Source organism: Canis lupus, chromosome 14 (genome assembly GCF_011100685.1).
Source record: "Canis lupus familiaris isolate Mischka breed German Shepherd chromosome 14, alternate assembly UU_Cfam_GSD_1.0, whole genome shotgun sequence".
In the NCBI taxonomy this organism is placed as follows: Eukaryota; Metazoa; Chordata; class Mammalia; order Carnivora; family Canidae; genus Canis; species Canis lupus.
This window is the reverse complement of record NC_049235.1, coordinates 183015-253397: the sequence shown is the minus strand read 5'-3', so window position 1 is coordinate 253397 and position 70383 is coordinate 183015. Positions and strand designations below refer to the sequence as shown.

General features: G+C 48.3%; 2 protein-coding genes and 3 long non-coding RNA genes across 6 annotated transcripts in view; 2 read left to right on the top strand and 3 right to left on the bottom strand.

The window, feature by feature from the left end:
- Positions 1 to 3737: 3737 nt before the first annotated feature.
- Positions 3738 to 6122, bottom strand: LOC111098714. Its single transcript, XR_005369274.1, has 3 exons — positions 5852 to 6122; positions 5416 to 5539; positions 3738 to 3992 (listed from the first exon to the last, which is right to left on the bottom strand). It is a non-coding gene; the product is annotated as an uncharacterized LOC111098714 (long non-coding RNA).
- Positions 6123 to 10230: 4108 nt separating this feature from the next.
- On the top strand, positions 10231 to 13918 carry RNF187 (ring finger protein 187). The gene is made up of 5 exons (XM_038557522.1): positions 10231 to 10274; positions 10698 to 11427; positions 12771 to 12863; positions 13058 to 13279; positions 13619 to 13918. The coding sequence occupies exons 1-5, from the start codon at positions 10231 to 10233 to the stop codon at positions 13619 to 13621; spliced, it is 1092 nt and encodes a 363-aa protein (XP_038413450.1). The 3' UTR covers positions 13622 to 13918.
- Positions 13919 to 17495: 3577 nt separating this feature from the next.
- LOC119867365 lies at positions 17496 to 22265 on the top strand. Its single transcript, XR_005369271.1, has 3 exons — positions 17496 to 20124; positions 20240 to 20648; positions 22033 to 22265. It is a non-coding gene; the product is annotated as an uncharacterized LOC119867365 (long non-coding RNA).
- Positions 21407 to 30274, bottom strand: LOC102152126. The gene is made up of 4 exons (XR_005369272.1): positions 30127 to 30274; positions 29084 to 29289; positions 23173 to 23312; positions 21407 to 22724 (listed from the first exon to the last, which is right to left on the bottom strand). It is a non-coding gene; the product is annotated as an uncharacterized LOC102152126 (long non-coding RNA).
- Positions 30275 to 58065: 27791 nt separating this feature from the next.
- The window catches only part of LOC482200 (butyrophilin-like protein 10), a 14648-nt gene continuing 2330 nt past the window's right edge, over positions 58066 to 70383 (bottom strand). The window contains exons 2-7 of one of the 2 annotated variants that reach the window (XM_038556405.1): positions 66460 to 66555; positions 65904 to 66257; positions 65124 to 65405; positions 63901 to 64008; positions 63094 to 63120; positions 58066 to 59144 (exon numbers count right to left, since the gene is read on the bottom strand). In XM_038556405.1, the coding sequence (XP_038412333.1) occupies positions 58549 to 59144; positions 63094 to 63120; positions 63901 to 64008; positions 65124 to 65405; positions 65904 to 66257; positions 66460 to 66553 (1461 nt within the window). In that variant the 5' untranslated portion in view covers positions 66554 to 66555 and the 3' untranslated portion in view covers positions 58066 to 58548. The remainder of the gene's footprint in view (positions 59145 to 63093; positions 63121 to 63900; positions 64009 to 65123; positions 65406 to 65903; positions 66258 to 66459; positions 66556 to 70383) is intronic. The other variant, XM_038556406.1, reaches the window with a different exon arrangement.

Genomic DNA, 70383 nt, shown 5'->3' with positions numbered 1-70383 from the left:
GCTGAGCTGTCCACCTGCGTGTCCCTCAGGTGTGCTGTCTCTGGAGATATAACTGTTATCCACATGGGTCAGCATGTTATCCTTGGAGTAAGAATCCCCCTTTCCCAAATGGAGCTGGGAAGGAAGTATGTTGGTATTCTTGCCCGCCATCAGGGCTGGAGTGTGACAGCAGCTGATTCTGTTCCCCCCAAATCCCCCCGCCCACCCCCAGGACCTTGGAGTGACTATGCTTGGTAAGTGGATCCTGAAACATGTGATGAAGGTAAAACGAGCTCACTATGGTAGGTCCTAACCTACAGGACTGGTGTCCTTATGAGATCAGGATGCAGACGCGCATAGGGATGGCAGGTGAGGACACTGGGAGCAGAGGGCCATCTACATGTCGAGGGAGGGAGGCTTCGAGAGGAATGAGCCCTGCCCATGCCCAGAGCGCAGACTCCCAGCCGCCGGGAACCGGAGACAATAAATGTCTGTTTTGACCTACACAGGCCATTGTATTTGTGCGTGAGACAAAATTTTAGGAGTTTTAGAAGAAATTTGGCAGGTGGATCTGAGTCTGGAGGAGGAGCGAGGTCCAAGGCAGCACCTTTTGGGTTCAGTCCATATGCTTGTCAGCATGCAGGTTACAGCAGTGACGTGCCCCGAGAGGCACGGGAGCTCTGCGCCCCTACCCCCTAGCCTAGCCCTTGTGTCTCCTCCATCTGGCTGTCCCCGAGTCACACTTTTTAAAATAATAAACCAGGAAGCTAGCAAGTGAAATATTTCCCTGAGCTCTGTGAACCACTCCAGCAAATGACTGGAGCCCGAGGAGGGGGCCGTGGGAGCCTCTGCCCATTGGTCAGAAGCACTTGTGACACTTGGACTTGCCATTTGGAATGGGGATGGCCTTGGGGGACTAGCCCCGAACCTGTGGAGTCCATATAGACAGCGTCAGAATTGAGTGTGCGGTAGGAGCTCCAGCTGGTGTTGCAGCCTTGCTTGAAGCCAGGGAAGCCACACATTCTCAGAAGCGTGTGTCACTGTCATGTGAGACTCAGGGGGACCCGGGAGGAAGCACTGTCCCAGGCTATCCTCTCTCCTCCATCCACATAGCCTTGCCAATCCTGACATCATACAGTTTCTCTATTTTTGTTGGTCTTATCAAGGTACAAGCTGGTCTCTCATTGTCGCATAAATCTGCATTTCTCTGGTGACTTCAGTACCGGAGCAAGCATGACCATCTGCACCCACTTCCTTTAGAGTATCCTAGTCTGCAAACCAAAGTCCTGCCCTTGGCTTATTTTTTCGCTCTTGTTCCCATTTTGTTGATTTGCAAGAGTTTCTGGCATTCTCTCCATGTTAATCCCTTCTCGAGGATTTGGCCTGAGATTTGCCTTTCATCTGTCTCCAGTTTGTCAACTTTGTCAAAGTATCCTCAATGGGACAGACTTTTATTATTCTTTCTCACTGAGGTATATTCGACAGAAACACTGTCGGTCTCGGTGTACAACATCGTGCTTCAGTGTTTGGATAGACTGCGAAATGATGACCACGGGATGTCTGGCTAACATGCATCTGCCCATATGGTGACAGATTTTATCTTCTTGTGATGAGAACTTTGAAAATCTATTCTCTTAGCAACTTTCAGATACTCAATATAGAATCACTAAGAGGATGAATGTCCTTAATTCTCCTGTCATTTGTTCCAGTTTTTGCCTTCATTCTGTGCTTTCCGAGTTTGTTGAAGTTATTCTGTGCCTCTGGGTAACAAGCATACCGTCCTACATTTTTGTCTGTGAATTTCATGGTATTTGGTCCTGCGACCGGTGACTGCTTCATCTTGAGTTATATCCACTTAGGACAGGACCTTTACATCACTAAGTTTTCTCTGTATCTCAGTACTGACTTCTTCCTTGTTAAAAAAAAAAAAAATCACAATTAATGCAGAACTTCATTCCTCCTCCATTAGGTGAATATAATCATAGATTTAAAGAGTTTGCATTGTAATGCGTTGCTTTATTTTTTCTGCTTAATGATTTCTGCATTTATATCTATTTTTCTCTTCATGTTTACTTCAGTGTACTCTTCCTTCAAGACTGAGTTGGATGGTATGTTCAGTGTCCACAACAAATTACCACAAAGCAGGTGCCTTGAAGTAGCACATGTTGACTGTCATGGTTCTGGAGGCCTGCAGTCTGAGATCAGGGTGGTGCTGCAGGTTCCCTGTGCATATTCTGTGCCTCTTGTAGCGTCTCCTGGCTGCCATCACAGCAAGCTCTGTCTCCACCATCACGTGGCCTCCCCACCCCACCCCCTGGTGTTTGGTCCAAGTTCCCCTCTTAAAAGGACACCAGTTATTGGCTTAGGGCCACATGAGTCCAGTAGGACACCATCTTAACCTGGTTGTGTCTACCAAGAACTTCTTTCCAAGTGAGGTCACAATGACAGGTTCCAGGGGTAGGACTTCTACATTTCAGGTTATCTTTTTGTTGGATACAACAAACCCATAACAAATGGGTAGTTCCTCCCTCTGCCCCATGTATGAGTTTAAAGAAACATTTCCTTTTAAGTAAAGCTCATCTGGGTCCCACATGTTAACATGCAGTAACTTCAGTATAAATTACTTCTAGGTGCTTCCAGTATCTCTCACTCTCTACCATTTTTTTAAAAAAAAGATCTTATCTATTTATTTGATAGAGAGCGAGAGGGCACAAGCAGGGGGAGCAGCAGAGGGAGAGGGAGAAGCAGGGTCCTGCTAAGAGGGAGCCTGATGGAGGACTCAGACCTGAGCTGAAGGCAGATGCTCCACTCACAGAGCCACCAAGGCTCTCCTTCTCCCATGTTTTTATCTTAAGCTCTGGCAACAAAGAATTTAAGGTAAAACTTGGTTAAAAAAATATCAAAGAAGGACATCACATTCTAGCACAATGAACACTATAATCTTCAGCACAGAGGCACCTCATTCCATCATGAAATATACCAGCTGCTCAAAATTTGGTGGAATGGGTAAATCCAAATCCACATTGTTGCAGATTTGAACACCTGTTGCTCAGACACTAATATATCAGATACAAAGCAAGCTTAGAAATCCAAGGGCTGAATGATATAGCAAAGGGCCTCTAGCTTTTAGAACTGCAGCTAGCAAGCAGGGAACTCACTTCATTTGTGCACATGGGGAGTTTTACCATCTGTTTAGTCATGTGAAACAGCTTGTTAAATTCCCAGATACCATGTTCTGCGTCCCTACTGTGGTGAAGTTACAGTCACCAACCAAAGGTTAGTGGCAAATTCTATATACTTGGACACTAGATAATATATGGCTAGATAATATTTCAGTTAAAAACAAAATCATATTGGAGTTAAAAAATATTTAGATTCCAGGGCACTTGGGTGGCTGAGTCAGCTAAACACCTGCATTGGGCTTAGGTCGTGATCCCAGCGGGGAGCCTGCTTCTCCCTCCCCCTCTGCCTGCTGCTCCCCTGCTTGTGCTGTCAAATAAATAAATAATCTTTTAAAAATATTTAGATTCTAATAAAAAGAAATACTACTTATAGGACGTGATTGGGCTTACCTGAGCTTATCAGTGAATGCAACTTTATTTATTTATTTATTTATTATTTTTTTGAATGCAACTTTAAACACACACAGGAAATGAGTTTTCAAGTGGATGCTTCTGAAAACTTAAGAGAATTCTGCAGCAGGACTCCCACAGATAATACCATGATTGCAATTTACATTGGTTACCTACGCACCTTTTTCTTTTATCAGTACTTGCAATTTGTTTGATTGCTAATAAATTCCTATCCTCATTTTTTCCCTCTTTGATCCCAGTGTGGGGCAATAATTATTCTTGAAGTAGAAAGATCCAAAGGGAAATAAGGCGATATTTATTTAAGGTAGTCTTCCACTTTTGTGGAGGCCATCACCTGGATGGCCTTGATTTTCAGTGTCTCTTCTGAACCCAGAGAAACATTCTGCTTGGGATGAGCACTGGGTGTTATACGTTGCCAAACTGAAATTAAATAAAAAAAACATTAAATTTTATGTACACTTAAAAAAAGAAACATTTTGCTTACTTGATTATCAGTTTATTATAAAAGAATATAACTCAGGAGCAGCCAGAAGATTTTACCCACTTACTGAGGGCACTTGAGATGCCCTGTGGAAGTAGAGAGGACATGGAGGTAATATACCAAGCAGCAAAACCACAGGAATAAACAGCTGTCCACTCGCAGGATTGGTGGTTCATTGGCAGTTATAGAGCTCTTCTGAAGAGCACATAATCTGAGTACTGACAGCCCGGTGACACAGACTACAAGGACCAGAGGAAGGGGCTCCATATCCAACAGACAATTATGTCCTAGTGGCCACTTTGGGTTCCATCCCTGGGATGGTGAAGCCATGTGAGGGAGCTAGGAGGGGCTCAGGGTTCTCATCACTCCAGGGCCCGCGATGGAGAAGGGGCGGCGGGGTCCCTTCTGCCCCAAAGGAGGTTCCCTCCTCATGTCCCATCTCTTTGCACAGGGGGCAGAGAGTGGATGGCTTCTCCCCTTGGGGATGTGCGTTTCTCCAGCATCTGGGTCTCCCAAAGTGTAAGTGGCTTCCAGTGGGGGACTTTCCCCAAAGGACCTGGGCCAGGGAGGCCAGTGGCCAGGCTGTAGGGCTGCTGGCCTGTGTCTGTCCTCCCATTGCTCCTATCTCTCCAGCCCTTTCCTCCTCCAAATCCCTGCTAGAAGGCACGGAAGAGGCTACCTCTAGATGAGGCAGGGGAGCTTCTGAAGTTGCCTTCTGACGTGTGGGGTGGATTGTGTGAGGAATGGTTGGCCATTCCAAGCCGGCCAGCCTCACATTCTGGGTTCAAACTGGTATGGGCACTTAGCACTTCCTGGGAGCCTTCCTCGGGTTTTGTTTCATGCCGTCCAGTAGGGTGATGGAATTGTGACCTCTTGCCCATCTAGAGGCAAGAGACAGTAACAATCCTTTGGGGCGAGAGGTGTCCCTGCTGAACCCTGAAAGTTGCCCTGAAGAGCCTGGGACCCAGAGGTGTCTCTATGGAACCCTCCACTATAGTTTCTGATCAGACAAGCAACCCTAACCTGTAAACCTCTTTGGCCTGGCAAGCCTCCCCAAGATGGACCCCAGTCCACTGATGTGTATCCTTGGAAGAGGGGGAACCCTATTTCCTGTTCTAAGATAGCACCTAGTTTGGCAAACCACCGCTTCTTTCTCCTTCCCAAACTCCCCCCCAGGCCAATGATTAGGTCTCCCCACCAATGCCTGAAGGGGCAATGGAGGCAATCCCTTTGTCCTCAGGCAAAATACAGAATCAAATATAAGTGATCAGAGATTTCAGACTTGAAAATTATGGTGTCTCCATGCACAGGGTTTGGGAAGATGCATAGGAGGCGCCTCAAGGGACACGGCAGCTAGACTACCTGGACATGAGAAGTCGGCTTGCAGGGGATGTCACCCTCAGAACAGTGCAGACCCCTAGGGAAGGGCTGAAGGCTTCTTCTTGGGAAGCTGCACAGGACCTCCCCAGGCTCCCAAAGCCAAGGTCTATTACAAAGGGTAAGTGGGGGGAAGAGAGGGGTTGGGTGAGCGTGAGAGGGAGAGAGAGGGAGGGAGGGAGACAGAGAGCCCACCACAAGCTCCGGATCCACAGGGCCTCTTGCCAGAGAATGCAGGGATTCCGATGCCCACCCAAGGACCCGGACTGAGAGCCCAACAGGGGACTTCAAGGAGACCCGCTGAAGACCTGACTGGGCAGGAGCACACAGCCTGCCCAGCGGCCGCGGGGGAGCCCAGGGCTGCGGCAGAGGGGCGCTCGGTGCGGGAACCCCCAATCCCGAGGACCCGGGCCCCACCGACCACAGGCCAGCGGACGTCCCCTGTCGCCCTCGGGAGAACTCGGAGCCACCGTCTTAGGAAAGCAGGCGTTTCGTAGCAGTCGTAGGTCCACTCCCGCGCTGTTCCAGCCCCGCCGCTGTCGCCCCAGCGCCGCCCGCGCCGCTCCCTCCGCTGCGCCATTCTCGCCCTTTCCGGGCCGCGGGAAGCCGCTCGGTAAACGGATTCTAAGGAGGCCGCGGAGCTGCGGGGCAGTGGTCCGGGGAGAGCGCGGGCGCGGCCCCAGGGCTCTCCAGTCTCGGGCCGCTGGAAACTCCCCCTCGCCTCGGGCTCGCGTCTACCGCGCCCCGCCCCGCCCCGCCCTGCCCCGCCCCGCCCCGCCGCGGCCCGCAGCTCCCCTCCGTGCGCCCCGCGCCCCCGCAGCCTGCTGCACCAAGGAGGTATCCTGACAGTGAAAAATTAATTTCCGATTCCTTTTCCGCAGGCCTACTGTGGGGTTTGCCCCGAGTCAGATTTTTGTTTTAAAGTAAATTGTCCCCCAGACGTGAGGTGGACCTCAGGACCGCGGGGCGGCGCTCCTCCAGCAGCCTGCCGCCTCGGGGCAGCCCCGCCAGCCGAGCGGACAGGGCCTCTCCCGGGCTCCGGACGGTCTGGGCTCCGGACGGTCTGGGCTCTGGACAGGCCAGCTCACAAACAGATGCCTTTACTTCTGTTCTCATGGTCTATTTTTGTTGTTGCTTAAAAAACGAACTACTTTGGCACAGTCTTATGGACAATGCTGTTTTTTTTTCATCACTGCCAATTTAATCCCAACACATTTCATGTTAATCCATTGAGAACATGACCTCAAGAGAATGGAAGGTGGTTCAGAACCCAGCCAGCTGAATTGGGACCTCTGCCCTTTGGTGGGGAGGTGTGGGGGGGGGGGGAATCCAAGACCCCCCCAAGCCCAGCAACTGTCCTGCTGTCCTGGGGGTGTTTATGGAATGTCATTCTGAGCAATACTCCAGATCATCACTCTGCTTCTGCCTCTGACCTGGAAGTGGGAGTCTTCCATATTCTGGATGGTTCTTGAGGAAGATGAGGGAGAGCCCACAGAGCTGCTTTGCCCTGTCATACAGCAACCCTGAATCTCTCACCTGGAGGGTGCAGAGGGAGGGGGACAAATACCAGGTGATACCTTTGAGCCTGTCTTGGGGAGTCAGGATCCCATACAACACAATTTGAATTCTGCTACTACGATTGTTAAATTTTAGAGCATGCAGTTGATGTCACAGAATTGCTTGATGGCAAAAAGCCCACGTTGGAATTTGGAGCAGATCTAGGGGCTATGAAGCAACATTTGCTACTCCTTATTTCCAGAAGTCTCTCATGCACACATTCTCTTTCTCTTTTTCATGTATCAGTTTCAGAGGTAGAATTCTGAGATGCATCAGTTGCAAATAATACCCAGTGCTCATCACATCCTGTACTCTCCTTAATGCCTGTCACCCAGGTACCCCATCACTCACCCATCTCCCCTCCAGCGACCCTCAGTTTGTTTCCCAAAGTTAAGAGTCTCTTATGGTTTGTCTCTCAATTTTCATCTGATTTTATTTTTCCTTCCCTTCTCCTATGTTCATCTGTTTTCTTTCTTAAATTCCACATGAGTGAAATCATGGTATTTGTCTTTCTCTGACTTATTTCACTTAACATAATACACTATAGTTTCACCCAAGTCATTGCAAATGACAGGATTTCATTCTTTTTGATGGCTGAGTAATACCCCACTGTGTATATAGACCACATCTTCTTTATCCAGTCATCTGTTGATGGACATCTGGGCTCTTTCCATTGTTTGGCTGTTGTGGACATTGCTGCTATAAACATTGGGATGCAACTCATGCACACATTTTCGGATGGATGACTACTACAACTTGTTCATTCTCTATTACTGGAAATTTGAGGTTTTTGGTTTTTTTCCCCAAATAGTGATGTGACAAACATTTCTCAAAACCAAACCAAGCCAAATCAGGAAAGGTTTTATTTCCATTTGGGTTTATTTTAATAGATCATATTTTGGAAAAAGAAATTGCAAAGGTTATTAAAATTCTGAAGGTCCTGACTACATATTGCTACCTTGTCTCCCAGAAGCAATATTTGCAAAATCCAGGTTTTTTTTTTTTTTGGGGGGGGTGTCTGCTAACTTAATGGTGAAGAAAAATCTTATTTTATGTTCCTATTTCTTAACCTGGCCAGAGTGTATTTTTCCCCCACATCTATGATCTGAACAAAAGGTTTATAACAGCTGTGATTTGGTTTCAAAAAGGAAAGAAAACATATAGAAACCTAATAGAAGATTGCTCGCTTTGGCAGCACATATAGAAACCTAATAGAAGAGGAAAGGAAGCTACACATAGACGAAGGTGATAGTAGGCAACAAATGCGAATAAGACAGAACTACATCAAGTCAGGTACCAGAACATCCAACCTCACTAGCTGAGGAAGCCCGCTGGAGACAGCCAGGCTGGAGTCCACACTGAGAGCCCTGGGTGGCGTGTCCTCCCCTGAGGTAAGACTTCTAACTGACCGTCTCCAAAGGGCTGTGTTTATAGGGCAAATGTCGGGGTCTGAAGCTAGGCATCTGTTCCCCTAGGAAGAGCGAGCTGCATTTTCACTGCAATATGTACTATATTTTCAAGGATCCTGGGCTAGGTGTGTCTGCCTACCCTCCTGGAACCCATCCTGGAGGGCCAGCCCTGCCTGCAGCAGGACAGGATGCAAGACAAGATTTGAGGCTCTATGTGTCCAGACCAGAAGGGCCGGTGCCGACCTGGAGGCCAGATGACATATTTTAAATAACCAGTCTCTCAAGATCATGCACACAGCCTGAGTCTCACAAACCACATCTTAGCCTGCCTGTGCATGTGCAGGTGCAGGTGGTCAGTCCCGCTGAGCAGATCACAGAAACCTCTATCCATACACAACAATCTATTCAGTAATTGTTTTTTTCTGTGAACTGACACATCCTATGGGGGGGGGGGGCTATTTCTCAATTATATTTTTTCTGTACCAAATTTTATGAACTTTTGTATGTTTGTAGTTCAAACTTTGCAAGTTTGGCTTTTGACCATTCCTGTTCCTATTTACTGTTCTACTCACTGAATATCATGGAATTTGTTGAACTCCTTCCTTCCTCTCTCTGTTCTCTTCACTAGGTTCTTTTTGTTGTTGTTGTTGTTTAGGGTTTTATTTATTTATTCATGAGAGACAGAGAGAAAGAGAGGCAGAGACACAGGCAGAGGGAGAAGCTCCATGCAGGGAGCCCAATGCAGGACTCCATCCCAGGACATGGGGATAATGCTCTGAGCGGGAGGCAGAAGCTGAACAGCTGAGCCACCCAGGCATCTCATCTCCATTAGGTTCTTAGTTTACCCAACTAATTGGGTGCGCTGGGTTTGAAGCCTTCTTCTGACCATTATGGAACAGAACTAACCTTACTTCGCTAGTTACACTTTCCATGCATTCTCAGGTCTATGCCAAATTTTAATAACACAAAACTGGAAGCAATGTAACACAATCTGCATCTGTATGGAATAACAAACTAATTTTTTAACACTTAAAAATTATGTAGTGCTAAGTTACAGTAATTTTTTATTTCAACTGCATGCTTGCTTGTTTTGAAAATAACTGTGGAGGCTGAGAAAATTAGGGCCATTCAAGTTTAACATTGGCACAAGCACACTGTAGCTTTGGTAGCAGTCTCAGACCACTGCGACCAGGCTACTGTGACCAGGTACTGAACTCTACCTTACCCTGGCTACAGAAAAAAACAAAAACAACAACAACAACAACAACAAATCGCGCCCTTATTAGAATAAGGAAGCAAGAGCTTGTGAGACCTCTTTACTGGAGACTCTCACACCCCCACCATTACTGAAAAATCCCACCTTCCTCCTAGACCAGCCCATAAAAACCCAGTTGGAGCCCACCTCGGGGTCCAAGTCCCTGCTCCGCTGTGTCGGGTGTACTTGGACCCAAGCTCGAGCTTGTTAATAAACCCTCATGTGTTTGCATCGGTGTCGGCTCCTTGGTGGTTTCTCGGATTCGCAACCTTGGGCACAATACAACCAACCAGATTGCTCCTCTCTCCAAATTTTTCCCCCTAAAGAAATGCTAACAAATGTCTGGGATCCTGGAGCTTTGGGTCTCATGGGACATACTCATTCCCTGCCTCCGGATTCCTCCGCTAGGGACGCGCGGGACAGTGGGCTGGAGGCCTGTTATGCCCGGGGACAGGACCGGTCCCGTGCGGGGCGGTTCACGCGAGGAGGCGCGTGCAGAGCGGATGCAGCAGGAGAGGGAACACTCGGGGAACCGCATGCAGAGAGGATGCGCCGGGAGAGGGCCCACGCGTCGAGGGGATGCACCGGGAGCGGGCCCAGGCGGGGCGGCGCGTGCAGAACCGGTGCACACGCGGGGGTCCCACGTCAGCCGTTTTCAGCCCGGCCCCAGCCCAGCCCCAGCCCCAGCCCCAGCCCCAGCCCCAGCCCCAGCCCAGCGTGGGCGGGGAGCTCGCAGCTCAGGTCCTAGCAGCTTACAAAAACACTTTTATAATGAAATCTTCGTAAAAAAAAATAGGGGCAGCCCGGCTGGCTCAGCGGTTTAGCGCCTGCCTTTGGCCCACGGCCGATCGGGTCCCACGTCGGGCTCCCTGCGTGGAGCCTGCTTCTCCCTCTGCCTCTCTCTCTCGCTCTCCCCTCCCCCTCCCGCCGTGTCTCTCATGAATAAATACATAAAGTCTTAAATAAAAATAAAACGGCTTCCCTCTCGTCCAGGTGTCATTTCCGGGCTAAGCGATAACCCTGGGAAGATTTCGGCCCGTGAGAAGGCGGGCAGGCGGGCCGGCCCGCGGACTGGAGAGCGACCCGCGGGAGGCGGGAGGCGGGAGGCGGGAGCACCGCTGCCAGGACCCCGGAGCGCGGCGCGCACCCCTGCCAGGACCTCGTGCGGAGGCGCGGCCGGCCGGGCTCCGCGAGCGTCAGGCACACCGCTGCCAGGACCCTGCGTGCGGCGCCCCTCCGTCACCGCCCGCGCGTCCCCGCCGCCGTCCGCGTCCCGGCCTGCGCCGCGCCGTGCCCTGCGGCCGCGCTCCCCAGCGCCCTTCTCGGTCCGTGCCCGCCGCCTCTCCGCCGGCCGCGCCCGCCCGCAGGGCCCCCGCCGCCGCCGCCCTGGCGCTCCCCGCGGGCCCAGCCGAGGCCGCCTGCGCCCTGTGCCAGCGCGCGCCCCGAGAGCCGGTGCGCGCCGACTGCGGCCACCGCTTCTGCCGGGCGTGCGTGGTGCGCTTTTGGGCCGAGGAGGACGGGCCCTTCCCGTGCCCCGAGTGCGCCGACGACTGCTGGCAGCGCGCGGTGGAGCCCGGCCGCCCGCCCCTCAGCCGCCGGCTGCTGGCGCTCGAGGAGGCGGCCGCGGCGCCCGCGCGCGACGGCCCGGCCTCCGAGGCGGCCCTGCAGCTGCTGTGCCGCGCCGACGGGGGCCCGCTGTGCGCCGCCTGCCGCATGGCCGCGGGGCCCGAGCCGCCCGAGTGGGAGCCGCGCTGGAGGAAGGCGCTGCGCGGCAAGGTGCGCGCGGGCGGGACCGGCCGCCGCCCCGGACAGGGCCCCGGACGGGGCCCCGTTTCCCTCTCCTCCGCCCTCAGACGGTGGCCCGCACCCCCTCCCCACCCCGGCCCCTGCCCCGCGCCCCCCGCCCCCCGCCCGGTGCTCTGACCCCCGGCATCCTCGGATGGCGCCCGGCCCCTCCTCCCCAGCCGTTCACCCCTCACCCTTAGATGTTGTCCTGTCCCCGCTCTCCAACCCGGGTCCGCGCCCCAGACTGCTCTGCTCCCTGTCCCCTGCCCTGCCTCCCAGTCCCCACCCTCCGCTGGCTTCCCTTCCCCCATTCCGAACCTGGGTCCCTGTCTCCAGATGGCATCCTGCCACCCGCCCCCAGGGTTCCCTGTCTCCCCATCCGGAACCCAGGCCCCTCTCCCGGAGGGACGGTATCCTGTCTCCCCTCTCAATCTTCAGAATGGTGTCCGATCCTCCGTCCAAGCCCCGCCCCGCCCCGCCCGGTCGGAAGGTGCCGGGTCCTCTCTCCAACCAGGGTCCCTTCCCCCAGGACGTGCTTTGTTCCCCCTCGCCCATCCCCGGACATCGCCCCCTCGCCTTATCCCGCACCCCTGAAGGGCGTTCTGTGCACGCTCCCGTCCCTGGACCATTCTCCTCCTCCACCTCGCACACGCAGCCCCTGTTCCATTTTCGGAGGGTTCTACCACTACCCCCGTCCGAGGTGGGCGTTCATCTGTTGGCCCCGCCTCCACGTGTGATGTCACCCCGCAGCAGCCCCACCCCCGCGGGCTGGACCGGGCGGCAAGCGTGGGCTGGCAGCTGCTGTGGTCCAGGTGCCCCCTCCCTTCACCCAGATGCTTCCCCACTCCATCCTGAAAGCTTGGCTGTTGCAGTCGACCAGTGCATGGGGCACCTGACCCTAGGTAGAAACCCACAGTGGAAGAGTCTGGCTGTAGCTGGGGGCCTGGGGACACCCCCTAAAGGGGGGTCACATTATGTCATTAAAGACAGCCTGGGCTCCCCTGAGCACCCTGGGGGTGGATTGGAGCTGGGCTATGCTCCTGCTGGGGGAACCCACAGGTGTAGGGTCTGGGGACCCTAGGTGACAGGAACGCTAGGGAGCCCACGGGATAGTCTCATATCCAGTTGCCTGATTGTATTCCTAGCAGGTGCATTTGTCAGGCTTCTTTCTGCAGAGAGCTTAATGGGCCTGCAGAGACCCCCCTCTGGTACCTGCAGCCCCTTTCTGTGGAGTCTGACAGGTCAAGATCACACACTGAGCCTGTCCCCAGACTGGCTGGGGGACCCTGGGCCTTCTGACTGTGTGTCCACCAGCGACCCGCGTGTCTTTTTAGGAGAACAAGGGGTCGGTGGAGATCATGAGAAAAGACCTGAACGATGCACGGGACCTGCATGGCCAGGCCGAGTCTGCTGCGGCCGTGTGGAAGGCAAGTGGCGTAGGCCTGGGGCGCACCCAAGGAGGGGATGTGGGTGTGGGCCCTGACCCGGATCGGTGGGGGTGCGGCTGGGTGCTGCACACTGCAGCAAACCCCCCTCCCCGGGGTGGGTAGCAGTGGGGCGGGAGGCCCCAGGGTGGATCCCGGGGCACAGGTGTCCCTGCCGTCTGCTTCCTGCCCTGCAGGGACATGTGATGGACCGCCGGAAGAAAGCCCTCACCGACTACAAGAAGCTGCGGGCCTTCTTTGCCGAGGAAGAGGCGCGTTTTCTGCAGGAGGCGGATAAAGACGAGGGGTCCTTGGAGGATGAGGACTCAGACCCGGCTGAGCGCTTTGGGTCCCTGCTGCAGGCTGTGTCGGAGCTGGAGCATAGGCACCGCAACCTGGGCCTCAGCATGCTGCTCCAGGTGGGCACCCCCTTACTGCAGACCCCAAGGGAGGGCGAGGAGGCAACTCACTAGGGCACAGGGCTTCCCACCAGCCAGGCAGCTCCTGCTCAAGGTTGGATGGGAGGACTGACTCTGGGACTCTGGCCTGTAAACACCCCTTGTCTATGGCAGGTCTGGCAGCCCCTGCCCTTTTGTCTTCAGGTCCCTGGGGTGCTGTTCCAATTCTGGAACGGCTGAGTAATCAGCTCCCAGGGGTGGAGTGGCTGCACTGAGGCTCCAGCCTGGGGGAGATGCCAGAAGCTGGGGGCGCCTCAAGGCCTGGGTCTCTCCTCCCCCCTCCTTCCCCTCCCCCTGCAGTGAGCTCCTGCCCCCTCTGCTGGCTCCAGGCCCCAGAAGCTGCACCCACCGTGGCCTGGCCCGCCATTGCTGCCTCCTGGACCCACAGCATCCTTCACCTTCGAGGGTCTGCTCCTAGGTGTACACGCAGGATGTGTACCACAGGTGCCCACCATGGGTTGTGCCAGAGAGTATCCCTGTTCCCTCTTCCTCTGGGCATTCATGTTCCCCAGGCTCCACACATGTGACCCTAGAGACCTATAGCCGGGGCACCGTTCACCCCAGTGTATCATGACTCTTCATAAAGCTCTTGTCGCTGCCGCCGAGTCTCATTGGCCTGGGGTCTCCGTGGCCGGCAGTGTCTTGGGCAGCCTGGGTCGTCCACCCCATTGAAAAGCCACCCACCATGGGGCCGTTCCACTGGATGTGCAGACCTGCTAGGGGTACATATGAGGTGTATGTGCAGGGAAAGAGGCTCAGGGCATCAGGGTGGGGAGGGCAGGCAGGCGGCTCAGACCTGCTTCTGGCTTGAGCCCCCAACAGCATGGGTCCCACAGAGCCTATACCTCTAGCGCCAGCTCTGTCTTCAGGAACTTTGTGGGGTCCGTGTCTGGGGCACTGTGTCCTTGAAGCTGTCACCCCTCTGCCTCCCAGTGTCCACATGGCTGTGCTCATTTCTCTGCACCACCTGCCCCTGGGTGACCTGGACCTGCCTCAACCTCACCCTCCTTTCCCCGACCCCTGCCAACCTGCCTGTCCTTGGCTGACCCGAGTGTTTTTCCTGGGGCAGAGGAACCGTTCAGGGCGCTGGTCACCCCCAGGCCTGGATAAGGTGTCTCATCTCCCTCTGCTCCTGGCCTCCTCTGCTTCAGTTTCCTTCCGTAGATGAATGTAGTGGGAACACGACTTGTGGGAGCAGCACGATGTAAATTCATGCAAGTGACAGTGAGGCAGTGGGGACGAGGGATCCCGGAATGTTGACTCAGAGCCATTAAAGACGGTGGAGGCTGGGTGTCCTACGCGATGGCTCGGAGTTAGGGTCAGCAGGTGCATTTCCAGAGGAGGCCTCCCATCACCGTCCCTGTGCGGCCGTCTGGTTTCTGTGATGTTGGGGGTGGCATGCCCGGCACTGGTCTGCAGTCAGGGAGCCCAGTAAAGAGGGCTTGCTATAGCCAGTTTGCCTGGCGCCCCTCCTTTCTGTCTCCTCCACAGCCCAGCCAGTGTCCAGGGAGGCCCTGTGTCCATGCTGGGGCCTAAAGGGGGCCCCCGTGATGGGCCCCGTGCCTCTGCTATGACGTCAGGGGGAGACCTGCTTATGTCTAGTCCAGCTGCCCACCCAGTTTGTGCTTGGAGACCTGCTGGAAGGCCTGCCTGTGCTCTGTGGGCAGAGCCTAAGACCATGGCCATGAAATCCTGATAAATAATCCTGACTCCTCTGAACAGGGGCAGTGCTAGAGGTGATCCTGTTCTAGACCCTGGTCGGGGAGAGGAGGGCGGGCACCAGAGGTAGCCACCTGGCCTGGGCCTAGCAGGCCAGGAACATTCCAGTGCAGATGGCCCTTGACTCCGCCAGGCCCACTGTCCCCTCAGTAGCTCCTCTGGGCACTGGGGGTGAAGGCTCCCAGCTGGCCCTCACATGCCCCTCTGCCGCGGGCCCCTAGTCCCCGTGAAATAGTACTGCTCTTCTGGGGGCCAGCACTGCCAGCTAGCTTCATCACCTTCCAGCCTGCACACAAACTGCACCGTACAGGAGCCGTGTGGTGGGCTGCGCAAGCTCTGCCTGAGGATGCAGGTGCATGTGCTTCCCTGTGGCTTTCTGCCTGACTGGGCATGCGGCCTGCTGCATGTTCCAGCTGGGCGCAGGAGCACGATATGGTGGCAAACCAGGCTGGGCTCTGCCTGGAGGAGGAGCAACAAGACCAGGGGTCTCTCTGGCTCCTTCATTCAGGGCCTATTGCTTTTCCCTCCACCTCCTGTTACTGTCCCAGTGCAGGTGGCAGGGACCTGTGGCCTGTTTCGGGGTTCCCAGTCCAGGGGAGCAGGGCATCACCTGGAGGGTCCTTTCACAGGGAGTGGAGGAGCTATGTGGTCACACGGTGGAGCACAGTGGCACAGGGAGAGATGCCCCCCCGCCTTGTGGTTCTCAGATGCTAGGGTAGGGCCGGTGATCTGACCCTCCACCAGCCTTAGGCCGCAAGTGAGAAACCCAGGGGCTGGGAGTCAAGATGTGGTGAGGGGCTGTGGACTAAAGAGTCAGGTCAGCTGGGAGGTCGGGGGGGACCCCATGCCAAGGACCCCACCCCTAAGTAGCTCCCAGAGCCTGTGGAAGGTGCTGTGCTCACCGTGATGGTTTATCTGGGGGAGGATAGGGGTTAGCGTGAGCTGAAGGGCGAGGTAGGAGGCAGAGTCCAGGAAGGGTGCCAGGCATGGAGTTGGGACAGTGTTGCTTTCCTGGGGTTGGCACATGACCCCACCTGTGGAGCATGGCCCACCAGGAAAGCCCTGGGGCCTTGGGGTGCAGAGCCCTGATGGGGTCCATGGCGTCCACACTGCAGACTCTGCACTGACCTTAGGAGATCTAGCAGAGGACCAAAGAAAGCCCCACCCCACCTCACATGGGCAGAGCACCTGGAGTGGCTTCTGGCTCTTGGGACCCCAGGGCTCCAGTTCAGAGGTCACCTCCCAGCAGCAATTCCTTGATGGACCCTGTGCTCCTCTGTGACACTGTGCTTCAGCCCCACTCTGATGTGCCACAGATGCCAGCATGGTTTTGGGGGGTGGTGTGCCCAGGACTGGGACTGACCCTTGTTGAGAGGTTGGATGGGACCAGGGTCCCTGTTACGGGTGGGGCCAGATGGGGCCAAGTGCCACTGGGTGCCAGCGTGGGAGGCTGGGCTGTGGAGCTGGTTCTGCTGATATGTGCACACATGGTGCCCTGACCAGATGTGCTTGCCCGAGGCTGGTGGAGATGTCCCTGGAGAGGCCAATCTGGGGATGCCATGGTGGATGGAAGCACAGCTCCTCGCAGGCGGCAGGTCAAGGGACTGGGATTGCTGGGGCCCAGCTCTGCAGACCTGTGTGCTCACCCCACCCCCAATGCATCCATGGTGGGTGTGCAAGCCATGGTGGGGCAGGGTCACATCACTTTCATGCCTTGGACAGGCAGGCTGGAGCCACCCAGCTCTTGGAGAGGTTCCCTCAGGCTTCCAAAGAATGCCCCTGAGCCGCCCCCCACCCCCACCCCCACCCCCGGCCCCTGCACTGCTGCTGGGTTCTGTAGCACCAGCTGCCAGATGTCCTGGGATTTAAGTCATAACGATTGGTGGCCCAGTGACCCCACCAGCATGTGTTGCATTCCCAAGATGTCCTCTCCAGGCCACAGGGCAATGCACGCGTGGGTGTTCTATGCACCGTCCTGGTGGGGGGCAGGTGGGGGCAGGGCAGACACCAGTGCCCCTCACTGGGGATGGAGGCCATGGAGTAGTCCACAGCCCTGGTGACACAGAGGAGTGGCTTAGGGCACTGTGGTGAGTCACGAAAATAAAGTGACGTATAAGACCAAGCCCTGTTTGCCTAGATTTCAAATGCATGCACACACGACAATTCGTGGTTGCATGACCACTCCAGACAGACCATTGGAAGCTGTTGTCGGTGGCAGACAGACAGAATGAGGACAAGAGGAATAAGAGTGAAGCAGGAGAAAAGGAACCAAGGGGACGCAGTAGGAAAGGGAAATGGGGGTCCCTAGCTCAGAACTGTGCACCAGGGAAGACAGTGGGGGTCAGGGCAGTTTAGGGCACTCTGGGGTTTCTGTAACCTGGGGCTAGTTAGGCATGTAATGGGCACACTGTGCGTGTGGGTGGGTCGGTGGGTGGGTGGGTGGGTGGGTGTAAGGAGCCTGGTCCCTGGAGAAGGTGGGTGGCTTCCATAAATGAACAAAGAATACTGGTTCCAGTGAACGAGTCTGGTGGCTCAGTGCTGCAGCTTCCTTGGAGCTCTGGCTCCACACCATTCAGATTTCTGGGGACCATCCTCTGGACTCCCCACTGTGACATTCCTTGGGAGGCTGTGCACTTCCACTTTGGAAGGACTTTTCTTTTTCCTTCTTCTCGTCTTTAGACTCTAGCCAGGCAGGGGCCCCCAGTGGCTGCAGCGTCCAAAAGCCCCCTGCCCTGGGCCTCCCTTCCCAGGCTGTCCTCAGTGTGGCACAGCCCAGTGGCTATTCCAAGAGCATCCGAAGACCTGCAGCAGTGCCTGCCTAGCATTTTCTCAGGCAAGGCCCCAGACAAACCTGACTACAGAAAGTGAGGTTCTTTTGGGCAGAAGAAAGCAGAAAAGCAGCTCTGTAGGCACCAGGGTCCCTGTGTTGGGGCTCACCAAAGTTGAGGCGCTTCATTTCTTAATGCTGAAGACCTCATTTAAATGAGACCAAGACTAAGTTTCCCCCCCGCCCCACACACCCCTTCGCCTTACTTTCGGACTCCGGTCCATTATGAAGAGGGACATGCTAGTGAACCACTCTAGTTGACAAGTATGAAATCATTTAGAATGAAGAAATGTCGGTTAAAACATCAGCACAACAGATAACTGAGTAGGTCAACTAGTTGGATGCGGCGGCCACCTTCAAAGTCTAGTTTCTATGGGGCACTTCTGCGCAAGTGGGAGGGTAAAGTTAAATACAAGGTCACGGAGGACGGGGCGCATTGGCTACAGGTACAGACGGGGGACAGCGGGATCTTGGAAATATTCTCAGTCCCAACGCGAACCCCGGAGTTTGTCCTGTGGCCAGGGATGGTGTCTTCCTCTGCATAGACAACCTCTCCGGGTTGCCTCGCGCACAGACTTCTTTTTTTCCCTTGGTTTTAGGGACTTTATTTTGAGGGCTAGGCTCCGGAGTGCCACCCCTTAGCTCCCGAGGCCGGGCTGGGCGCCAGGCGTCCGTGGCACGGCGACCAGCAGAAAGGCGGCCTCCCCACCGGGGCAGGACAGGACCGTCCCTTCGCCTGACACGCCGACGGCGGCCTCCGGGAGGCTCCGGGTTGGCCCGCACAGCCCGAGCTCACAGCCCGAGCTCCCTCAGCACCGGAGGGACGCGGCTCCGGGGCTGTATGCAAATTAAGCGACTGCCCAGGTCTCGTCTGATTGGAAGGGCTGCGGGGCGGAGCAGCCAATGGGGCTCCCGGACTGCGCGGAGCCCGCGCCCCATTGGTGAGCGCAGCATGCCGCGGGCGCTCCCGGTATATATATTTTCCCGCCGGCGCCCGGCTCGCGTTAGTGCGGCCGCGGGGAGCAGGGAGGCGGGGCGTGCGCCCGGTGAGGGTGTCCTGGTCCTTCCGCTACGGCCGGGAGCCCAGCCTGCAGCCCGCCTTCCGCGGCCGCCAGGGGCCCAGCCTGCAGCTCGCTTTTCGCTCTGGATGCTCAGCCTGCGCGCGGGGCGGAGACCTGCGCAACATCCAGGCAGTGCCGCTGCTAGAGGTCTCCCGGCCTCATCCCCTCTTGTCCTGCCTTTGTGCAGCCAAAGTCTGAGGGCCAGGGCTGGCGCAAGAGCTAACAACCGCCCTGGGCCCGGACCTCTTGTCTCGGAGCAGGGGCCGCGGCTCGCTGAGCTCCCGACCCCACCCCACCCCTACCCCCACCCCCGGTACAAGCCCTACGGAATCCACCCTGGTCCTCCACGGCCGGCCGCCGCCCCTCTTCAGCAAGACTCCTCCGGGGCTTCCTCTTCTTGGGAACTTTGCCGGTCCCGTAAAACTTAGGTTACGTGTTTGTCGGTTTTTGTCCTGTGACTGTCTCTGGCAGTTTCATTTTGAGACGCAGCCAGGGACTCGGGAGGAGTGCTTCCAGTTACCCACTTCCTGTGCTTTCGCCTGGTGGTGTCAGCGTCACAGCGGAGAGCCCCGCGCGGGTGGAGTCCGGGTCTTTCCACGTGGCCATGGCCTGGAACGCTCTGGCACAAATGGTCCTAGCGGTGAGACCTACTCTACTCTCCGAGGGGCGAGGGCGAGGGGCCCAGACCACCTGTGCCGTCAGTCCGCACGCCCTGGCTGGCGGGAGGCCGGCCCATGCAACCCCGAAAATGTGTGAGCTTCCAGGATAGATTTTGGTGCCCAAGGGCCACCCCTGGTTTTAGCAGGATGCAGAAATTGCAGGTGACCTTCCTCTGGACTGCCAACCGTCAGGCCGGGTCACACACAGTCTGAGCTCTTCCAGAATCTTCTAGTCACATGGGCCACGGACTGGCCAGTTCTGGATGGAGACAGAGGCTGCGAAATCTATGGGTGCCTGTTGGCTCAGTTCTATAAGAAACCTAGGTCCACAGGTCAACTTGCCAGCCCCCAAAAAGCAGTTTTAAAAGAACCCAAATTGTTCTGGGGCCTTGCTCCTGCCTGGTGCTCCTGGGCGCCTTATGTCCTGGTTGCTGCTATGCCTTCTGCACCTTGCAGGCAGATGCCCAGACCCTAAACTTCCTGAGAAGTTTGTGCTGACCTGTGTGTCTCACCTGCAGGCAGCCAGACTGCCTTGAGTAGGTAGGTTTCAGCTGACTTTCTTTTCTCTTGCAACAATTTCTTCATTTTTTTTAGTCTGCATTTTTTTTCTCCCAGTTGCCACTGGTCCTGCTTTTGTTGCATTCTGTGTTTCCAGAACTATAGTCCATTGCTGCCAGAACACCACTGCAAGTGTTCATGCATTTAAGAAGAGGCTATTGGAGCTTGGAGGCGCTACGTGACCCATCAGAGCAGCAGAGCCTAATGGGTGACGTGCAACAACTAAGCCTGTCTGTCCATGGTGGGTGCGTTGCTGAGTCCTCAGCAGTGCTACGTGTTTGTCACCCTCAGGGATCCCACTGATAATTGCCTTACATGATAGGGTCATGGGACCATGGGCTCTCATCCATCAGAAATGGAATCGAATCCTCACAGGAGATTTTGGCAGAGACCAGACTCTCTGGGAAGGTATCTGGTCTGGATCCAGGGGATAAGAAGCTCCTGCCTGCCACACATGTGTATAGAATCCCAGATGCCTGTGTCTGTCTTCAAACGCCTCATGCCCTGTGAGTCTGGGGGGAAGCACTTTGTAGACACACAGAGGCCCAGTGATGCATCCCGAGTCCCTCTTTGTGGTGGGCCGGGTTCCCAAGAAGACGGGTTGGTTGGAAAGGCTCAGGGCAGGCACAGGCCAGGAGATTGCTGTGAATGACAGCTCCTGCTAGGGCAAAATGCCTCACGGGGAACCCAGACACCCAGTCACAGCATATGGAGAACCTGGACATGTGTGAGATTGGAGCCTGAAGGCATCTACGTTGATGGAACAGGGACTCAGGGGCCATCCTGCAAATGTCCCCACATTGAACTGTAGAGTAAGGGATTGCCATAGTTGTGTGTGTGTGTGTGTGTGCGCGTGTGTGTGTCTTAATTGGGGTGAAACTCATATAAAGTTAATCACTTCACTTTTAAACAATTCAAAGACAGTCTATGGAATAGGAAAAAAATATTTGCAAACCGTGTATCAGATAATGGATTGAATATCCAAAACATACAAAGAAGTCATACAACTCAATAGCAGAAACAGAAACAAACACATAAACAACCTCCCCCCCACCAGTAACCCAATTAAAAAAATGGGCAGAGGACCCAAATAGATGTTTTCAACAGAAGACATCCAGATGGCCAGCAGACACATGAGAAGATGCTCTACATCCCTCACCATCAGGGAAATACAAATCAAAACCACAATGAGATGCCATATCACACCTGTCAGGATGGCTAAAATTAACACGTTGGGAAATGACAGGTGTTGGTGAGGATGTGGAGAAAAGGGAAACTCTTACCTGCTGGTGGGAATGCAGGCTGGTGCAGTACTGTGGAAAACAGTGTGGAGGGTCCCCAAGGAGTTACACATAGAGCTACCCTATGACCTAGCAATGGCAGTTTGGGGAATAGATCCAAAGGTAACAAAAACAATAACAGGAAAGGCTATCTGCACCCCCGTGTTCCTGGCACCATTGTTTATAATGGCCAAGACGAGGAAACAGCCCAGGTGCCCGTGGATGGAGAATAGATAAAGGAGAATGAGGTGTGCATACACACACACACACAACACACACACTCAATGGGATCGTATTCAGCCACAGGGAGACCTCGAGTGCATTACACTAAGTGAGGTAAGTTATGCAAAGACAAATGCCATATGATCTCACTTATGTGTGGGATGTGACAGAAAAGGAAGAAAAAGACTCCAACTCAGAGAGAAAGAGATCAGACTTGTGGTTCCCAGGGGTGGGGTCGGGGGCCGGGTTGGGACGAAGGTGTGATGTGCCCTGTGGTGACTGTGGCTGACACCTATGTGGGAAGATTCAGGCAAGTTAGCTCCCAAGAGGTCCAGTCACGAAGAGAGACATCTTTCCCTTATTATTACTCTTTCTACTGCATCTATAGGAGCAGGTATCTGTGGCTGAACATGTGTAAATGAAGCCGTCATGCCCTGGGTCTTCAACTGACACGGTGATGTATCTCTCAACAACCCTGAAGGAAGTATTTTAGGAAATACACAATGATGTGTCGCACAAGAAGGAAAGATGGCTTGTGTCCTGAGGACATTTGTGTACTATTTGAAATAAAGGGGGAAGCATGTAGAAAAGGTTTAGGAACACGGTGACCTGGAATTAGAACTGTCACACCTTTCTCTAAGGCTGAAAGTAGGTCTCTATTGAATATTAAGCTAATTTCTGGATGTAAATAGGTCTCCCTCTGTGGCCCCTGTCTTGGCTTGCAGGCGACCGTCACCTGGGCGAGCGCTCACAGGATGTCTTTTTTGTTGGAGCGTGGGAGAGAAGAAAGGAGAGTGGGCTCTCTGGTCCATGCCCCTCTTCATAAGGATACCAATCCTGCATAGGGACCCCATCCCATGACCTCATCCACCCCTCATGTCCTCCTGAAGGCCCCACATCCTGAGCCATGCTGCTGAGGGTTAGCGCTGCAGCTGTGCATCCTGTGGGGACACATCCAGTTCTGCACCCTGGCTTTAGGATGTCCAGCTGCTCCTGTGTTTCAGACTTTGCACCACGTGGTCTCCTGGGGTTGGTGCACAGCTGCTAGGGTGGATGGGTGCTGGACCTCACAGACCTGCCCTGGAAGGGGAGTGGGAATCACCAAGTGCCTCGTGTGCTGTGAAGAATCCAAGGCTCCCCGTGTCTGGGGGTGGAAAGAGCCCTCTGCATGTCACCGCATGTGGGCCCGGGAGGCAGGAGGCTGCGGCCCAGCCACAGAGGGGTCCTGGTGCATGGGCCCCGTGCCCCACCTGGGCTCAGCACCCTGAAGCCTTCTCAGGAGGCCTGCACATTTCCAAGCCCCACACGCTGACGGCATGGCCCCCACCCCATCCACCCTGCTGTGTATAATCTCCCTGAGAACTGCATGCTCCATGGCTTCCAGGAACCCCCTGATGCCAAACCCTCTATCAGGCCCTACAGCTGCCCCAAAGCCTGGGTCCTTAAAATCTGCAGACCGGTGTCCTGCAGAGGACGTCCCAAGTGGGAATGTTATCAGTCAGTAGCATTTGCGTGGATGGGGCCTCACCTCTCCTTCAGGGACCAGTCAGAGGAAGCCCTGTTCCCAGAGGAGGAGACATTCCGAGGAGCTGAGTCGCTAGTGAGCGCAGTGTGTTCACGGAAAACCTGGAGCTTCCTGTTTGATCTCAGAGGCTCAGCTGTATTCTCCTTAAGGGTGGAGTGGTTTTCTGTCAATGCCAACGTGCCAAGACGGCACCCTCAGGCCCACCTGAAAGCCAGTGATGACAACAGCAGGACCACTGCCAGAGACATGGTCTCTGCAGTCGGTCAGCATGTGCCAGTGTGGCCAACATCCTGGTTTCATCCTACTCGGGCGAGATCCTGGCGTGACTTGGGCTCAGTCCCTTCCCCAAGTGTCCTGTGCTGGCATTGTCATTCAGGTTGAGGCAGAGCCACCAGACCTGCCAGTTGGTCCTTGCTCCTGGCCCTAGGATGAGGATGTCTGCCCTGGCCTTGTGGAAGGGAGAGGGAGCAGCATGTGCATGGGGGCAGCTCCTTGCACCCAACATCCCACACCCTAGGAGGCCCTCAGAGTGTGTAAGGACCCGCCGGGGGCCAGGCTCTGTGTCCTGCCTCTATGGGACCAGTCCGCTGGTCTGGAGGGGCCACAGCAGGAGGGGCGCACAGTGTACCATGTGTAAGACCTGGAATCCAGATGCACATGAGTCTGTGGAGGCACATGCATGTGTCAGCCTGCGTGGGACACCATGACGGACTCAGGGCGTGAACACAGCACATGTTCCTCCAAGTTCAGGAGGCCAGTGTCCATGACCAAGGTGTGGCCGACACAAGGTTTGGGGGACCTGCCCCAGCATATTCTCAGAGCGGCGCACAGGGTGGTAATGTGGGTGGAGCTCTGAGGGTCCCCGAGGACACTGACCCCATCACAGGGCTCCACCATCAGGACCCTGTCTCCTCCAGAGCCACCACAATCCCATGGCAGTTAGGTTTCAACACGTAGGTGTTTGGAACTACAGACATTCTGTCCTACATGTTTATGTACACAGGTGCGAGTGTACTCCTGAACTCACGCGCCCATGCATGTTGGATCCTTTCAACCGATCCACTAGTGCTGCTCACGGAGCCAAGCGGGCAGCTGTGGCTGGCATAGGGGACTGGCAGGAGGAGAGCAAGGTCGCCTGACATGGAGGTCACAGGAGGGTGAGCCCAGGGATGGGGTGCAGGACGGGTCAGAGCACCAGGCGGAAAGCACCCACAAGAGGCAGGTGCTAGGTGTCGGCTTCACTTCCCCCGGCAGCCACGCTCAGGACTCTGCCACCTGACCCCTGTGACCCACGCTCAGCACTCTGCCACCTGACCCCTGTGGCCCACGCTCAACATTGCGACACCTGCCCCGTGTGACCCACCCTCAGCATTGCGACACCTGCCCCGTAGAAGCCACCCTCAGCACTCTGACACCTGCCCCCTGTGACCCACCCTCAGCACTCTGACACCTGCCCCCTGTGACCCACCCTCAGCACTCTGACACCTGACCCCTGTGACCCACTCTGACACCTGCCTCATGCTTCTCACCCTTCTTGCTGCGATACCAGCCCTATGTGCCCCCACCAGCCCTATGTGGCCCCGTAGGAGCCACCCTCAACACTCTGACACCTGCCCCCTGTGACCCACCCTTAGCACTCCAACATCGGCCCCATGTGACCCACTCTGACACCTGCCTCATGTTTCTCACCCTTCTTGCTGCGATACCAGCCCTATGTGCCCCCACTCAGTACTCTGAAACTGGTTGCTTGTGACCCCCCTCCAGGCAAGGCCCTGGGACACCAGATTGGTGTCTTCCAGGTCACTCTGTTTTGAGCGGAGCTGGAGTAGGCATCACTCTCACAGCTCAAAAGGGACCACCTCCAATTCAGATGCCAATTGCACAGGGAGCAGTTCCTCTGGGGACCCAAAACTACTGCCTGAGTTGACTGCAGGTTGGCGGTCCCCATGGCCCCCACCCCGGATTCCATCACGTGCTGGAGCAGCTCATGGATTCCAGGGACACAGTCATGGGTGCATACCAGTTTCTTGCACAATGAAGGACGTGATGCAGGACACTCATGAGCAGTCATGTGGACAAGCATGCGGGCCAGGTCTGGGAGGCCCAGAGCATGAGAGCATCCTTCCCTGTGGACTCGGGGTGCTCCTCCCTCCCTGCACTGGGAGGTGTGAACCCAGAAGCTCTCCAAATGCCCTGCTCCTGGGATTCCCGTGGGAGCTTTATCAAAGAGGCACAAAGGATGAGGAACCTGCCCCTGGGGTGGACGTGGGACTGGAAGTTCCAGGCTTCTGGTCCAGCTTCACCCTCCTGGTGACCAGCCATCACCCTGGAGCCCACCCAGAGTGGCCTGCTTAGAGTGCAGGCTGCTGCTATTGCCAGGGCATTCCCAGGGGGCCAGGAGCTCCCTCACATGCTCTGGCCACCTAGGGGCTGCACAGGTCAGCTGCCCAGGATGTGGGGCACAGGCCAGTGCTCACTCCATACTGCTTCACAGCAGGGCAGAGAGGAAGACGGAAGGTCCCTGTAGGGATGCCACTGACAGAAAACCTAGTCTGCTGTGACCTCCAGGATAAGCCCGGAACTTTGCACAAAATCCTGGGATGTTGTTGGCATGTCCCTATGCCAAGGGCTCACCAGGCCTTGTGGAACTTGGAAGCAGAGCCCTGGGCACACACAGAGGCAAGTATCCCATCCCAGCCTTTCCCAGCAGGTCTATGCTGTCCCAGGTCATGTGGGACCACTAGGGCCGAGCGGAGCATTGTCTAGGGTCCCCCGAGATGGTAGCACTAACACGCTGATCCTCAATCTAGCCTTGGGATATGTATGTTGCCTCTAAGAGTGTGTTGCTCTTAGGGGTCCTCCCAAGAAACAGAGCCAGTAGGATGTGTGTGTTACTAAATATAGAAATATATGGAGAGAGATTAATTGTATCTTGAGGGACTGGCTCATTCAGTTGTGGGACTGGTTAAGTCTGAATTCAGCACAAACTAATGGGATGAAGCCCCAGGAAGAGCTGATGTTGGGACTTGAGTCCAAAGAGTATCTGAGGCCGAATTCCCTCTTTCTCAGGAACCTCAGTCTTTGCTCCTGTAGCCTTCGACTGACTGGGTGAGGCCCACCCCCGTTATGGAGGGTAATCTGCTTTACTCAGAGTCTAGTGATTTAGACATTAGTCTAAAAAACCCCAACAACATAACAAATCTCAGCAGTGATATCTAGACTGGGGTTGGGCTTAATTTCTGGGCACTGTGTTGTGGCCAAGCCGACACATGAAATTAGCTATCACAAGGAGTCAAGGAGGTTATAAGGCCTCAGTTGTCGGAAAGCTGGGAAGAGGATGGAAGACGACTAAGGCAAGGGCTGTGCCCAGACTTCCATCGTTGCGAGGTTCTATTGTCTACCCATTGGAAGGAAACAAACAAGTACATTTAGAAAGAATGGGAAGAGCTAAGACCTAGAATCCGAGGGACATGTCACAACAGACCATGTCTGGACCAGGAGCCCAGAAACGAGGTGGAGGCCCCAGCCTGTCCTTGCAGGGGCTGGTGCTGCTCCATGGACAGAGGTGCCTAAGTCTTTTCCAGGATCGTCTCCTGTGTGCCCCAGTGTACCATACTCTGCCACACTTGCTCGGACGGTGGGCCACACCCAACCTTGCATGGCAGTGATGGCAGGCCAGCCTCCTAGGGGGTCCCCAGGTCCACCATTTGTTTAGGGGTGCACGGCATGGTGGGACACAGAGCCGGCCATCCAGCCCACTCCATCCTGTCATCCTGAGCGTCACCCCCCCCTCAGGGGGCCTTCAGGAGACCTACTTGTGCACAGACCCCTCCCCTGCCCCTGCCTCCCACAGACCCAGTGGGTATCATCCTTGCTGTCGTCCTTGGACCTCCCAAGGGACGTCAGGGAGGATGTGGAGGATGGGCCAGCACTGAGCTGGCCTGAAGACTCAGGACATGGGATACAGGTGCTCAGCCTCCTCTGGGCAGAAGACACAGCCCCACGGAGGGGCCCTTGGGGTCTGAGGGTCAGGGCGAGGAAGGGACATTTGGTTCCTCAGGCGCACAGCCTGCCCCATGTGCCAGAAGTGGGGAGAAGGTGCGCTGAGGCTGCAGGATTCAGGAAGTGTCATTATAGTTGATTAGCTGACAAAGCAGTGGGAACATGCGAGCCTTGGTCAGAACCTGCGGCACCTCAGGGAGCCCCTTCCGGCCCTGCGGGAGATCCTGTGGGATTTCAAGCTCTCTCGAGGCTCTCTTATGCTCTACTCCGCCTGGCAGATTTTGGGGTCACCTCTGGCAGGTGTGTGCCCAGCTGCTGCCAGCAAGGCTTCCACTGACCTCCCCGCTGAAAATCAGCCCCTCCCCCTTCTACGGTATTTTCATAGCAGTTACCACCAGAGAACACCTTACTTATGAACAAACTCAATGGTGAAAATTCCCACTTATAGAATAGGGGGTTGGGCTTCAAGGATTTTATTTTTTGTCCTGTTCTGTTTGCTGCTCTGTCCCTGGTGCCTGCCATGCTGACGAGGCTTCATGTACGCAGCACAAAAACGTCATAGTCGTAATTGAAGTGTGCGAGATCCATCTCCTTTACCGATGTGGATGTCAAGGTCCAGGAAGTCATATACTTAGGGTGGGCTCAGGACTCCTGTTTAATGGAGCCTGTTTAGGAGGACACCCAGCTTCATCCCTTTGGCCACACATACCGTGGGAAATAGGCCTCTGAGATTGGGGGGGTCTCCATGCCCACAGCCCACTGCCCCCCAGCTCCTTTCCAGCACACTTCTCGGTCTTGGAAAAGTGGGGACAGTGCTAGCATCCTTTCTGAGCTGTTGTAGGGGAAGCTGCTTTGTGAGGGTCCAGTATGACTTTGCAGGGTGTGGCTTTAGGGCAGGCTTCTGGGGGGCAGGGAGCATCGTAATGCATGGGCAGGAAGTCCCACACTTCACATTGTTAGCAAGGGCTGGAGAGGAAATGACAGGCAGGATTCCACTACAAAACTGTGAAATCACTCCACTCGCCAGCTAAGGATGAAAAGACAGCCTACGCTATATATTAGATGTACATCGCAGTGGATGAGCTAACTTTCTGTCACGCTGCTGATGAGTCCTGGGTGGCCGTGCCAGGGAGGACAGAATTATTTCCAAAGCATGAGCGGGACAAAAGCTGTCTTTTGGACCTTGGTTGGGAGCCCAAGGAGAATTGGCGGCAGTGACTTGCTGGCCTGCACCTGTCTGCTCAGTGGCTCCTGCCTGAAGAAACTGTCCCAGGCTTACTGGGCTGATGGCCTCAGAGGCCACCCTGTCACTCACATGCACACACACGTGTGGCGTGCCGATCCCATCTCCATGGACTCACGTTCAATTTGCCTAAAAATGTTGTTTTTAATCTTCGCAAGTTACCAGGGCCATGCATTCTCAAGAAACTCAGTATCATTTCACATGACCTTCAACCTTACTGCTGCGTGTGTATGATTTACATTATGAGTACACCCACAGTCACAGGAAAGCAGGACAGATGGCCACAGTATGTGTTTGAGAAATCAAGACATTGTAGGAAGCTAGAAACAATGATATAGTATCACTTCACGTGTTTGTTCCAGGGCTCTGCTCTAAATAACTGGGAAGCAGAAGGTGGTTTTAGATTTCCTGCCTACAGAGAGGAGCAACCGTGCAAATGAGGTGTGCTAACTCATTGAGCAGGAAAACCCTGCATGCATGGCTCAGGGAGGCAACTTCAAAGCAGATAAAGCACCCACAAGACCCTCCAGTGCTCGCTGATCCTGCACAGGGCGTGCGTGAGCCAGATGGAGCAGGGGCCCAAGCCAGGGAGGACCTAGTGCTCTTGGGCCACAGTGCTTGCGGGCTTCCCCCCCCCCCCCCCCCCCCCCCCCCCCCCCCCCCGCATACCTTGGGGCGGGAGAATCCTCATCTGCCTCCTGCTAGTCTCCCCGCAGTGGGGGGAAGGAGATGGGGTGGACTGTGAGGTCGCCTGGCAGCAGGCCGGGGACAAGCAATTAAGTCCCACGACGCGGTCTCCAGGGGCCTGTGCACCTCTCTGTGTCCAGAAGAGGCTGTTGGCTTTTTCCTGTCTGCAGGAATGTGGGGAAAGGTCCCTGTGGAGAGTAAAAATAGCTACCTATTGATAACAGGAGGGGTAAAGGAAGGCTGTTCCCGGAATAGAGAAGGGCCTGGGCGCATGTCCAAGTATATGCTTCTTAAGTGATGGGAGTGCACTGGAATCCCACTGTCCAGACAAAAGGGGGCCCTGCAGCTCTGTCTCTCCCTGGTGTGAGCCACACCCTCCCCACACCTTCGTTCCCAGAGGCCAAGGGATGTCTGCAGAACCCACTGTATGGACCCTTGCCAAGGCACACTGCCGGTTCCCGGAGCCTTCTGAGGTCTTCTTAGCTTCTCACCCAGAGTGGGGCTCGGCCCGCAAGCAGGCCTGGCCTCCTGCAGCCATGCGCCACTGAGGGATGGTGCTCCTAACCTAAGAGGAGCCCTTCACAAATGACTCCCGGATCCCTGGGTGGCTCAGCAGTTGAGTGTCTGCCTTTGGCCCAGGGCGTGATCCTGGAGTCCTGGGATCAAGTCCCACATCAGGCTCCCTGCATGGAGCCTGCTTCTCCCTCTGCCTATGTCTCTGCCCCTCTCTCTCTCTCTGTGTCTCTCATGAATAAATAAATAAAATCTTTAAAAAAAATGAGGACCCCACCAGGTTTTCAGGCAGGAGAGATGGCAAATTGTTGCAGTAGAGACACATGGCATGCTTACTCCCTTCTCTCCTGTACTCCTGGTTAGGGATGGATGCAGCCAGAGCCAGCGTTGGACCCCCCGCCCCCACAGTGGCAGGCAGTTGGATGACCAGCACCTTTGCTTTGATGGATCAGTGAACCCCAGGCCTGATGCCACTGGATGCACTTCTGGTTTGTAGAACCTGTAAGTATTACCTGGAGGAAGAAGCTTGTTTGCGATGGAGTCAGGAAGAGCCCGGGCTATGTTACCTCCTACCTGGAATTCCTTTGAGGTCTGTATCCTGAGTTCTGTGATGAGTTCCAGTCCTTGTGACTTTTGTTTGCTAGCCCATCAATTATTCATCAACCAAGTGAGTTGACTTTGTTGACTTACCGCCCTGCAAAACATGTCATGGTGTTTGATCCCTGAGTCCACTTACTGGCTCGTCCTTAGTTTGTTTTCTTTCTCACAGAAAAGAATTGCCATAAGAAGAAGTCCAACTCTCCCTCTTTGCAGATGATGTGATATTGTACCTAGAAAACCCAAAAGACTCCACCCCAAGATTGCTAGAACTCATACAGCAATTCGGCAGTGTGGCAGGATACAAAATCAATGCCCAGAAATCAGTGGCATTTCTAGACGCTAACAATGAGACTGAAGAAAGAGAAATTAAGGAGTCAATCCCATTTACAATTAGATACCTAGGAATAAACCTAACCAAAGAGGTAAAGGATCTATACCCTAAAAACTATAGAACACTTAGGAAAGAAATTGAGGAAGACACAAAGAGATGCAAAAATATTCCATGCTCATGGATTGGAAGAATTAATATTGTGAAAATGTCAATGCTACCCAGGGCAATTTACACATTTAATGCAATCCCTATCAAAATACCATGGACTCTCTTCAGAGAGTTGGAACAAATCATCTTAAGATTTGTGTGGAATCAGAAGGGACCCCTAATAGCCAGAGGAATATTGAAAAAGAAAACCAGGGGATCCCTGGGTGGCTCAGTGGTTTAGCGCCTACCTTTGGCCCAGGGCGTGATGCTGGCATCCCCAGATAGTGTCCCACATCGGGGTCCTTGCATGGGGCCTGCTTCTCCCTCTGCCTGTGTCTCTGCCTTTCTCTCTCTCTCTCTCTCTGTCTGTCTCTGATGAAAAAATAAATAAAATCTTTAAAAAAATAAAAGAAGAAAAAAGAAAACCATATCTGGGGGCATCACAATGCCAGATTTCAGGTTGTACTACAAAGCTGTGGTCATAAAGACAGTGTGGTACTGGCACAAATACAGACACATAGATCAATGGAACAGAATAGAGAACCCAGAAATGGACCCTGAACTTTATGGTCAACTCATATTCGGTAAAGGAGGAAAGACTATCCACTGGAAGAAAGACAGTCTCTTCAATAGATGGTGCTGGGAAAATTGGACATCCACATGCAGAAGAATGAAACTACACCTCTCCCTTTCACCATACACAAAGATAAACTCAAAATGGATGAAAGATCTAAATGTGAGACAAGATTCCATCAAAATCCTAGAGGAGAACACAGGCAACACCCTTTTTGAACTCGGCCACAGTAACTTCTTGCAAGATACATCCACGAAGGCAAAAGAAACAAAAGCAAAAATGAACTATTGGGACTTCATCAAGATAAGAAGCTTTTGCACAGCAAAGGATACAGTCAACAAAACTAAAAGACAACCCACAGATGGGAGAAGAGATTTGCAAATGACATATCAGATAAAGGGCTAGTTTCCAAGATCTATAAAGAACTTCTTAAACTCAACAGCAAAGAAACAAACAATCCAATCATGAAATGGGCAAAAGACATGAAGAGAAATCTCACAGAGGAAGACATAGACATGGCCAACATGCACATGAGAAAATGCTCTGCATCACTTGCCATCAGGAAAATGCAAATCAAATTCACAATGAGATACCACCTCAGACCAGTGAGAATGGGGAAAATTAACAAGGCAGGAAACCACAAATGTTGGAGAGGATGCGGAGAAAAGGGAACCCTCTTACACTGTTGGTGGGAATGTGACCTGGTGCAGCCACTCTGGAAAACTGTGTGGAGGTTCCTCAAAGAGTTAAAAATAGACCTGCCCTACGATCCAGCAATTGCACTGCTGGGGATTTACCCCAAAGATTCAGATGCAATGAAACGCCGGGACACCTGCACCCTGATGTTTCTAGCAACAATGTCCAAATAGCCAAACTGTGGAAGGAGCCTCGGTGTCCATCGAAAGATGAATGGATAAAGAAGATGTGGTTTATGTATACAATGGAATATTCCTCAGCCATTAGAAACGACAAATACGGGGATCTCTGGGTGGCGCAGCGGTTTAGCGCCTGCCTTTGGCCCAGGGCGCGATCCTGGAGACCCGGGATCGAGTCCCACGTCGGGCTCCCGGTGCATGGAGCCTGCTTCTCCCTCTGCCTATGTCTCTGCCTCTCTCTCTCTCTGTGACTATCATAAATAAATAAAAATTTAAAAAAATATATTAAAAAAAAAAGAAACGACAAATACCCACCACTTGCTTCCACGTGGATGGAACTGGAGGGTATTATGCTGAGTGAAATAAGTCAATCTGCTCAGCGCAGAGTCTGCTTGAGGAATCTCTTCCACTGCTGTTCCCTCCCTAAAATAAATAAATCTTAAAAAAAAAAACCAAAAATACAAGTAGGGATTTACAGTGATAGGTGGGGAGAGGGAGAGGATGGGAATTACTGAATGAGGTCAGTGTTCGCCATGTGCCAACCTCACTAACGATGTCATCATCATGCCCAGGATCCTGCCTGTGGGGAGGGATTCTTATTTAAGTATTTCGATTTCACCATCCCCCAAACTCTTTGAAGAAGAAAGAAAGCCATGGAAGCACAGAGTAGTCTTCATTCTGTACGTCATCATCTGCAGACCAGGGGTTAATACTTGTCATCATGCACACCTTTGCTGTGTCCCTGGCTTTTCCCATGTCATTTACCTGGTATCACTCAGCTGTGCTCTTCTTTGTACACTGGATGGAATGAGTGAGTGGACATGCCGCCTCTTTCTTTTGGGCAATTTGTGTTCAGGTACTCCAGAGAAGCAGAACCAATAGGAAATTATCTATCTATCATCTATCTATCTATCTATCTATCTATCTATCTATCTATCTATCTATCTATCTATCTATAATCATCTATCTATGTATCCATCTACCTACCTACCTACCTATCATCTCATGCCAGTGACAATAAAGAAAGAAGTCTCATTGAAAATAACATCCTCCACGAAGGGGAAGCTCTCACATATTACCAGTCCTCATACCTTACATAGTCCCCAGGGAAGAGGGAAGGCTTCTTGGCCAGATAGCAGCAACCTGCCCTCACCTGCAGCCAAAGAGAAGCCACCACGTCCTCAATGACCGGTAGCCAATGAGAAGCCACCTCCACTTTGAACTCTCATATCCTCCAATGAGCATTTGTTCAACCCCTCTTCCCCCACGTAACAGGTACTTTACTCCCACTTTGTGTGTCCTGAATTGCAATTCCTCTGCTGTTTCCAAATGAACTCATTTGCTGCCTTACAAATGTTAGTGTTTAGCTTTTGAGGTTGACATTTCTATGTATATCTATCCATCTACTTATCAATCTACTGATCTATGTATCTTATAAATCATCAATCTAATCTATTATCTATCTCATTGTGGATTTGATTTGTATTTCCCTGATGGCAAGTGATGCAGAGAATTTTCTCATGTGCATGTTGGCCATGTCTATGTCTTCCTCTGTGAGATTTCTGTTCATGTCTTTTGCCCATTTCATGATTGGATTGTTTGTTTCTTTGGTGTTGAGTTTAAGAAGTTCTTTATAGATCTTGGAAACTAGACCTTTATCTGATATGTCATTTGCAAATCTCTTCTCCCATTCTGTAGGTTGTCTTTGAGTTTTGTTGACTGTATCCTTTGCTGTGCAAAAGCTTCTTATCTTGATGAAGTCCCAATAGTTCATTTTTGCTTTTGTTTCTTTTGCCTTCGTGGATGTATCTTGCAAGAAGTTACTGTGGCCAAGTTCAAAAAGGGTGTTGCCTGAGTTCTCCTCTAGGATTTTGATGGAATCTTGTCTCACATTTAGATCTTTCATCCATTTTGAGTTTATCTTTGTGTATGGTGTAAGACAGTGGTCTAGTTTCATTCTTCTGCATGTGGATGTCCAATTTTCCCAGCACCATCTATTGAAGACACTGTCTTTCTTCCAATGGATAGTCTTTCCTCCTTTATCGAATATTAGTTGGCCATAAAGTTCAGGGTCCACTTCTGGGTTCTCTATTCTGTTCCATTGATCTATGTGTCTGTATTTGTGCCAGTACCACACTGTCTTGATGACCACAGCTTTGTAGTACAACCTGAAATCTGGCATTGTGATGTCCCCAGATATGGTTTTCTTTTTTAAAATTCCCCTGGCTATTCGGGGTCTTTTATGATTCCACACAAATCTTAAAATAATTTGTTCTACCTCTCTGAAGAAAGTCCATGGTATTTTGATAGGGATTGCATTAAACGTGTAAATTGCCCTGGGTGACATTGACATTTTCACAATATTAATTCTGCCAATCCATGAGCATGGAATATTTTTCCATCTCTTTGTGTCTTCCTCAATTTCTTTCAGAAGTGTTCTATAGTTTTTAGGGTATAGATCCTTTACCTCTTTGGTGAGGTTTATTCCCAGGTATCTTATGCTTTTGGGTGCAATTGTAAATGGGATTGACTCCTTAATTTCTCTTTCTTCCGTCTCATTGTTAGTGTATAGAAATGCCATTGATTTCTGGGCATTGATTTTGTATCCTGCCACACTACCAAATTGCTGTATGAGTTGTAGCAATCTTGGGGTGGAGGCTTCTGGGTTTTCTATGTAGAGCATCATGTCATCGGCGAAGAGGAGAGTTTGACTTCTTCTTTGCCAATTTGAATGCCTTTAATGTCTTTTTGTTGTCTGATTGCTGAGGCTAGGACTTCCAGTACTATGTTGAATAGCAGTGGTGAGAATGGACATCCCTGTCTTGTTCCTGATCTTAGGGGAAAGGCTCCCAGTGCTTCCCCATTGAGAATGATATTTGCTGTGGGCTTTTTGGAGATGGCTTTTAAGATGTCGAGGAAAGTTCCCTCTATCCCTACCCTCTGAAGAGTTTTGATCAGGAATGGATGCTGTATTTTGTCAAATGCTTTCTCTGCATCTAATGAGAGGACCCTATGGTTCTTGGTTTTTCTCTTGGTGACATGATGAATCACATGGATTGTTTTACAAGTGTTGAACCAGCCTTGTGTCCCGGGAATAAATCCTACTTGGTCATGGTGAATATTTTTCTTAATGTGCTGTTCGATCCTATTTGCTAGTATCTTGTTGAGAATTTTTGCATCCATGTTCATCAGGGATATTGGTCTGTAATTCTCCTTTTTGGTGGGGTCTTTGTCTGGTTTTGGAATTAAGGTGATGCTGGCCTCATAGAACGAATTTGGAAGTACTCCAACTCTTTCTATCTTTCCAAACAGCTTTAATAGAATAGGTATAATTTCTTCTTTAAACGTTTGATAGAATTCCCCTGGGAAGCCATCTGGCCCTGGACTCTTGTGTCTTGGGAGGTTGTTGATGACTGCTTCAATTTCCTCCCTGGTTATTGGCCTGTTCAGGTTTTTTATTTGTTCCTGTTCCAGTTTTGGTAGTTTGTGGCTTTCCAGGAATGCGTGCATTTCTTCTAGATTGCCTCATTTATTGGCGTATAGCTGTTCATAATATGTTTTTAAAATCGTTTTTATTTCCTTGGTGTTGGTAGTGATCTCTCCTTTCTCATTCATGATTTTATTAATTTGAGTCTTCTCTCTCTTCTTGTTAATAAGGTTGGCTAATGGTTTATCTCTCTTATTAATTCTTTCAAAGAACCAACTCCTGGTTCTGTGGATCTGTTCCACAGTTCTTCTGGTCTCGATTTCGTTGAGTTCTGCTCGAATTTTAATAACTCTCTTCTTCTGCTGGGCATGGGGTCAATCTGCTGTTTTTTCTCTAGCTCCTTTATGTGTAAGGTTAGCTTTTGTGTTTGAGTTCTTTCCAGTTTTTGAATGGATGCTTGTATTGCGATGTATTTCCCCCTTAGGACTGCTTTTGCTGTATCCCAAAGATTTTGAACGGTTGTATCTTCATTCTCATTAGTTTCCATGAATCTTTTTAATTCTGCCTTAATTTCCTGGTTGACCCTTTCATCTTTTAGCAGGATGGTCCTTAACCTCCACGTGTTTGAGGTCCTTCCAAACTTCTTGTTGTGATTTAGTTCTAATTTCAAGGCATTATGGTCTGAGAATATGCAGGGGACGATCCCAATCTTTTGGTATCGGTTCAGACCCGATTTGTGACCCAGTGTGTGGTCTATTGCGGAAAAAGTTCCATGTGCACTTGAGAAGAATGTGTATTCAGTTGAGTTTGGATGTAAAGTTCTGTCGATATCTGTGAAATCCATCTGGTCCAGAGTATCATTTAAAGCTCTCATTTCTTTGGTGATGTTGTGTTTAGAAGACCTATAGAGGGTAGAAAGAGCTAGATTGAAGTCACCAAGTATAAGTGTATTATTATCTAAGTATTTCTTCACTTTGGTTAATAATAGATTGATATAATTGGCAGCTCCCACATTCGGGGCATATATATTGAGGATTGTTAAGTCCTCTTGTTGAATAGATCCTTTAAGTATGAGATAGTGTCCCTCTTCATCTCTCACTACAGTCTTTGGGGTAAATTTTAGTTTATCTGATATAAGGATGGCTACCCCTGCTTTCTTTTGAGGACCATTCGAATGGTAAATGGTTCTCCAACCTTTTATTTTCAGGCTGTAGGTGTCCTTCTGTCTAAAATGAGTCTCTTGTAGACAGCAACAGATGGGTCCTGCTTTTTTATCCAGTCTGAAACCCTGCGCCTTTTGATGGGGTCATTAAGCCCGTTCACATTCAGAGTTACTATTGAGAGATATGAGTTTAGTGTCATCATGATATCTATTCAGTCCTTGTTTTTGTGGATTGTTCCACTGAACTTCTTCTTAAAGGGGAATTTTAAGAGTCCCCCTTAAAATTTCTTGCAGAGCTGGTTTGGAGGTCACATATTCTTTCAGTTCCTGCCTGTCTTGGAAGCTTTTTATCTCTCCTTCCATTTTGAATGAGAGCCTTGCTGGTTAAAGTGTTCTTGGTTGCATGTTCTTCTCATTTAGGACACTGAATATATCCTGCCAGCCCTTTCTGTCCTGCCAGGTCTCCGTGATGGGTCTGCTGTTACCCTAATACTCCTCCCCATAAAAGTCAGGGATTTCTTGTCTCTTGCTGCTTTAAGGATCTTTTTATCTTTGGAATTTGCAATCTTAACTATTAGACGTCGAGGTGTTGAACGGTTTTTATTGATTTTAGGGGGCATCTCTCTATCTCCTGGATCTGAATGCGTGTTTCTCTTCCCAGATTAGGAAAGTTTTCATCTGTGATTTGTTCAAATACATATTCTGGCCCTCTGTTCCTTTCGGCGCCCTTAATTGGAACCCCAATTAAATGTAGGTTTTTCTTCCTCAGGCTGTCGTTTATTTCCCTTAATATAACCTTATGGGGTTTTAATTGTCTGTCTCTTTTTTCCTCAGTTTCCCTCTTTGCCATCAACTTGTGTTCTATGTCACTCACTCGTTCTTCCACTTCGTTAACCCTCGTTGTTAGGACTTCTAGTTTGGATTGCATCTCATTCAATTGATTTTTAATTTCTGCCTGATTGGATCTAAATTCTGCAGTCAAGAAGTCTCTTGAGTCCTTTTTGCTTTTTTCTAGAGCCACCAGTAGCTATATGATAGTGCTTCTGAATTGGCTTTCTGACATTGAATTGTAATCCAGATTTTGTAATTGTATGGGAGAGAGGACTGTTTCTGATTCTTTCTTTTGAGGTGTGGTTTTCCCTCTAGTCATTTTGTTCAGTGCAGAGTGGTCAAAAACAAGTTGTATTAGGAAAAGGAGAAAAAGAGAAAGAAGGAAAGAAAAGAGAAGAAGAAAAAAGAAAAAAGGAAGAAAAAAGAAAAAAAGAGAAGAAAAAGAGAAAGAGAAAGAAACAGAAAGAAAGGGAAAAAAGGGTGGGGGAAGCAAACAGAAATCAAAAAGAAAAAAAAAAAAACACGGGGGAGTATCCTCTGATTCTGTCTACATTAAGTCCCTTGACTTCTCCTGGTACTTGTCCGTCTAGCTGGTCTTCTGGGGGAGGGGCCTGTTGTGCTGATTTTCAGGTGTTAGCACTTGGGGGAGCTGCTCTGGCCCCTGCCTGGTGCAGGGCTCAGTGGGGGTTGTTTAACCCGTGAGGCCCCAGGAGGAACAACCACGGTGGCGGCGGCATCTCTGGAGCCCTGGATTCAGCCCCGCAGTAACTCCGGAGCTCTCTGTCTGCAGGGCCTGGAGGCTCCCGGCGGGGCCGCTGATCTGCTCTGCTCGGGGCAGGAGCGTCCTCGCTGTCCTGGGCCCTCCCGGCCTCTGCCTGTCCCGGGGGAGGCCGGATCCTGGTCTGTGTCCCGGCGCCCTGTGCTCCGGGGCCTGCGCTGTTGGATTCGCGCTCCCGCCCCGCAGCCCCCTCCGCGGAGCCGCCCCCGAGCCCCCCGAGCTCCTCCCGCCCCGCAGCCCCCTCCGCGGAGCCGCCCCCGAGCCCCCCCGAGCCGCTCCGGGTCCCGCCGTGCGCGCTGCAGCCCTTAGGGAGCTCGGCGCACTCTCCCGGGGCGCAGGTGCCTGTTAGTGTCCCCGGGAGCCCGAGGGCATCCCCGCCCTCCTGGGTCCTGCTCTAACTCCCTGCGAGCCCATTTCCACCCGGGATGGTCGGTGCAGCTCCTGCTTCTCTGGGACGGGGCTCTCCTGTCCTGGGGGTACTCGCCCCGGCCTTAGCCGGCTCCTCGCGGGGCCCCTCCCCCTTGGAGGCCTTTTTATTTCTTTATTTTTTCTGTCTTCCTACCTTGATAGAAGCGCGAACTCTTCTCACTGTAGCATTCCAGCTGTTCTCTCTTTAAATCTCAGGCCAAATCCATAGATTTTCAGGATGATTTGAAGGTTATCTAGGTAATTTGGTGGGGACAGGTGATTTGGGGACACTACTCTTTCGCCATCTTGCCCCTCCTCCTATTTTATTATTTTATTTTATTTTTTACTTTATGCCCTTTAAACAGCAACTCCCCGTCTTCTCTTTGTCTTTCTCCAGTAACCATCATCCTATTGTGCACATCTGTATGTTCAACTACTTTAGGTGCCTCATTAAGAAGAATCATGCACTATTTGCCCCGCTGTGTTTGGCTTATTTCACTTAGTGCAAAGTCCTCCAGGTCCATCCATGTCATCAGAAATGTTAAGAATTTTCCTTTTTTTTAAAGGCTGCATAACAAATGAAAAACAAAAACTAATGAGCCAATGAAAAAAATGGGTAGAAGATGTGATGTGACCTTTCTCCAAGGAAGACATCCAGATGGTCTACAGACACATGAGAAGATGCTCTACATATCTTATCATCAGGGAAATAGAAACTAAACCTCAATGAGATATCACCTCGAACCTGCCAGAATGACTAAATTAACAACACAGGAAACAAGTATTGGGGAGGATGTGGAGAAAAGGGAATACCCTTGCACTGTTGGTGCGAATGAAAACTGGTGCAGCCACTCTCGAAAACAGTGTGGAGGGTCCTCAGAAAGTTAGGAATATGATTCAGCAAAGCTATTTCTCGGTATATGTCCCACGAAATTAAATCACTCTCTTGAAGAGACACCTGCAGCCCATGTTCATTGCAGCATTATTTTCGGTAGCCAGAAAGTGGAGACAACCTGTGTCCATCAGTGGATGAGTGTATCAAGAAAATGTGGTGTGTATGTACAAAGGTCTGTTCCTGCACTCTTCTAGGTTCTGCCCCACACAGAGCCATGGTGGATCCTGAAGACCTCAGTCCTTGCTCAATCCTTGCACCTCTCATGCCTGTTGTCCCTCGTCAGCTGCAACTGTTCCTCTTCTCATGTGCTTATTGGCCTCTGTGTGTCGTCCTTGGGATTATCTGTTCCAATCTCTTGCTAATTTTTTAAAGTAGTTGTTCCTTATGATGGAATTTTGAGAATTCTGTTTTCTTTGAGGAATTTTATATTTTGTAGACTTTACATTAGTTTTATGACCCATTTTGAGTTTAAATTTTGTATATGAGGTAAACTATAGAATAGCATATTCTATAGCATATTCTCTTTTTGAGAGGTGAATATATTTTTGTACCATCATTCTAGAACCATTTGCTGGAGGCACTGGTCTTTCTCCTTTGTCAAATATGAGTTGACTCTATATCTGTATAATATCTATAAATATAGATATATGGGTCTATTTCTGGATGCTGTGTTCTGTTCCATTGTTTTTTTTTTTTTAGTCTATCTTTATACCACTACCACATTATACTTTTTTTTTTTTTGTACTTCAGTGTCTTATTCACTATACTTTATGAGATAACATGAACTCAGGTCAATTTAGTCCTTTGTCTAAGTTATTTTGGGTATTCTAAGTCCTATGCAGGGACATTGATTTGTGCAATTTCCAGGGTTCCAGTAGGTGGATCCTTTGCCAGTTTGTGCGTGCACTGGCTCTGCCCTTCCTGGAGAAAGTGGAAGTGGATTCACCTGGAGGAGTATTCACCAGGTGGATTGTACACCTTTCCCAGTGGAAGGCAGATGGTTGCTGTGTCCAGTCCTTTGCATGTCTCAACACAGAGAGTGGTCCCCCAATCCAGCCCCCAGTTGGCAGTGTATGGCAAAAGAAGCTGAGCCTCCTCCCCAGTTTGCAGACCTAAACCCATTTCTCCACTCTAGTGCTTGGGAACCCTGAAGGCTCAGCTCAGGCACCCCTGTTCTGTCTGTGCTTCTGGGAATGTTGAGACCCTACTGTCTCACCTGGAATTCTGCCCCGCTTCACCACTGAGCACCTTTCAGGCAGAGAAGCCTCTCATAGGAGCAGATTTCTGAAGATCCCAATTGTGAGCTCCAGGGCTATATCACTTTCTTGCAGCTGGCTTACAAATGCTGCTCCCCACCCCTTCACCTTTATTTTCTGATAATATCCGCCCCTGTTTCTCTTCTTTGCACTCCTACCTTGCAAAAAATGGTCACTTTTCTACATGTAGAGTTCCAGCCATTCTTTACTTACATCTCAGGTTGCATTTCTAGGTGTTCAGGATGATTTGATACTTATCCAGCTAAATTAAGGGATCCAGATGAAATGATGACTCTACTTTTACAGCATCTTGCCTCTCCTTAAATATATATCATCCTTCCTTGATAAAAACTTTTCAAAGTGCAGGGATAGAGGGAACATATCTCAATATCATAAAAGCCATCTATGAAAGACCTACTGAGAATATCATCCTCAATGGGAAAAAACAGAGCTTTTCTCTTAAGGTCAGGAATATGACAGGAATGTTCACAACACTGTTGTTCAACATAGTACTAGAAGTCTTAGCCTCAGCAATCAGACATCAAAAGGAAATAAAAGGCACCCATGTTGCAAAGAAGAAGTAAATTTTCACAGATGACATGACAGTCTACGTAGAAAACTCAAAAAACTCCACCAAAAAATTGCTAGATCTGATAAAGTAATTCAACAAACTCATAGGATATAAAATCAATATACAGAAGTCAGTTGCATTTCTATGCACTAATAATGAAGCAGAAGAAAGAGAAATCAAGGAATTGATCCATTTACAATTGAACCAAAAATCATAAGATACATAAGAATAAACATAATCAAAGAGTCAGAGAACCTGTACTGTGAAAATTAGAGAACATTTATGAAAGAAATTGAGGAAGACACAAAGAAATGGGAAAAATTCTGTACTCCTGGATTGAAAGAGCAAATATTATTAAAATGTCTATACTACTCAAAGCAAACTACACATTCAAAGCAATATCTATCAAAATACCATCAACATTTTTCACAGAGCTGGAACAAACAATCCTAAAATTTGTATGGAACCAGAGAATTCTCTGTAGCCAAAGTAATGTTGAAAAAGAAAACCTAAGTTGGGGGCATCACAGTTCTGGACTTCAAACTGTATTACAAAGCTCTAATCATCAAGACAGTATGGTACTGGCACAATAACAGACACATAGATCAATGGAACAGAAGAGAGAACCCATAAATGGACCCTCACTCAATGGCCAATTAATCTTTAACAAAGTTGACACAAATACCCAGTGTAAAAAGATAGTCTCTTCAACAAAAGGTGTTGAGAAAAATGGACAGCCCCATGCAGAAGAATGAGACTGGACCATTCTCTTACACCATACAAAAAGACAAACTAAAAATGAATGAAAGACCTAAATGTGAGATAGGAAATATTCTCAGGAATATTTCCATTGAAATCCTAGAGGAGAACACAGGCAGCAATATTTTCAACTTCAGCCACGGCAACTTCTTGCTAGACATGTCTCCAAAGGCAAGGGGAACAAAAGCAAAAATGAACTATTGGGACTTCATCAAGATAAAAAGTTTCTGCACAGCAAAGGAAACAGTCAACAAAACTGAAAGACAATGTACAGAATGGGAGAAGACATTTGCAAATGACGTATTAGATAAAGATCTAGTATCCAAGATCTATAAAGAACTTATCAAACTCAACACTCAAAAAACAATCCAGCAAGAAATGTGCAGAAGACGTGAACAGACATTGCTTCAAAGAAGATCTACACGTGTCCAACAAGCACATGAGAAAATGCTCTGCATCACTGGCCATCAGGAAAATACAAATCAAAACCACGATGAGATACCACCTCACACCAGTGAGAATGGGGAAAATTAACAAGACAGGAAACCACAAATGTTGGAGAGGATGTGGAGAAAGCGGAACCCTCTTGCACTGTTGGTGGGAATGTGAACTGGTACAGCCACTCTGGAAAACTGTGTGGAGGTTCCTCAAAGAGTTAAAAATAGAGCTACCCTATAATCCAGCAATTGCACTGCTGGGGATTTACCCCAAAGATACAGATGCAGTGAAATGCTGGGACACCTGCACTCCGATGTTTATAGCAGCAATGTCCACAATAACCAAACTGTGGGAGGAATCTCAATGTCCATTGACAGATGAATGGATAAAGAAGATGTGATCTATATGTACAATGGAATATTACTCAGCCATCAGAAAGGATGAATACCCACCATTTGCTTCGATGTGGATGGAACTAGAGGGTATTATGCTCAGTGAAATAAACCAATCAGAGAAAGATAATTATCATACGGTGTCACTCATATGTGGAATATAAGAAATAGTGCAGAGGGACCATAAGAGAAGGAGGGAAAAGTGAATGGGGGAAAAATCAGAGAGGGAGACAAAACATAAGAGACTATAGGAAACAAACTGAGTGTTGCTGGAGAGGAGATGGGTAGGAGGGGTAATTGGGTAATGGACATTAAGGAGGGCATATGATGTGATGAGGACTGGTGTCACACACAATTGATGACTTGTTGACCACTACATCTGAAACTAATGATGCACTATATGTTGGTTAATTGAATTTATTTATTTATTTTTAAAGATTTTATTTATTTATTCATGAGAGACACATGGAGAGAGGCAGAGACACAGGAAGAAGGGAGCCTGATGCAGGACCCAATCTCAGGAATCCAGGATCACAACGTAAGCCAAAGGCAGATGCTCAACTACTGAGTCACCCAGGTCCCTTGGCTAATTGAATTTAAATTAAAAAATTAAATAATTTTTTAAAAGACTGGATTAATTTGCAGAATCAATAATTCATTATATGAAAAGATTAGAAAAAGAAAAGGAAAAGAAAAATTATGCAGCCATCTCAAAAAAACAAAAAAACAACACAAAAGCCATTATAGTAAAACTCTCAGGAAGCCAGGAGAAAAGTTACTGAACCAGATAAAGGATATGTATGAGAAAGTATAACTCACATCACATTTAAAGATGAAAGCATGAATATTTTCTCTTGAACATCAGGTCCAAGACAAACATGTCTGTTCTCAGTTCTTCTAGTCAGTCTTGTTTCAGAGGTACTATCCAGTGAAATAAGGGAAGAGGGATCCCTGGGTGGCGCAGCGGTTTGGCGCCTGCCTTTGGCCCAGGGCACGATCCTGGAGACTCGGGATCGAATCCCACATCAGGCTCCCGGTGCATGGAGCCTGCTTCTCCCTCTGCCTGTGTCTCTGCCTCTCTCTCTCTCTCTCTCTCTGTGACTATCATAAATAAATAAAAATTAAAAAAAAAAGAAATAAGGGAAGAAAAAGATACAATGCATCGCATCCATACAGAAACCATCTTTACTTGTAGATGACATGATGGTCTATGTAGAAATTCACACCAAATTTCTACTTGAATTTGAATTGAAAATATGGCAGGCTACAACAGAAATACCTTAAAATCAATTGTATTTTTGTAAACTAACAAATGATCACAATTTGGCATTTTAAAAACCATGCCACTTACAGTAGCATCAAAAAAGTTAAATAGGGTGGAAGCAAGATGGCAGAAGAGTAGGGGTCCTCCTTTATTCTGGTGCCCTTAATTTAGCTAGATAACAATTAAATCATCCTGAACACCTATAAATCAACCTGATATTGAAGAAAAGAATGTCTGGAGCTCTCCAAATAGAAAAGTGACCACTTTTTGCAAGGTAGGAGTGTGGAGAAAGAGACAGAGGGGATATATTGGAAAATAAATGGTGCATGGGGGAAGGAGCTTTTATAAGCATCTACAAGAAACTGATATAGTCCTGGAGCTCAAAATTGAGACCTTCAGAAATCTGCTCCAAGTGAGAGACTTCCCTGTGTGAAAAGTGCTCAGAGGTGAAAGCGAGCAGAATTATAGGTTGGACAGTGAGGTCTCAAGATGCCCAGAGTCACAGAAAGAACATGGGGCCTGAGCTGGCAAACTTCCCAAGCATTGGAGCAGGGAAACTGGTTTAGGTCAGTGAGCCAGGGAGGAGGCTCTCAGCTGTTTTGCCATAAACTGGGAATCAAGGCTGGATCAGGGGACCACTCTCTGTGTTAAGATCAGCAAGGGATTGGAATTTAGCAACCCTCCACCTTCCTCCTTGAGAGGCAGAGCGGTGGGCACTTGACCAAGTGAACACTCTCCAGGCCAGGGCCCAGTAAATGACAGAAATGGGGCAACCCTCTGCTTCCTCCAGTTGAGGCTGAGTGGGTGCCCGCACTATCACGGGGAAAGCTTGCCCTTCAGGGGCCCTGCAAAGTGCATAAATCAGCGTCCCTCTGCCTTCCCTCCAAGGCAGATCAGAGTTGCAGAGCACCATGGGAGTCTACGGATTGGCACACCCCACGATCTTTCAGCACCCGAGCTGCAGATCAGTCACCAGCATTTTTATTTTTCACCCTCTAAAGAGGCACAGAAAGCCTTCAGGAAACGAAGCCACACACAGCATACAACTTACAGTGAGCCTGGCCCCCTGGCAAGGGGCGGAGCATCTCTGCCCAGGCACAGACTCCTGAGAATCAGCGCATCAGGCTCCTCCCCCAAAAGAACTGCTGGAAGAACAGGGAAGAACAAGTTTACTGACCAAGCAGCACTGGATAACCCCAGGACTGAGAGAAAATAGTATATAGAACTTGATTTTTTTCTTATGATTTGTTTTCTTTCACATTAAAATTTTCCAATTTTTTCTTTTTTCCTGTTTCAACTAGTTTCTTATTTTATCAATTCTTTGTTTTTAAGTCTTTTAAAAAACTTTCATTGTTTACAATTACATGTTATCTACATTTTTAGCTTCCTCTCACTGTATTCAGTTTTATTTTTGGATATATATATTTTACTTTCTTTATAATTTTGGAATTTAGTAACTTCTAACACACAAACCAAAATACAATCAGGGAAAAAAAAACAGAATACACTCAGGATCAAGTGGATCACCTTGTTTTGTCCACTCTGAGATTATATTCTCTCTAGCTCTCTTTTTCCTCCCCATTTCTTTTCTTTTCTTTTCTTTTTGTATTGTTTACCTTTGTTTTTCTTTGTCTTCTTTGTCTTTGTCTTTTTGTTTTCTTTTTTTTTTAAAGATTTTATTTATTCACAAGAGACACACACACAGAGAGGCAGAGACACAGGCAGAGGGAGAAGCAGGCCCCATGCAAGGAGCCTGATGCGGGACTGGATCCAGAGACTCCAGGATCACGCCCTGGGCCGAAGGCAGGGGCTAAACCTGCTCAAGACGGTAGACCTATCCACAGAGACATGGCAGGCCAGAAAGTGTTGGCATGATATATTTAGGGTGCTAAATGAGAAAAGCATGCAGTCAAGAGTACTTTATCCAGCAAGGCTGTCATTCAGAATAGAAAGAGAGATAAAGAGCTTCCAGGACAGACAGAAGCTGAAAGAATATGTGACGACCAAGCCAGCTCTGGAAGAAATATCCACAGGGATCCTGTAAGTGAAGAGAGAGCCCAAGAGTACATAGACCAGAAAGAAACAGAGACAATTTATAGAAACTGGGACTGTACAGGTAATACAATGTCACTAAATTCATATCTTTCAATTGTTACTCTGAATGTAAATGGGCTAAAAGTTCCAATTAAAAGACAAGGGTATCAGATTGGATACAAAACAAGACCTAGCCATATACTGTTCTACAAGACACTGATGTTAGACCTAAAGGTAACCCCAGAATGAAAATGAGGGGGTGGGGAACCATTTATTGAAAGAAAGCGGGGGTGGCAATCCTTATATGAGATACATTAGATTTTAAACCAAAGGCTGTAGTATGAGATGAAGAAGGACACTATTATCATACTTGAAGGGTAATTCCAACAAGAGGATCTAACAATTATAAATATTAATGACCCTAATTTGGGAGCAACCAACAATATCAACCAATTAGTAATCAAAGTAAAGAGACACGTCGGTAATAATACAGTAATATGGGCAGTCTGGGTGGCTCAGTGGTTTAGTGCCACCTTCGACCCAGGGCATGATCCCTGGAGACCCGGGATTGAGTCCCACATCGGGGTCCCTTCATGGAACCTGCTTCTCCCTCTGCCTGTGTCCCTGCCTCTCTCTCTCTCTCTCTCTCATAAATAAATAAAATATATTTTTTAAAAATAAAACATTATATGGTCTCATTCATTTGGGGGAATATAAAAAACAGTGAAAGGGAATAAAGGGGAAAGGAGAAAAAATGAGTGGAAAATATAAGAAAGGGAGACAGAACATGAGAGACTCCTAGCTCTGGGAAACGAACTAGGAGTGGTGGAAGGGGAGGTGGGCGGGGGGTGGGGGTGACTGGGTGACGGGCACTTGATGGGATGAACACTGGGTGTTATTATATATGTTGGCAAATTGAACACCAATAAAAAATAAATTTATACAGAGTAAAAAAATCAATTGCACCCAAAAGCATAAGATACCTAGAAATAAACCTAACCAAAGAGGGAAAGGATCTATACCCTAACAACTACAGAACACTTCTGAAAGAAACTGAGGAAGACACAAAGAGATGGAAAAACATTCCATGCTCATGGATTGGAAGAATTAATATTGTGCAAATGTCTATGCTACTCAGGGCAATTTACACGTTCAATGCAGTCCCTATCAAAATACCATGGGCTTTCTTCAGAGTTGGAACAAATCATCTTAAGATTTGTGTGGAATCAGAAAAGACCCCGAATAGCAAGGGGAATATTGAAAATGAAAACCAGAGCTGGGGGCATCACAATGTCTGATTTCAAGCTGTACTACAAAGCTGTGATCATCAAGACAGTGTGGTACTGGCACCAAAACAGACACATAGATCAATGGAACACAATAGAGAACCCAGAAATGGGCCCTCAACTCTAGGGTCCACTCGTCTTTGACAAAGCAGGAAAAAACATCCAACAGAAAAAAGACAGTCTCTTCAACAAATGGTGTTGGGAAAACTGGGCAGCCATGTGCAGAAGAATGAGACTGGACTAATCTCTTACACCATACACAAAGATAAACTCAAAATGGATGAAATATCTAAATGGAGAGAAGAATCCATCAAAATCCTAGAGGAGAACACAGGCATCAACCTCTTCAACGTCAGCCTCCCCAACATCTTGCAAGACACATCTCCAAAGTCAAGGGAAACAAAAGCTAAAATGAACTATTGGGACTTCATCAGGATAAAAACCTTCTGCACAGTAAAGGAGATAGTCAACAAAACTAAAAGACAACCTGTAGAAGGGGAGAAGATATTTGCAAATGACGTATAGATAAAGATCTAGTATCCAAGATCTATAAAGAACTTATCAAACTCAACACTCAAAAAACAATCCAGCAAGAAATGTGCAGAAGACGTGAACAGACATTGCTTCAAAGAAGATCTACACGTGTCCAACAAGCACATGAGAAAATGCTCTGCATCACTGGCCATCAGGAAAATACAAATCAAAACCACGATGAGATACCACCTCACACCAGTGAGAATGGGGAAAATTAACAAGACAGGAAACCACAAATGTTGGAGAGGATGTGGAGAAAGCGGAACCCTCTTGCACTGTTGGTGGGAATGTGAACTGGTGCAGCCACTCTGGAAAACTGTGTGGAGGTTCCTCAAAGAGTTAAAAATAGATCTGCCCTCGTGATCCTGGAGACCCGGGATCGAATCCCACCTCGGGCTCCCTGTGCATAGAGCCTGCTTCTCCCTCTGCCTGTGTCTCTGCCTCTCTCTCTCTCTGTGTGTGTGACTATCATAAAAAAAAGGACAAAAAAAGATCTGCCCTACGACCCAGCAATTGCACTGCTGGGGATTTACCCCAAAGATACAGATGCAGTGAAAGCCAAGACATCTGCACCCCGATGTTTATAGCAGCAATGTCCACAATAGCCAAACTGTGGGAGGAGACTCAATGTCCTTCAATAGATGAATGGATAAAGAAGATATGATCTATATATACAATGGAATATTGTTCAGCCATTAGGATGAAATCTTACCATTTAGATTAATGTGGATAGAACTGGAGGGCATTATGCTGAGTGAAATAAGTCAGAGAAAGATCATGATAATCACTGATATGTCGAATGTAAGAAATAGTGAAAGGGACTATAATGTAAGGAGGGGAAACTGAATCCGGAAAACATCAGAGAGGCAGACAAACCATGAGAGACTCCTAATTCTGGGAAACAAACTGAGTGTTGCTGGAGGGGAGGTGGGTGGGGAGATGGGGTAACTGGGTGATAGACACTGAGGAGGTCACATGATGGGATGAGCACTGGATGTTATACTATATGTTGGCAAATTGCTTTTCTGCACCTATTGAGAAGATCATATGGTTCTTGTCCTTTCTTTTACTAAAGTGCTATATCACATTAATTCATTTAGGAATATTGAACCACCCTTGCTGCCCAGGAATAAATCCCACTTGGAGAATAATCATTTTAACATAGTGTTTGTTCATATTAGCCAGCATCTCAGTGAAAATTTTTGCATCCATGTTTGTCAAGGAATTGGTCTGTAATTCTCTTTTTTTTAGTGGGTCTTTGTCTGGTTTTGGTATCAAGGTAATGCTGGTCTCATAGAAGGAGTTTGGAAGCTCTCTTTCCATTTCTATTTTTTTTGGAACAAATTTTGAAGAATAGGTATTAATTTTTCTTTAAATGTTTGGTAGATACCCACTGGGAAACCATCAGCTCTGGATTCTGGTTTGTTGGGAGATTGTTGATTAGTCATTCAATTTCTTTGCCAGATATTCATCTTCTCAGATTTTCTATTTCTTCCTGTATCAGTGATGGTAGTTTATATATTTCTAGGAATTTATCCATTTATTCCAGATTTCACAATTTGTTAGCATATCCTTGCTCATAATATGTTCTTATAAGTGTTTGTATTTCTGTGGTGTTGGTTGTGATCCCTCCACTTTCCTTTATGATTTTATTTTTTGGGTCTGTTTTCTTCCTTTTGATTAAATCTGGCTAAGAGTTTATTGATCTTATTCATTCTTTCAAAGAACAAGCTCCTAGTTTTCTTGATCTCTTCTACTGTTTTTTGACTTCTGTATCACTGATTTCTGCTCTAATCTTTATTAATTCTCTTCTCCTGCTGGATTTGGGCTTTATTTGCTGTTCTTTTTCCATCTCCTTTAGGTATATGGTTAGGTTGTGTATTTGAGAATTTTCTGGCTTCTTAAGAAAGGTCTGTATTGCTATCTGCTTCCCTATTACAACTGCCTTTGCTATATCTCAAAGGTTCCTAAGAATTGTGTTTTCATTTGCTTCCATGTATTTTTAAAAATATTTTATTTATCTATTCATGAGAGACACAGAGCATGTGTGAGCGAGGCAGAGACACAGGCAGAAGGAGAAGCAGGCTCCATGCAGGGAGCCCAATGTGGGACTCAATCCCGGGTCTCCAGGATCACAACCTGAGCTGAAGGCGGTGCTAACCTGCTGAGCTACCCAGGCTTCCCTGCTTCCATGTATTTTTTAATTCTTATATAATTTCCTTGTTGACTCTTTCATTCTCATTTGGATGCACTTTAACTTTCACATATTTGTGGTCCTTCCAAAGATTTTCTTCTGGTAGACTTCAAATTTTAAAGCATTTTGGTCTGAAAATACGCATAGTGTAATGTCAACCTTTTTATACCACGTGAGACCTGATTTATGACCTATTATATGATCTATTCTGGAGAATGTTCTATGAGCATTGGAGAAGAATGAGTCTTCTGCTTCTTTAGGATGAAATGCTCTAAATATATCTGTGAGGTCCATCTTGTCCAGTTTTTCCTTTTTTTAATAATAAATTTATTTTCTATTGGTGTTCAATTTGCCAACATACAAAATAACACCCAGTGCTCATCCCGTCAAGTGCCCCCCTCAGTGCCCGTCACACATTCACCCCCACCTCCTACCCTCCTCCCCTTCCACCACCCCTAGTTACTTTCCCAGAGTTAGGAGTCTTTTTGTTCTGTCTCCCTTTCTGATTTCCTAACCATTTCTTCTCCCTTCCCTTCTATTCCCTTTCACTATTATTTATATTCCCCAAATGAATGAGAACATATAATATTTGTCCTTCTCCGATTGACTCATTTCACTCAGCATAATACCCTCCAGTTCCATCCACGTTGAAGCAAATGGTGGGTATTTGTCGTTTCTAACGGCTGAGTAATATTCCATTGTATACATAAACCACATGTCCTTTATCCATTCATCTTTCGATGGACACCGAGGCTCCTTCCACAGTTTGGCTATTGTGGACATTGCTGCTAGAAACATCGGGATGCAGGTGTTCCAGCGTTTCATTGCATCTGTATCTTTGGGGAAAATCCCCAAGAGTGCAATTGCTGGGTCGTAGAGCAGGTCTATTTTTAACTCTTTGAGGAACCTCCACACAGTTTTCCAGAGTGGCTGCACCAGTTCACATTCCCACCAACAGTGTAAGAGGGTTCCCTTCTCTCTGCATCCTCTCCAACATTTGTGGTTTCCTGCCTTGTTAATTTTCCCCATTCTCACTGGTGTGAGGTGGTATCTCATTGTGGTTTTGATTCGTATTTCCCTGATGGCAAGTGATGCAGAGCATTTTCTCATGTGCTTGTTGACCATGTCTATGTCCTCCTCTGTGAGATTTCTGTTCATGTCTTTTGCCCATTTCATGATTGGATTGTTTGTTTCTTTGCTGTTGAGTTTAAGAAGTTCTTTAGAGATCTTGGAAACTAGCCCTTAATCTGATACGTCATTTGCAAAAATCTTCTCCCATTCTGTAGGTTGTCTTTTAGTTTTGTTGACTATATCCTTTGCTGTGCAAAAGCTTCTTATCTTGATGAAGTCCCAATAGTTCATTTTTGCTTTTGTTTCTTTTGCCTTCGTGGATGTATCTTGCAAGAAGTTACTGTGGCTGAGTTCAAAAAGGGTGTTGCCTGTGTTCTCCTCTAGGATTTTGATGGAATCTTGTCTCACATTTAGATCTTTCATCCATTTTGAGTTTATCTTTGTGGATGGTGAAAGAGAGTGGTCTAGTTTCCTTCTTCTGCATGTGGATGTCCAGTTTTCCCAACACCATTTATTGAAGAGACTGTCTTTCTTCCAATGGATAGTCCTTCCTCCTTTACCGAATATTAGTTGACCATAAGTTCAAGGTCCACTTCTGCATTCTCTATTCTGTTCCATTGATCTATGTGTCTGTATTTGTGCCAGTACCACACTGTCTTGATGACCACAGCTTTGTAGTACAACCTGAAATCTGGCATTGTGATGCCCCCAGCTATGGTTTTCTTTTTTAAAATTCCCCTGGCTATTCGGGGTCTTTTCTGATTCCACACAAATCTTAAAATAATTTGTTCTACCTCTCTGAAGAAAGTCCATGGTATTTTGATAGGGATTACATTAAACATGTAATTGCCTTGGGTAACATTGACATTTTCACAATATTAATTCTGCCAGTCCATGAGCATGGAATATTTTTCCATCTCTTTGTGTCTTCCTCAATTTCTTTCAGAAGTGTTCTGTAGTTTTTAGGGTATAGATCCTTTACCTCTTTGGTGAGGTTTATTCCTAGGTATCTTATGCTTTTGGGTGCAATTGTAAATGGGATTGACTCCTTAATTTCTCTTTCTCCAGTCTCATTGTTAGTGTCTAGAAATGCCACTGACTGCTGGGCATTGATTTTGTATCCTGCCACATTGCCAACTTGCTGTATGAGTTGTAGCAATCTTGGGGTGGAGGCTTCTGGGTTTTCTATGTAGAGTATCATGTCATTGGCGAAGAGGTAGAGTTTGACTTCTTCTTTGCCAATTTGAATGCCTTTAATGTCTTTTTGTTGTCTGATTGCAGAGGCTAGGACTTCCAGTACTATGTTGACCATAGCATAGCATATGCTCACCACCATAGCAGTGGTGAGAGTGGACATCCCTGTCTTGTTCCTGATCTTAGGGGAAAGGCTCCCAGTGCTTCCCCATTGAGAATGATATTTGCTGTGGGCTTTTCGTAGATGGCTTTTAAGATGTTGAGGAATGTTCCACTATCCCTACACTCTGAAGAGTTTTGATCAGGAATGGATGCTGTATTTTGTCAAATGCTTTCTCTGCATCTAATTGAGAGGATCCTATGGTTCTTGGTTTTTCTCTTGCTGATATGATGAATCACATTGATTGTTTTATGAGTGTTGAACCAGCCTTGTGTCCCGGGGATAAATCCTACTTGGTCATGGTGAATAATTTTCTTAATGTGCTGTTCGATCATATTGGCTAGTATCTTGTTGAGAATTTTTGCATCCATGTTCATCAGGGATATTGGTCTATAATTCTCCTTTTTGGCGGGGTCTTTGTCTGGTTTTGGAATTAAGGTGATGCTGGCCTCGTGGAACAAATTTGGAAGTACTCCATCTCTTTCTATCTTTCCAAACAGCTCTAGTAGAATAGGTATGGTTTCTTCTTTAAACGTTTGATAGAATTCCCCTGGGAAGCCTTCTGGCCCTGAACTTTTGTGTCTTGGGGGTTTTTTTATGACGGCTTCAATTTCCTCCCTGGTTATTGGCCTGTTCAGGTTTTCTATTTCTTCCTGTTCCAGTTTTGGTAGTTTGTGGCTTTCCAGGAATGTGTCCATTTCTTCTAGATGCCTAATGTATTGGCGTATAGCTGTTCATAATATGTTTTTAAAATCGTTTGTATTTCCTTGGTGTTGGTAGTGATCTCTCCTTTCTCATTCATGATTTTATTAATTTGAGTCTTCTCTCTCTTCTTGTTAATAAGGCTGGCTAATGGTTTATCTATCTTATTAATTCTTTCAAAGAACCAACTCCTGGTTTTGTTGATCAGTTCCACAGTTCTTCTGGTTCGGTTTCGTTGAGTTCTGCTCGAAGCTTTATTAACTCTCTTCTTCTGCTGGGTGTAGGATCTATTTGCTGTTTTTTCTCTAGCTCCTTTATGTGTAAGGTTAGCTTTTGTATTTGAGTTCTTTCCAGTTTTTGAATGGATGCTTGTATTGCGATGTATTTCCCCCTCAGGACTGCTTTTCTACATCCCAAAGATTTTGAATGCTTGTATCTTCATTCTCATTAGTTTCCATGAATCTTTTTAATTCTTCCTTAATATCCTGGTGACCCTTTCATCTTTCAGCAGGATGGTCTTTAACCTCCACGTGTTTGAAGTCCTTCCAAACTTCTTCTTGTGATTTAATTGTAATTTCAAGGCATTAAGGTCTGAGAATATGCAGGGGACGATCCCAATCTTTTGGTATCGGTTCAGATCCAATTTGTGACCCAGTGTGTGGTCTATTCTGGAGAAAGTTCCATGTGCACTTGAGAAGAATGTGTATTCAGTTGAGTTTGGATGTAAAGTTCTGTAGATATCTGTGAAATCCATCTGGTCCAGTGTATCATATAAAGCTCTCCTTTCTTTGGAGATGTGTTTAGAAGACCTATTGAGTATAGAAAGTGCTAGATTGAAGTCACCAAGTATAAGTGTATTATTATCAAAGTATGTCTTAACTTTGGTTATTAATTGATTGATATATTTGGCAGCTCCCACATTCAGAGCATATATATTGAGGATTGTTAAGTCCTCTTGTTGGATAGATCCTTTAAGTATGAGATAGTGTCCCTCTTCATCTCTCACTGCAGAGTTCGGGGTAAATTTTAGTGTATCTGATATAAGGATGGCTACTCCTGCTTTCTTTTGAGGACCATTTGAATGGTAAATGGTTCTCCAACCTTTTATTTTCAGGCTGTAGGTGTCCTTCTGTCTAAAATGAGTCTCTTGTAGACAGCAAATAGATGGGTCCTGCTTTTTTATCCAGTCTGAAACCCTGCGCCTTTTGATGGGGTCATTAAGCTCATTCACGTTCAGAGTTACTTTGGAAAGATATGAGTTTAATGTCATCATGGTATCTATTCAGTCCTGTTTTTGTGGATTGTTCCACTGAACTTCTTCTTAAAGGGAAATTTTAAGAGTCCCCCTTAAAATTTCTTGCAGAGCTGGTTTGGAGGTCACATATTCTTTTGGTTTCTGCCAATTTGGAATCTCTTTATCTCTCCTTCCATTCTGAATGAGAGCCTGCTGGATAAAGTATTCTTGGTTGCATGTTTTTATCATTTCGGGTCCTGAATATATCCTGCCAGCCCTTTCTGGCCTGCCAGATCTCTGTGGAGAGGTCTGCTGTTACCCTAATACTTCTCCCCATAAAAGTCATGGATTTCTTGTCTCTTGCTGCTTTAAGGATCTTCTCTTTATCTTTGGAATTTGCAAGCTTAACTATTAAATGTCAAGGTGTTGAACGGGTTTTATTGATTTTAGCGGGGGGAATCTCTCTATCTCCTGGATCTGAATGCGTGTTTCCCTTCCCAGATTAGGAAAGTTTTCAGCTATGATTTGTTCAAATACATATTCTGGCCCTCTGTTCCTTTCGGCGCCCTTGGGAACCCCAATTAAACGTAGGTTTTTCTTCCTCAGGCTGTCATTTATTTCCCTTAATCTACCCTCATGGTCTTTTAATTGTCTCTTTTTTCTTCAGTTTCCCTCTTTGCCATAAACTTGTCTTCTATGTCACTCACTCGTTCTTCCACCTCGTTAACCCTCGTCGTTAGGACTTCTAGTTTGTATTGCATCTCATTCAATTGATTTTTAATTTCTGCCTGATTGGATCTAAATTCTGCAGTCACGAAGTCTCTTGAGTCCTTTATGCTTTTTTCTAGAGTGACCAGTAGCTGTATAATACTGCTTCTGAATTGGCTTTCTGACATTGAATTGTAATCTAGATTTTGTAACTCTGTGGGAGACAGGACTGTTTCTGATTCTTTCTTTTGAGGTGAGTTTTTCCTTCTAGTTATTTTGCTCAGTGCAGAGTGGCCAAAAGCAAGTTGTATTGGGAAAAGGAGAAAAAGAGAGGAGAGAAAGAAGGAAAGAAAAGAGAAAAAGAAAAAAGGAGGAAAAACGAAAAAAAGAGAAGAAAAAGAGAAAGAAACAGAAAGAAAGGGAAAAAAGGGTGGGGGAAGCAAACAGAAAGCAAAAAGAAAAAAAAAACACGGGGAAGTATCCTCTGATTCTGTATACTGTAAGTACCTTGTCTTCCCCTGGAACTTTCCAGTGCTGCTTGGTCATTAATTTGTTTTTCCCCTGTATGTCTAGCTGGTTTTCTGGGGGAGGGGCTTGTTGTGCTGATTTTCAGATGTTAGCGCTTGTGGGAGCTGCTCTGCCCCCTGCCTAGTGCAGGGCTCAGTGAGTAATGTTTATCCTGTTTATCTGGTGAGGCCACTGTAAGGCTCAGTGGGGGTTTTTTACCACGTGAGGTCCCAGGAGGAACAACCGCAGTGGCGGGGCCAGCTCTGGAGCCCTGGAGTCAGCTCCCGCAGTAACTACAGAGCTCTCTGTCTGCAGGGCCTGGAGGCTCCGGGGCGGGACCGCTGATCCACTCAGCTCGGGTCAGGAGCGTCCTTGCGGTCCTGGGCCCTCCCGGCCTCTGCCCGACCTGGGGGGAGGCCGGATCCTGGGCTGTGTCCCAGCGCCCTGTGCTCCAGAGCCTGCGCTGTTGGATTCGCGCTCCCGCCCGGCAGCCCCCTCCGGGGAGCCGCCCCCGAGCCCTCGAGCTGCTCCGGGTCCCGCTGTGCGCTGCAGCCCTTAGGGAGCTCGGCGCACTCTCCCGGGGCGCAGGTGTCTGTTAGTGTCCCAGGGAGCCCGAGGGCATCCCCGCCCTCCTGGGTCCTGCTCCACCTCCCTGCGAGCCCCTTTCCGCCCGAGAAGGTTGGTGCAGCTCCTGCTTCTCTGGGATGGAGCTTTCCTGTCCTGGGGACACTCGTCCCGGCCTTAGCTGGGCTCCTCGTGGGACCCCTCCCCCTTGGAGGCCTTTTGTTTCTTTATTTTTAACCCCCGCCCCATGCCGTCTTCCTACCTTGATAAAAGCGCGAACTCTTCTCACTGTAGCATTCCAGCTGTTCTCTCTTTAAATCTCAGGCTGAATTAGTAGATTTTCAGGATGATTTGAAGGTTATCTTGGTAATTTGGTGGAGACAGGTGACTTGGGGACCCTACTCTTCCACCATCTTGCCCTTCCCTTGTTCAGATTTTCTATCTAAGAGTTTATATGTTTCTAGCAATGCATTCATTTCATCCAGTTTACCTAATTTGTTGGCTTATAATTGCTTATAATTTTCTCTTATAGTTTGGTTCCATTTCTTTTCTCTTTCTTTCTTTCTTTCTTTCTTTCTTTCTTTCTTTCTTTCTTTCTTCTTTATTTATTTTTTTGATAAGTCTGGCTAGGGACTTACCAATTTTGTTAATTCTTTCAAAGAACTAGCTCCTTGTTTTGTTGATCTACTCTATTTTTCATTTCTATATCACTTATTTCTGCTCTAATGTTTATTATTTCCCTTCTCCTGCTGGATTCAGGCTTCATATGCTGTCTTTTTTCTAGCTCTTTTAGGTGTAAGGTTAGGTTTCGTATTAGAGAATTGCTTCTTGAATTAGGCCTGTATTGCTATCTACTTTCCTCTTAGGACTGCCTTTGCTGAACCCCAAAGGTTTTGGACTGTCATGTGTTCATCTTCATTTGCTTCCATGGCTGATCTGGGGAGCTCTGGAATCTTTGACTTACCCTCAGCTAGATCTGCACTGACCCACCATAGTGAAGAAGAGGGTGGTGCTAAGGTAGACCAAATGTCCTGGGTATTGTGAGGGGGACATGGAGAGGAAGAAAGAGGAGTGGGTAGGGAGGAGTGTGAAGGAAGTAGGTGAGAGAGGGGAAAGGGGGTAGGAAGAGAAGTTGGGTGTAGAGGAGCAGGAGGGGAAAGAAGAAGGAGAGGATGGGTTAGAGAATGAGAAGGGTAACGAAGACTCATAGGAAGGAAAGGTGGATGGGGGATGATGGAGAGGAAGGGGGGAGGTAGGGAGGGAAGAGAGAGATAAAGGGAGAATGGGGGAGAGAGGTAGGTGGTTAAGGAGATATTGGAGGAGGGTAAGGTGGATTGAGGAGGGAAAAGAGAAGAGAAGAATGGCTAAAGGAGGGGAAGGAGAGAGGAGAAGGGAATGAGAAAGGCTAGCATTTACTGAGTAACTACTTCACATCTGGCACTGGGTTCAGTGCTTTCCAAATACCCCAAGTATATTTCAGAAAAGCACCACACTGTGCATATTAATATATCCCAGTCAGCTTTGGCTGTGTAAAAAAATACCACAGGCAGGGAGGTTTGTTTAAACAACACATATTTATTGTGTCCTAATCCTTGGGACTGGAAGTCTCAAATCCAGCTGTGGGTGGGGCTGGCTCCTTCTGAGGTCTCTCTCCGTGGCATGTAAACACTATCTCCTTACTGTGTCTTTGCATGCATGGTCATCCACCAGTGTGTGTCTGTACCCTAAACCACTCTTCTGATAAGGACTCCCATCATATGGGATCAAGGCACATTCTAGAGACCTCCTTATGACTCAAAAACCTCTGTAAAAACCCCATTTCCAAATACAGCCCCATTCTGAGGTCCTGGGGGTTGGGGCTTCAACATGTGAATTTGAGGGGACATGGTTCAGCCCATAATATATTCTTAGTATAGTACAGGGAATGAAAAGGAAGATGAGACAGAATAATTCAGAAAGGTGTACCCTTGTATGGGTATAGCTGGGATGTAGAATGGATATGGTTTCCCCAAATCTATGATGGGCCTGAGGGGAGAGATCATGGGTCTTGATGGAGGAGGCTCCCCACCTTCTGTCCCTGGCTCTGAGGAGATCCCAATGCCTCTAAGTCCTGGCATTCTGTGCAAATGGTCAGGGGGTTAGGGTCATGAGTCCAAAGGCAGAAGAATGGCCTCAGGGGTACGGAGAAAGAGAGTCCAGAGAATGTGTAAATGAGGGATCCACTGCCCACATTGTAGAAGGAGACTCTGCCAGCCTCACAGTCCAGGAGAATGCCGACCTGATGCAGGGGTTCAGAAGGGTATAGGCGAACCCTCGGGAAGGTGAGTGCCCAGAATGTCTCCTTGTACAGCTCTAGGGCCCAGAGTCCATTCGTGGGGGCCTTGGGGATCCTTCCCTTCGGATCCAAGCTGTCCAGACACACGCCCAAGTTCCAGGCCTTCCTATGCCCCACCTGGACCACCCAGTAATACTTCCCAGCAGAGAACTGCTCCCGGGCCAGCACACAGGGGTCCTGGTCGAATCTGCTGGGGATGTCGGGCAGCTCTTGGTCAAAGAATAGCCGCCTCACACTCTTCCCGTCCTCAGACAGAGCGAGTTTGGGGCTTGCGGTGTCAGGGTCCAGGGATGGGCTGACTGTGGGAAGAGAAGAGGGTCAGGTCTGGGGGTTTGTGTCTCTAACCTACAATCCTACATGGAGGGGACCCCAAGACCTCTGGGAGAGGTGACCACAGCTTCCCTGGGTGTCCCTATGCTTCCAGCTTTTTCTGTTCAGGACCCCATGCAAATAGGCCACCCAGAATGGCTGAGGCAACTCCAGGTCAGAACCAGGGGAGGATTTCTACTAAAGAGGGTACATAGCTAGCACACAGTGAGGTCTACTCACGTCCCTGGACTCCATGTCTCAACACGTGTGTGTGTGTGTGTGTGTGTGTGTGTGTGTGTGTGTGTGAGAGAGAGAGAGACAGAGAGACAGAGAGACAGAGACAGAGATAGAGACAAAGAGAAGTAGGGAACAGATAAAGAGGGAGACAAAGGCATAGGGGGAGAGATATAGGGGAGAGATAGTAACAGAGACAGAGAGATAGGGAGAAATAGAGAAAGACAGGGAGACTAGGGAGAGAGATAGAGACAGGAACAGAGAGAAAGACAAGAATAGTTAGAGACACAGAGAGACAAGATAGCAAGGAGAGACAGATAGGCCCAATTACACAAGGAGAGAGATAGACAGAGACAGATAGACATGGACACACAGAGAGATAGAGACAGAGATATAGAGAAAGAGACAGATACAGAGACAGAAAAACAGAGAGAGGGGGACAGATAGAGATAGAGAAATAGGGGAGATAAAGAAACATAAAGACACAGAAACACAAAGAGAAAGGTAGGGAGACACAAAGAGACACAGAGAGATAGACATAAGAGAGAAGGATAGGGTCAGAGAGACAGAGATAAAGAGAGACATAAGAGGACATGGAAGGATGCAGGGGACATGAGATGGTGCCACAGGTGTTGATGCAGGTGCCGTTGGACAGCTCTGGGGTCAACGACTGAGGAGTCCCATGTGGAAAAGCCTAAGAGGCATCTTAAGGAACCCAGAAGCTGCAATGAATACACCTTCCAAAACAGAGCCCTTCTCTCCTGCCCTGCCATCCCTCTCAGAGCTCTCAAGACCCCAACATGTGACCAGGAGGAGGATCTGTCTACATTGGGCTCCATTCTAGTGGCAGGGAGGGTGTGTGGGGACCAGCTGGGTGTCTAGCTGCCAAGCAGGCACCTTCTGAACAGCAGAAACCTCCCAGCCAGTGTCCACCCTTGCCCATTCTAAAGCCAGCTATGCTGTTGTTTGCTTGAGTCTGCACCCAGGTACCCCAGACACTCATGTTTCCTGACCTTACATCCCTGTCACTTGGACATGATCCAGCTCTCCTCCTACATGAACCCCAGATTTCTCCCTGATCTCTACTTCCTTCTGGCTAGAACCATGTTCCCTTTTTTCTTTCCAGTAAAGACCATATATTTCCCCACAGAATTCTCATTGCTGCTTCCTGAATTCTCCACTCTGACTCCTTCCCTGTAGAGTCAGCCATGGGGATGGAGCCCTCCCATGTTCCATGATTGCCAAATACGGACTCCCTGGCTGAACAATGAGTCTGGTTCCTTCTACTCTACATGCTCTCATTAAATAAAAATTATCCACGTTAAAAAAGTAGTTTTAGACTTACAAAGAAGCTGAAAAATAGCACAAACATTATGTCTATGACAACATCTTGCATAACCCACAGTAAAATGATCAAAATCAGAAAACTAAGATTGATGCAAAACTATTCAGTAATGAGTTCTGGCCCACCACTCCACACCTGGCAGTGGAGCACACCTGTGCCATCCATCCTGTGCTGGACCACCCAACACCTGACTGCCAGTGTAGGTCTGTGCTTCATCCTATCCAAAGCTGTGGATTATCTTCCCTGTAAACTTGTTCCCTAGCTTGTTTCCTTTCCCTCATGCATCTTCACTCCGGAAAATTCCTTTTAGGTGACACACATACTACCACGGACCTTAAAGTAAAACCAAAACAAACCCAAACAAAACACTCCACCTGATTCCTCCCTCAACAATTGTTAGCCACTGCACAGGTAATCTTTGAAGTTTCCCTCCAGCTGTCTCCACAGGGGACACTGCTCTTGCATATCACACTTGCCAGTTTTTCTGAGTCACGTTCTTGTTCTAATTTTACTCCACTCTTCAACTGCCAGGGACATGGCCAGCTGCTCCTTCAACACACTGTATCTGCGGATTTCTGTGGGGAAGCCTCCCCTGACCCTCCTACTCGGACCAGACTCCTGCTCAAAGAGACCTTCAAATTCCAGGTTCTCCAAGGCTAGAGCTTTGATATATCTTTCTTCCTTCCTTAATTTCTTTCTTTCTTTCTTTCTTTCTTTCTTTCTTTCTTTCTTTCTTTCTTTCTTTCTTTCTTCTTCTTCTTCTTCTTCTTCTTCTTCTTCTTTCTTTCTTTCTTTCTTTCTTTTCTTTCTTTCTTTTTCTTCCTTTTGAAACCGTTTTTTTTTCTTAAAGAAGAATTTTTGAAAAGTAATTTTAGGTGTGCAGATAAGTGGAGCACTCCATGGTACACTTTCCTCAATTTCAATGCCAGATATATGCCATGGACTCCAAATTCCTAGCTCCAGTCCACATTTCTCCTGGAGCGCAAGACTTGCATATTCAAGGATTTATCTGATGTCCCCAATTGTATATTGAAAACATTTCAGTCTTAAGAGGTCTAAGATGATTTTCATTCTTTTGCCTAAATATATCTTGTTTTGCCCCAAACCTTCTGTTAGATGGAGCCACCATGGGCCGAGGAACTCATGCTGCCTAGGGTCACCTTGGGTTCCTCACTCTGCTTTGCCCTTGCTGGACCCTGTTACTTGTGGCCCCAGGACCCATTTTGGGGCTGTTTCCTCTCCTCCATCAGCACATCTCCTCTGCTTAAACCCCCTCACTCATTTTGAACCATGCTTCACATAACATCCAGACTCCTGCCTGAGCCTTCCAGGCTCTGCAGGTGTAGACACCCACAAACCCTGTGCCTCCTCTACATACTCAGCTCTCACATACCACAGACCCCATTCTCCCTGCCATGGTTGGGGGTCCACCTCTCTTTCTCCCAAGGTGGTGACCCCACTGTCGCCCAGCCCTTCAATTGGGTGTTACCATCCCACCATCCTCAGGGGCCTGGACATCCCACGTGAACTCTTCTGGCCACTTCATTATTGTATTCCAGTTTGTTCCTACAATATTTACCCTGATTAATTCTAGTTTCAGTTAAAGAAAAACTACTGGCTGATGGCTTGCATCCTCACATACATTCTATGCTCCATGAGGTCAGGAGGAAGCCATTTTATTCACTAATAGATGGCTGACTGCTGGCATAGGAGGTGACTGGTCACTATTTTACGTGAATGAATGAGTGAATGAATGGATGATTGGCTTCTCTCTGTTTCCTCCTAGACCCTCAACAAGTGTCTGTGCTCAGGACATGTGTTTCCAGGTGCCCTGACACCTCTCATCTGCCTGGTTCATGGTCTGCAGCTATACCCTTCCCTGTTCTGGGGGTTCCTTGTCCATGGCCAGACTGTACCTTCTCTACCCCAATCTCCCAAAGAGAGTGTCCTGGGGTAGAAAGTCACTGGTTCTGCACTCTCTGTGGTAACAGGTTGCCTTCCAGTGGCTGGCTGTCTTGCTGCCTCCACTCTGCAGGTCTGTACCTCAGCTAATAAACAGGAGCTAAGGTCTCCCACGACAGCCAAAACTTGATGTTTAGAGCCACGTGGCTGCCACTCAAGAGCATTTAGGACAGCACTTCAGCACTCTGGACCAAAAAGGAATACAAACACATACACGCCCACACCATACACACAGAGGCACACAGACATATACACCAGTACATGTGCATGCATATGTACACACACAGATGCAAACACATGCACATTAAGGTACAATACTCACATACAGCACATACATACATGTGCACATAAACACACAGGCCAAGGACACAGGCTTCTAGCCCCCAGCATGACCTCACCATAGATGATCACATCTTCTGTCCAGCCTGCAAGAAAACAGAAAGATGTGAAACTGTGGGATTGTGCTGATCCAATGGGGCCAAGGTTCAATTTCGTGGAAGCTAAGTCAAAACAAGATTTAATGAATTCTAGCTGTGATCCTGTGAAACAGGAACAAATATAGGTTCTTCAGTGGCCAATAAAGCAATAACCAGGGTCATTTTCTTTTTAAGGAAGGCTTTTGTGAAGCACATCCAGATGGTCTAGGCTTCCCACCTCTGTCATGGGGACATCTGTTCCCAGGCTGGGGTCTGAACACTATGGGCAAGGACATAGGAGGCAGGGAGGGCAGTGGATGGGTAAGTGCAACAATGCAAACTGATAATCCTGCACCCACAGCAGGATGCTGTCACATGACAGGCACATTGATGCTTTTGTCACTTGAGCAATTCTCAGGATGCTCTCATCACCCCTGACTGATAGACCTTCTGGGGCTCAAGCTCAGATCTCTCTGTCTCTGACACAGAGGCCCTCCATCGTTCCTGAAGTCACCTGCTGAAGAGCAGCTGCACACCTCTCACAGTCAGAGGATTTTACTGGGCACATGGTAAGTGGGCAGTCCTCGAGCTGTGTCCTGGGCAGGCCTCTCCCATTCCTCCCATGCTTGAGGGTGTGCACAGGAGAGACTTTATGCAGGGCTCCACACCTGTGCCCTGGCTGGAAGGGGTGCTTCTGCCCTACCAGGGCCTGCTAACCTTGGGAGCACTGCTCCTCTGCTCTATACCGTCTCTCTTTTTCCAGCTCCACCCTATTCCTCTCCCCCTTACATTTCTGGAAGAGACAGGTAGCTCCAGCTATGGCAAGCCCTGCTACAGTGAGGATCAGAGGCAGCACAGTTCTCCACGTCATTGATGGCAAACTTCTGGACAACTGAGCTAAAACAGAGCCAGGTAAGATATCAGAGTAAGAGAGCACCTGTGTTCTTAGGACACACACACTATAGGGTTCATGAGTCAGGGGGCATAATGTTTCAAACTCACCTGAAATAACTCAGAGAACACTACTTGTGTTTGTACAGAGAAATTATGACAGGTGCAAAATCAGGAGAAATGGTAGATAAATGGCAGAGTGTTAAACACTGGATGGGAATATCACTGCGTGATATTCTTGCAAATTTTCCATAAGCTTGAGGTTATTTAGAAGTGAAAATTTTATACAGAGTGAAACTTGGAAGCCCAGGCTGTGGTCCATCAAGCCCACAATGGTAGTCTAAACAATGGAATATTGTTTAGCACTAATGAGAGAGGAAATAATGTTGCAGCCTCCATGGAGAACAGGATGGTTGCTCCTCAAAAATTAAACAGTGAACTAACACAGGATCCATCAATTCCACTTCTGGGTATTTATTTAAAAAATAAAATATCAATCCAAAAAGATACATGTCTCTTACATTTCTTGCACTGTTATTTACAATAGTAAAGATATGGAAACAGCTGAGTGTCCATTGATGGATGAATGGATAAAATTGCTTAGCTATAAGCAATAAGGAAATTGGGTCATTTGCAATAACATGGTTGGATTGTGTGGACGTGTGGCTAGGTGAAGTAAGTCAGACAGGGTAAAATAATGGGTGATCTTATGTAAATGGGATCTAAAATGAAACAAAACAAGAAAAAAAAAACACCAAAATCCAAGAAAACCAGAAAGCCCACCTTGGATGCAGAGAATAGATTCATTTCTAGAGTCTCAAAATGTAAAGTGGGAGTGGGGGTAATCAGTGAAATGGGGCAAAGATTATAAATTTCTACTTATAAAATAAACAAGTCCCAGAAAGGTGACATACAGCATGACAACTACAGTTAATAGTGCTCTGTTATATATTTGGAAGCTGTAAAAGAGTAGATATTACACCTAAAGAACTAGCTAAAGAACGAGTTCTAAAGAACCGATCATAAAAAATATTCTGTGATTTTGCATGCTATTGGATATGAGCTACTTATTGTCTGGGGTGCCCCAAGCTTTTGAGGCCTGAACAGAACAGAACACTCACCAGGCAAGTAGCTCTTGGCCACCTTCCTCCTCTGGAGGAGGGAGCTGATGATGGAGCAGGAGAGGCCCTCCACATCCCTGTCCAGGAGAGTCACATTGGACACCACGCTGAAGAGGCCCGTTGTTGGAGAGGCAGACAGGTTGGTCACAGAAGGTAGGGATTGTCCCCCGAGGTCTCTCCACTCCACTTGGGGCTCTGGGTACCAGCCCTCCGAAGTGCACTGTGCCCAGACACCTTCACTCTGTCCAGGTCCCACTTGGATTTTGGGCTCTGAGCCCAGCCCTGTGGGAAGAGACGCCCATGCCAATCTCCACAACCACCGCCACTTCCAATCAGAAGAATACAGATGCTGAGAATTCCACCGGTATTAGGGGTTTCTCACAGACTACTTACTCTGTGTAATATTTCTTTGCCATATGTTACCCTCGTTCCAAGAAAGCACAAGACCAACCAGAAAAGGCCCAGAAATGAAAAAAATCCCTATTACAAAATTAGTGTCTTTTCCTGTGTCTCTGTCTCTCTTTCTGCCTCTGCCCTTCCCTCTCTATCTCTGCTTCCCTCTTTATGAGTTGGCTGGGTAAGGGAGAGGAGCAAACGTAGAAAACAAAGCCAGGTGCCTGAAACTGTGCTTTCTAGAAACACTGTCCCTGCTGCAAGCATGTTAGTGCTTCTTATGGGACATGCTCAGGCTCTAGGCCATAAAGGGGTGATCATCAGCTGGGCATGAGCTTTGGGGGCAAGCACTCAGGGAGACCAAGAGTGCCAGGAGCTGGCCCTCACCTGCAACCCTCAGCCACAGTGTGGTCTCTGCAGACATGATGCCATCTTTGAAGTTGCAGTGGAAGGTCCCATTATCAAGAGCAGTGACATTGTGAATCCTCACTGCGGCTTGGCCCTGGGCCAGCCTGGTGCTCAGGAAGGTGGTCCTTCCCTGGTACTCTGCCATCTGTTCATCCTGCACATCAATCCCATTCTTATGCAGATGCATGGCTGGGGATGGCTGGTCCCTGTACCACCGCAGTTCCATGTCCTCGGCACTGATATTGAGGGACAGATGGCATGGTAGATCCACCTCTTCCCCAACCACGGCCAGAAGAGGTTTGTCAGGTGCAAAGACAGAGAAGTCGGCTTTCCCTAATGAGAGCAGATGGGCAGGCATTAGCCAGGCTTGGTGTGAGGAGACCAGGGGCCCTCCCACCCATCCCCAAGGTCCCCTGGGAAGGACTGCTTGGACCCTTGGCTAACAGCTGAGGTGGAAGGTGCCAGCCCAGCCCCTCTGGCATCGTCTCCATGCACTTGGCATCCTCCTAGCATGGGGCGGGTGGAGGTCTCCTACCATTTCCAGGGATGCTGCAGGACAGGAGCTGCAGAAACATGAAGAGAATGGAGCAGCTGGGTGGGCAGATGCCTGGACCACGTTTGTTTGCCATGCCTGCTGGGGATGGAGAGACCTGAGCCTCACGCATAGGAGACTGAGTTCATTTCTGTCGCTGTATCCCTCTGTCTCTGTCTCTCTTTCTTATTCTTTGTTTGTGTCTCTGTCTTGGTGGGAAACCAGGTACAACCAGTAGGATAATGGGAGTGATGGAAACATGGCCAGGGGAGAGAAAGGTCCCTTGTAACTCTCTTGACCCTCACACTCCCATAGAAGTTATTCATCTTAGAGTCAGAGAGATGACATCCCCACCTGCTTTTGTGTCCATCTTCTCAAGGATATCCTTTCTCTTATCCTCATCTGTCCTCAGAATGCCACCAACAGACTAGCATTACCTTGATTTCAAAACCAAATACCCCATCAAATATGAGAATTATAGACCAGTATCTCTGATGAACATGGATGCAAAAATTCTCACCAGTATACTAGCCAATAGGATCCCACAGTACACTAAGAGGATTATTCACCATGACCAAGTGGATTTTATCCCCAGAATGCAAGAATGGTTCAATAGTCCTAAAAACAATCAATGTGAAAGATCATATCACCAAGAGAAGAAACAAGAGCCATATGATCCTCTCAATAGATGCAGAGAAAGCATTTGACAAAATACAGCATACATTCCTGATTAAAACTCGTCAAAATGTAGTAGAGGGAACATTCCTCAATATCTTAGTAGCCACTTCCAAAAAGCCCACAGCAAATATCATTCTCAATGGGGAAAAACTGGGGGGCGGGGCAAGATGGCGGAAGACTAGGGTTTCCAACTCACCTGTCCCCACCAACTTACCTGGATAACTTTCAAATCATCTTGAAAACCTAAGAATTCACCCTGATACTTAAAGAGAGAACAGCTGGAATGCTGCAGTGAGAAGAGTTCTCGCTTCTATCAAGGTAGGAAGATGGAAAAAATAAAAATAAAAATAAAAATAAAAAAGCATCCAGTGGGGGAGGGGCCCCGCGAGGAGCTGGGCTAAGGCCAGGTGGTGAGAGCCTCTAGGACAGGAAAGCCCAGTCCCGGAGAAGCAGGAATGTTAGCAATATTCCCAGATGGAAAGGCGCTCGCAGGGAACTCGGGCAGGATCCCAGGAGGGGCAGTGGAGCCCCCAGGTTCCCGGGGTCACTAGCAGATGAAGTGCGCCCTGGGGGAGAGCGTGCCACACACCACAGACCAAGCTCCAAAAAGGGCTGTGACACGTGTCTCGCGGGGCCTTGGGAGCAGCTCAGGCGGCGGCTCAGGCGGTGGCTCTGCACTGAGTGGGCTACCCGGCCTGAGACTACGATTCCAGAGGTGCAGGCCCTGGAGCCCAGGGTGCCGGGGGACACAGCCCAGGGTCCGGCACTCCCCTTGGGACAGGCGGAGGCTGGGAAGACACAGGACAGCAAGGATGCTCCTGCCCTGAGCATGCGATCAGAACCCCAGGATCCCGGAGCATCCAGGCCAGGAGCATCCAGGCCAGTGCAGACTGGCAGCTGTGGTAGTTACTGCTAGAGCAGACTCCAGGGCTGGAGAGCTGGCAGCCGCCAGTCTTGTTCCTTCCCGTGTCACCCTGTGCCTGGGATGGAGCGGGGCCCCAGGGAACAGGGGCCTCACAGGATAAACAGCTCCCACTGAGCAGTGCACCTGGCAGGGAGAAGAGCAGCTCCCCCAGGGGCACACACCTGACAATCAGCACAGCAAACCACTCCTCCACAAGACCAGCTTGAAGGAAAGGGGAAGAGCAGGTTCTTAACCATGCACTGCTGGAAAGCTTTAGGGGAAGACGAGGAACTTACACTATATAGAATCAAAGGATACCCCTCCTTTTTTTTGGTTTGTTTTTTGTTTTTCTTTTGTTTTTCTTTGGTTTAGTTTTGTTTTTGTTTAGTTTAGTTTTGTTTTGCTTTATTTCCCTTTTTTGTTCTTTCTTTGTTTTCTCCCTTTTTTCTTTTTATTCCTTCCTCTTTCCAGTATAACATGTTTTTAGCCACTCTGCACTGAGAAAAAAATGACTAGAAGGAAGAACTCTGGACAAAAGAAAGAACCAGAAGCAGTACTCTCTCCCACAAGGTTACAGAATTTGGATTATAATTCAATGTCAGAAAACCAATTCAGAAGCACAATTATAAAGCTACTGGTGGCTCTGAAAAAGCATAAAGGATTCAAAAGACTTCATGACTGCAGAACTTAGATCTAATAAGGCCAAAATTAAAAATCAATTAAATGAGATGCAATCCAAACTGGAGGTCCTAACAACGAAGGTTAATGAGGTAGAAGAACGAGTGAATGACAAAGAAGACAAGTTGATGGCAAGGAAGGAAACTGAAGAAAAATGAGAAAAACAATTAAAAGATCACGAGGAAAGGTTAAAGGAAATAAACGACAGCCTCAGAAGGAAAAATCTACGTTTAATGGGCGTTCCAGAGGCTGATGAAAGGGAGAGAGGACCAGAAAGTGTATTTGACAATCATAGCTGAGAACATCCCTAACATTTGAAGGGAAACAGGCATTCAAAGTCAGGAGGTAGAGAGATCCCCTAATAAAATCAATAAAAACCACTCAACACCTCGACATTTAATAGTGCAACTTGCAAATTCCAAAGATGGGAGAAGATCTTTAAAGCAGGAAGAGACAAGAGATCCCTAAACTTTATGGGGGGAAGTATTAGGCTAACAGCAGATCTCTCCACAGAGACCTGGCAGGCCAGAAAGGGCTGGCAGGATATATTCAGGGTCCTAAATGAGAAGAACATGCAGCCAAGAATACTGTATCCAGCAAGGCTCTCATTCAGAATAGAAGGAGAGATAAAGAGCTTCCAAGATAGGCAGAAACGGAAGGAATCTGTGATCACCAAACCAGTTCTGCAAGAAATATTAAGGGGGACTCTGTGAAAGAAAGATGAAGTCCATAGAAATAATCCACAAAAACAGGCACACAACAGGTATCATGATGACATGAAATTCATATCGTTCAATAGTAGCTTTGAACGTGACCCTATTAAAAGGTGCAGGGTGTCAGACTGGATAAAAATCAAGACCCATCTATTTGCTGTCTACATGAGACTCATTTTAGACCTAAGGACACCTCCAGCCTGAAAATAAAAGGTTGGAGAACCATTTACCATTCAAATGGTTCTCAAAAGAAAGCAGGGGTAGCCATCCTTATATCAAATAAATTAAACTATATCCCAAAGACTATAATAAGATATGAAGAGGAATTAGAGTCATACTTAAAGGATCTACCCAAGAAGAGGGCCTAATGATCATGAATATTTATGCCTCTAATGTGGGAAGGTGCCAAGTATATCATTCAATTAATAACCAAAGCAAAGACATACTTAGATAATAATACACTAATACTGGGAGACTTTAACACAACACTTGCTGTAAATGACAGACCTTGTCAGCACAACATCTCCAAAGAAACAAGAGCTTTAAATGATATACTGGACCTGATGGATATCACAGATATTTATAGAACTTTCACCAAATGCAACTGAATACACATTTTACTCAAATGCACATGGAACTTTCTCCAGAATAGATGCATACTGGGTCACAAATCAGGTCATAACCAATACCAAAGATTGGGATCATCCCTTGCATATTTTCGGACCATAGGCTTTGAAATTAGAACTAAATCACAAGAAGAAATTTGCAAGGAATTCAAACACAGGAGGTTAAAAACCATCCAGCTAAAAGATGAAAGTGTCAACCAGGAAATTAGAGATGAATTTAAAAGATTCATGGAAACTAATGAGAATGAAGATACAACCATTCAAAATCTTTGGCATACAGCAAAAGCAGTCCTGAGGGGGAAATACATCACCATACAAGCATCCCTCA

Excerpts from the sequence above, each read along its gene's own strand:
- RNF187 (XM_038557522.1), top strand. The coding sequence starts at position 10,231 with ATGCACCGGGAGCGGGCCCAGGCGGGGCGGCGCGTGCAGAACCG. Across the intron at positions 10,275-10,697 it reads GGGCGGCGCGTGCAGAACCG|GCGGGCAGGCGGGCCGGCCC; the intron begins GTGCACACGCGG and ends GCCCGTGAGAAG. Across the intron at positions 11,428-12,770 it reads GGAAGGCGCTGCGCGGCAAG|GAGAACAAGGGGTCGGTGGA; the intron begins GTGCGCGCGGGC and ends GTGTCTTTTTAG.